The sequence below is a fragment of the Solanum dulcamara genome, chromosome 5, assembly GCF_947179165.1.
Source record: "Solanum dulcamara chromosome 5, daSolDulc1.2, whole genome shotgun sequence".
Taxonomy (NCBI): domain Eukaryota; kingdom Viridiplantae; phylum Streptophyta; class Magnoliopsida; order Solanales; family Solanaceae; genus Solanum; species Solanum dulcamara.
Genome location: NC_077241.1, coordinates 61,714,717 through 61,786,805, shown reverse-complemented (window position 1 = coordinate 61,786,805; position 72,089 = coordinate 61,714,717). Strand labels below are relative to the sequence as shown.

Below are 72,089 nucleotides of genomic sequence, written 5' to 3'. Positions count from 1 at the left end.
GCAAAATATGATGACAATGCATTTCAACACTTTAGCAAAAGGACAACAACAAGCATCGATAGAAATAGTTCAGCAATAACATATATGGTATGAGGTATGTGGAAGTAGTGAACATGTGGCTAAAAACTGTGGAGTAAATCCAGAGTCAGTAAATTTTGTGGGTAATGTACCTAGGAATGGTGAAAATCAAAACTATGGAAACACATATAACCCAAATTGGAGAAACCATCCTAACTAATCATGGGGTGAAAATCAGCAAAATCAACAGTAAGGGCGGACTCAATACAGACCACAGACAGATGGAAAACAATACAACAATCATGGTCAATAATACAATAACCAAAGTCAAGGTATTCAAGGACCAGGAAAATCAGGAAGCATGAGTATAGAAGATATGTTGAAACAAATCATGACAGACCAGGCTAAGCTAGCTGCAGATGTTCTACCGAATCAGTTAGCTACCCAACAGTTAGAAAAATAGCTTGGCCAATTGGCAAGTGCACAAAGTTCTCACCAGCAAGGGGGTTTACCAGGTAACACTGACCCAAACCCCAAACAGGTACATACTGTGAGTACCCGCAATGGTCTCCCACTCACTAAATTGGCTCCCAAATACAAACTGGCAGAAGTAAGAGGCAAGGAACAAGTTAGAGAAGAAGGTGAACCCAGCGGTACAAAAGAAATTGAGGAACTAAAGACAAAACCTCTTTCTCTTTTTCCATAAAAGTTTAAAAAGAAGAAAGAAGAGGAGTGTTTTGCGAAGTTTATAGATTTGTTGAAACAGGTGCAAATTAATTTGCCTTTGATTGATGTTTTAAAGGGAATCCCAAAGTATGCTAAATTCGTCAAGGATATTGTGGCCAATAAGAGCAAGTTAGCTGAATTTGCAACAGTGGCACTCACTGAAGAGTGTAGTTCAAGAATCTTAAACAAAAGTAAGCTTCTAGCTAAACTAAAAGATCCAGTTAGTTTCACAGTACAGGTAACCTTTGGTAAATATAGTAATGCCAGAGGTCTCTATGATCTAGGTGCTAGTATTAACTTGATTCCTAGATCCATGCTTAAGAATTTAGACTTAGTAGAACTTAAAGCAACCACTATTTTGCTACAGTTAGTTGATCGTTCTGTAGATAGACCTGACGGTATCATTGAAGATGTTTTGGTATAAGTAGGATCCCTCATTTTCCATGTCGACTTTGTTGTTTTAGATTTTGAGCCTGACTTCGATGTTCCTTTTATCTTGGGACGCCCATTCTTGGCAACAGAAGGGGAACTTATTGATGTAGCTGCAGGTAGATTGACTATGAGAGCACATGACAAAGTGGAAGTGTTCGATGTATATTATGCACTGAAGTTACCTGGAATCTATGAAAAGCTGTCTGCTATAACCATAATAGATGATGAAGTCTTATCTCAATTCACTGTAGCAAATGATCTGTTGGGAAAAGTTGTGATGGGCTAAGATATTGAAGAGGACATGGATGCTAAAGAGTTAGCTATTATGCTTGACATGCCAAATGTCAGCATGTGGAAGAAAAATATGGAACCTTTGAACAGAGAATTGGGGCACTCACCAAAGACTTCTCTAAAGAAAGCCCCTATATTGGACTTGAAACAATTACTAGCACATCTCAGGTATGTTTTTCTTGGAGTAAATAATACCTTACTGGTAATTCTTTCATCCTGTTTGTCTGAGGTATAGGTCACGGCAGCACTTGAGGTACTAAAGAGACACAAAAAGGCAATAGGATGGTAAATGGCTGATCTTCACGGCATTAGCCCTGCTTTATGCATGCACAGAATTTTCATGGAAGAAGAACATAAGGCTAGTGCACAACCACAATGCCGGTTGAACCCTATCATGAAAGAAGTTGTGAAGAAAGAGATAATTAAGTGTCTAGATATAAGCATAATATACCCAATTTTTGATAGTAAGTGGGTAAGCCCAGTTCAGTGTGTACCGAAGAAGGGGGAATGATTGTGATAACCAATGAAATAAATGAGTTAATCCCCACAAGAACAATGATTGATTGGCATATATGCATGGACTACAGAAATTTGAATGATTCAACAAGAAAATATCACTACTCTGTGCCATTCATTGACCAAATGCTTGATAGGTTAGCAGCCCAAGAATACTACTGTTTCTTAGACGGGTATTCAGGTTACAATAAAATCATATTGCACCAGAGGATCAACAAAAGACAACATTCGCATGTCCTTACGGGACGTACGCATTCAAACGTATGCCATTTTGTCTTTGTAATGCTCCTGCCACTTTTCAGAGGTGCATGATTACAATATTTCATGATATGGTGGAAGAGTTCGTAGAGGTTTTCATGGATGACTTTTCAGTTTTTGGAGATCTTTTGATCTATGTTTGAAAAAATTGGAGAAATACTCACAAGGTGTGAAGAAACAAACCTTGTCCTAAACTGGGAGAAATGTTATTTCTCGATAAAAGAGGGTATTGTGTTGGGACATAAAGTGTCAAAAGATGGGTTGGAAGTGGACAAAGAAAAAATTAAAGTGATTGAGAAACTCCCACCACCAGTCTCAGTAAAATGAGTTTGCAGTTTTTTAGGCCATACCAGATTCTATCGGTATTTTATCAAAGATTTTTCGAAGATAGCCAAACCAATGTGTGGTTTGCTCAAAAAAGAGGTAAAATTTGTTTTTGATGATGAATGTTTACAGGCATTTGAACTCTTGAAGAAGAAGCTGATTGAAGCCCCTATCCTGCTAGCTCCTAATTGGGAGTTACCTTTTGTGCTGATGTATGATGTAAGCGACATAACAGTAGGAGCAGTTCTGGGACAAAGGAAGGAGAAAATTTTTCATTTCATTTATTATGCAAGCAAGACTCTTGACTCTGCTCGGGCCAACAACACGATTAAGGAGAAGGAAATATTGGCATTCGTTTATGCGTTTGATAAATTCCACTCTTACTTGGTAGGTACAAAAGTGATTGTTTCTACTGACCATGCATCTCTTAGGTACCTGTTCAACAAGAAAAATGTCAAGCCAAGGATCATCAGATGGATTCTGTTACTACAAGAATTTGATATTAAAATCAAAGATAGGAAGGGATGCAAAAATCAAGTAGCAGACCATCTATCAAGATTAGAGGATTCATCCCATGTGGTTGAGCAGAAGCCGATAAAGGATGAGTTTCCAGATGAGAAACTATTGGGAATAGAGGTACAAGATCTCCCATGGTACACAGATATTATGAACTACCTTGTTAGTGGAGTGTTCCCTCCTGATGCCATCTCGCAACCAAAAAAAAAGCTTATGCATGATGTTCGTTTCTATATATGGGATAAACCTTATCTACTTAAGCGAGGTGTTGATCTAATAGTGAGGAGATGTGTGCCAGAAGCAGAGACACACCAAGTGTTGGATGGGTACCACTCATCACCATATGGTGGCCATCATGGAAGAGAGCGCACTGCACATAAGGTACTGCAATCTGGTTTTTTTTGGCCTACATTGTTTAAAGATGCTGCAGGGTATGTGAAGAACTGTGACCAATGTCAAAGAACTGGCACCATCTCACGAAGACATGAAATGCCTTTAAACAATATTCTAGAGGCTGAAATCTTTGATGTATGAGGAATAGACTTCATGGGTCCATTTCCATCATCCTATGTAAATCAATATATATTAGTGGCAGTGGATTATGTGTCCAAATGGGTGGAAACCATGGCCCTTCCCTCAAATGACTCTAAAGTGATGAGCAAGTTCTTAAAAAAAACACATCTTCACTCGATTCGGCACTACTAGGGCAATTATCAGTGATTGAGGGTCACACTTCATAAATCAAACAGTAAAGAATCTTTTGGCTAAGTATGGGGTGAGGCATAAAGTGGCTACAGCATATCATCCGCAAACCAGTGGGCAAGTTGAGGTATCAAACAGAGACGTGAAGCAGATACTACAAAAGACGGTGAATGCTTAAAGGAAAGATTAGTCGAAGAAGTCAGATGAAGCTCTTTAGGCATACCGAACAGCATACAAAACACCCATTGGAACCTTTCCATACCAAATGGTATTCGGTAAAGCTTGTCACCTACCAGTGGAGTTAGAACATTAAGCATACTGGGTGATCAAGAAGCTTAATCTAAATCTAGAGTTAGCAGGTTGGAAGAGGTTGGGTAAATTGCAAGAGTTGGAGGAGTTTAGGCTCCATGTATATGAAAATGCCAAGCTCTACAAAGAGAAAATAAAACGTTGGCATGATAAGCACATCATCACCTGCATTTTTGAACCAGGACAAAAGGTACTTCTTTTTAATTCTAGACTAAAGCTTTTTCCAGGGAAGCTGCGATCCAAGTGGAGTGAACCTTTTAAAGTCATACATGTGACATCACATGGAGCTGTGGAATTGTGGAATGCGATAAAGACATCCACATTTCTGGTAAATGGACAAAGAGTTAAATATTACTTTGGTAAGGATGTTAACCATGAAGAGGAAACCATTGAAATGGAGAACGAGTGAAGCAATTGAGGCTAGGTCGTGCCACGATGGTAAATAAGGCGCTGCATAGAAGGCAACCCGTAATTGGTATTGTAACATAGTTTAAGTTTGTAATTCTTCATTTAAAATAGATTTTGAAGCGTCGTACCACGACCAAAAATAAGGCGCTAGGTGGGAGGCAACCCATTGAGTTGTTGATATAATCATGAAAATTTCATGTACAGAACAACAGGGAGCAAGGCAGCACAAGCAGGAGTTTGGAGAAGCATAGGCAGAGAAAATGTTCTGGGCGCTATAGTGGCATCCATCTCCACTACAACGCCAATCCCTGCATAGATTTTAGTGGTGCGCCGCACCAGGAGTAAAACTACTGAGGCTTGTTTTAGGAGCTATAGTGGCGCCCCATTATTTTAACCTAAACATCTACTACCACCGCCGACCCCCATTTTCAAACAACCTCCTCCTCTAATTTCCCATTATAATTTCTACTCAAACCTTCCCAAAACAACCCTCATTCTCCCACACAACCCTTAAAAACTCAAAACAATTGCTAAAAAGACCCCCTCTGATCAGTTACCATTCCCAAACAATGAACCCAATTTTTAGTTTGTTCTCCTTAAATCTGATTCTCTTCTCTAATGGCGTCAAAAGGGAAACAGTGAGACCAAGGAGTAGGCAGCAAGAGGTACCGAAAAAGTGATACTTCTACATCTATGGGACAAACAAGTTCAGGGATACCACCGTATCAATTCGGTCGGTAGGCAGTAGAACAATATGGCCTAGACTGGTTTGACTCCCAAAAAGAAGCCAAATACATAGGAGATAAATACTTCAATGAAGGTAAGGTGCAAACGGAATTTCCACAAATCCACAAGACGGTGTACAATCTAGGTCTTCAATTCATTTTTGAAGACCAAGGTGAGTGTAATCTAACTCTTGTTTATGAATTTTATGCTAATTGGAACACTGATCTGTCCAGTACCAATAAGGTAGAGGTTTGGGGTAAAGCTATACGTTTTTCGACTAGAGCTTTGAATGAATTTTTGGGGACACTATAATGTGATTATAATGAATTTTTGGACATGAAAGAACAACCACCGTATAGAGATATTCATCATACTTTATGCGGTACTAACTCTGTTGCAAGATGGGAGAAGGCGAAAGACACCGAAAGGCATAGTACGCTTCATTATTCATATTTAAATAGTAAAGCTAAGGTATGGTTGAAAATTGTGTGTAGTGTATTCTTACCGAGTAAGCATGTGTCAGATCGGGAAAGGGTTGTCCTGGTTTACCGCTGATGAAAGGTTTGCATGTAAATGCAGGATCTGTGATTCGTCGTAATATGTTAAAATTTAGAAATAATAAAAGGTGGCGTTTCTGTTATGGTAGCATAATAACTCGATTGTTGTGGGATGAAGGAGTTGAAGAAGAGATTCATGATCTAAGTGCACTGAGGGTGCCACACTTGATTTGTAAGGTGGTTAACGTGACTAAAATAAGAAGTCATGATGCGGCACAGGGACAAATGTTATCTACCATAGAACAATAAGCTCGCGATGAAATTTGGATGGGTTACATATTTGGAATGGCAAAATTGCAGCTGCATATTGGTGGTCGTCCGACAACAGACGATGAGATGGCAGAATTGGCAGATCGTTATCCTCTTATGGATAATGCTATGCATATGTGCAGGGTGGGGCCAGCTTTTTAAGAGCCTCTGGATGATGATGAACCCACTATGGAGGAGGTGGGTCATGACGAGAAAGATGAAAAACCAGAGGATACAGCTACCATTGCTCTTATGGTGGTGTAGATGAAACAGCCGCCATAGCTGGAGGAGATGATGATTGAGCAATGCAGGGAGTTCCTTCTTTCATTCTTAAGACTGTGCATTGATATGGAGCACTGGGGACAGTGCTTTGTTTAAGTGTGAGGTGGGAGTTGGAATAATCATTGTATCCTTTTAGAGATTTTATTTAGTGCATTTTTTATTTTGGATTTCTTGGTACTTGTTTACGGTTCTTTAGACAAGGATAGTCCCTTTTGAACCATACCAAAAAAAATGTGTTTCTGTTTGTATGGAAAGTGTCTGACTAGGCTATAAACGTGAGGGAAGGCATGTTATGAAATTAAATGACTAGTTTAAGACACTTAAGCTCTTGTAGTTGACTCAGGTGATGCATGCTTAATTCTAATTTATATGATTGTGTAGTTGGTAATCAATAGTTATCATCATGCAGTTGTATATGTGCTATGTGTGAGTAAGGATTGTATGCATTCGATGCAGACATATTGATAGCTAGAACCTGCCTGGTGTGTATGCAAAATAAAATAAAGAATGTAAAGTGTAGGAAAGGAACTAAGTATTTCGTTGGTATCCTTGTTTATTTTGCCCTTGCTTTGTGCCTAACTCAAATTCTCAATCCCCTGTTAGCCCGATCGAGCCTCATTATGCAGCAGCTTAAACCCATATTATATTGGAACCATTAATCCAACCCAAAAATCCTAAGTACTATAATTAAAAAAAAATAAAAAAATAAAAAATTGATAAGTGTAATGTATTAAAGCATTTGGGAAAGGTACCTAATAATGATTCTTACCATCCCATCATTTTACATTACAGCCTATGAAGACCTAGTGATCCTGAAACTACTGCATTCTTATATTAGTAGAGCAAAACACTAAGGGCAAGCCTATGGAGATTCGTGTGTCGCACATGAAATCATTTGAGAGAGAGTGATTTTGTTGTTATATACCCACTAAGGCTAATTGAGTGTTTGTGGGTATTTCAATTTTAGTGAGATGCACATGTTCAATTATAAGGATTTGATAATCTATATGATGTCCAATTAAATGATGCATATGAGTTTGCTGTGTTATATAGTCAGTTCTTGAGATTAAGGGATGTTAAACTAGTCATGATGATGTAAACATGTTTAGCTAGGTGCTCATTGTATATCCAAGATGGACTACCCTATGCTTATGATAGGTCAACGTCTACGCTTAATTTAGGTGTTTATTCAAGGACAAACAAAAGCATAAGTGTGGGGTGGTGATCTTAGGCACATTTATGAGCCCATGTACCATGTTTGGCCATCCTTTGGTAGGTATTTTGAGAAGATATTGGAGCTAAATTATGTGTTTTGAATGGAATATCAATTAAGTGTGTACTAAGGTATATGTTTAAGTATATGCAGGAATTTGGAGAGCATAAGCAAAGGAATGTATTGGGTGCTATAGTGGCGCCCAGCCCCACTATAGCACCAATCTATGCAAGGATTTTAGTGGTGCGATGTGCCAAGTACAAAACTACAGAGGCATATTCTGGGCGCGATAGTATTCGATGCCCCACTGCAGCGCCAAACCCTACATAGATTATAATGGCGCGCCGCGCCAAGTGCAAAACTACAAAGGCATATTTTGGGCGCAATAGTGGCGCGATGCCCCACTGCAGCACCATCAACTTTTCAATTGTTTATTATTCTACCCATCAATAATTGAAAGGTGGGAAGCACTTTAAATGGTTTTGTTCTAGGGCAAGAAAAAGAGGCTACGTTTTGGAGGCTGAAAAGAAGAGAAGAAATAAGAAATAAGAAGAGAAGAACAAAAACATCTTAGATTCTTTTTTCTTCTTTTGTTGTATTTCTTAATTTGTATGAATTTAATTACTTGGTGTTGTTATTTGAATATGAGTAGCTAAACACCCAAATTCTGGGGCTATAGTTACGAAGTCATGATTTAATAGTATTTGAACTTGGTTGAAGATAGGTTATTGATTTTAATTACTCTTTCATTCTTGTGGTTATAATTTTGATGTTTGGCCAACATTAAGATATATGTGTTGTCTATCTTGAAATCGGAAGAGGACAAATAGATAGAATAAAGAATGGAAGGAATGTGTTCATACTAATATATTTTAGGATGATTAGTATATAGGATGTTTGTGACACATACTTATATACCACATTTGGTTATGATAAAGGATGATAGTTAAATGCATCTTTATTATTCCATATCTATCTCCGCTCAATGATATAGTTAGTTTGATAATGAAGATAGGCAATTATAGGTTGGGAGACCATAATTGGATTATTAACCCTTTTTGATCAGTGATTAAATAGCCCATCAGAAACTGAGATTAAATAATAGTAGGCTTGACTTCATATTATGCTATAGACCTGGAATTTTTAAAAATCTTATTAATAGACGTAACTACTATATTGTTTTCATTTGTAGAAGATTTTCCTACTTCTAAATCTATTAACAAATCATCTTAAATCCATTGCACAATTATAATTATTATAGTCATTTGAAAGAAATTGTTTGCCTTATCAAGGTCCCTATGAGTTCGATATCTGGCTTAAAAGAGCTATTTTACTACTTGAGAGACTACGTACACTTGTGTGTGCAATTATAGCCACAACACATACTTATCTTCGATAGGCTATAGGACATTTAGGAAACTTCTGTTTTGTTATTCCTTGTCATACACTTTTATCTCTGATGGAATTTTAATATTGTTGTCTTATTCTCTCACAGATAGTGAGGACTCGTTCATCTACGAGTGGTGATCAAGAGCCTATTTCTACACCTGCTTCTGGGTCACTACATGAGGTAGAGGCAGGGGATGAGGTCGAGGTCAGGGTCGAGGTTGTGTTGTAGTACATGTGGGAGGCCAAATACCGACAGCCACAAAGGGCCATACTGGGGGAGTATCTCCAAATACAGGTGTGATTCATGAGGATGTGTAGGATCATGTTGAGGGGTATGGACCAGCTCAAGATTTACCTAGTTTTATTGCCACTCCCGTACTTTAAGATACCTTGGTTCATATATTAGGACTCTTAAAAGGGATGGGGATGGCTCAGGTGGGAACATTACCTGTTACCTCTGATGGCTCACAGACTCGTATTAGAGGTCAGACTCCAAATCAAATGGTTGCTCCAGATTCTCAAAATCTAGGCACTCAGCCAGTTGCTGCTACAGCTCCCCATTTAGATAGTATGGTATTGCTAAGGGTTGCATCATATTTGGCTAATAGGCCTGCCATGACCACCGATGACCAAAAGATTTTGGGAAATTCAGAATAATGAATCCTCTAATCTATAATGGTGACTTGAATGAGGATGCATATGAATTTATAGTCAGTTGTCATGAGAGGTTGCATAACCTTATATTAGTGGAGTCTTAGAGAGTTGACTAGACAATATTTCAGATGACTGGACTGGCCAGGCAATGGTGGAGGGACTACATTAGTGGTAGGCCAGTTGGATCATCTCCACTCTCAAGGACTCAGTTTATTCAGGTATTTCTAGATAAGTTTGTTCCACATAGTGATAGGGAGCGAAAGAGGGCCAACTTTGAGTGTTTGCAGTAGGGAGGCATGTCAGTCTCTGAGTATGAGGTTAAATTCCATGCCTTGGCAAGGTACGCTTCATGATACTTCCCACCGAGGCTAAAAGAGTAAGGAGGTTTGTCAAGGGGTTGATTATTCTGATTCATATGGAAGTTTTTCATATTGCTGTTTTTGGTGTTTCATTTCAGAAAGTGGTAGATGTTGTCGAGGAGTTAGAGATAATTCGATAATTTGAGTAGCGTAAGGGCAAGAGGGCCCATCATTCAGGTGATTATAGGAGTGCTTCGCCTAGTAGTCGAGGTTACTCAGTGAGAGATTATAACTCTCGGTCTAGCAAACCCATTTATGCCGCTATACTAGCATCTGAGGCTAATTATGTTGGGTACAATACTTTTGGTTCGACACATACTTCACATGGTTTATCTTTTAGACCTTCTGGTGGTGGAGGGCATTCTAGTCATTCAGGTTCGTCTCATCATCCTATGCCTCATAGGGGTTGCTTTGAGTGTGGTGATATAGGACATTTTGTAAGAGATTTCCCCAGGATGATAAGTGGTGGTTCACAACAGGGCTCTCAGGATCTGACTTCTAGGGCTACACAACCTTCGATTAGGGGAGGTGCACAAAGTGATAGGGGTGGTTCTCATTCTAGTAGAGGTAGTTCTCATTCTAGTCTAGGTGGTGGTCGTGGAGGTCCACAGTCTGAGGGCGATTATGCCAATTATTATGATTTTCCGGGTAGGCTAGAGGCAGAGGCTTTAGATGTTATTATCATAGGTATTATTCCGGTTTTTCATCGATCAACTATTGTATTATTTGATCCTGGCTCTACATATTCTTATATGTCCATATATTTTACTTCGAGTTTGGATATGTCATGTGAGTCTCTTTATTTGCCTATACATGTTTCTACTCTTATTGGGGATTTCGTAGTGGTAGATTGGGTATATTGATCGTGTGTGGTTACTTTGATGAGATATGATACTTATGTAGATTTGAAGATCTTAGATACGGTAGATTTTGATGTTATTCTTTGGATGAATTGGTTATCTCTCTATCATGCGATTTTGAATTGTCATGATAAGACAGTTACATTAGCTATGCCTGGGATTTCTACAGTAGAGTGGAGAGGTTTTCTTAGTCATTCTCCAAAAAGGGTGATATCATTTCTTAGGGATCATCGTTTGGTGGAGAGAGGATGTTTGACTTATTTGGCATATATTTGAAATACTAGTGTAGAAAGTCCTATGCTTGAGTCTATTCCAGTGGTGAGTGAGTTTTCAGAGGTCTTTCCGATGGATTTGCCAGGTCTTCCTCCGAACTATGATATTGATTTTTGTAATAACTTAGAACCGGGCACTCAACTCATTTCCATTCCTTATTATCGTATGGCACCAACCGAATTGAAGGAGTTGAAGGATAAGTTATAGGGTTTGTTGAGCAAAGGGTTTATTAGGCCGGGTGTATCTTCTTGAGGTGCTCTAGTATTATTTGTGAAGAAGAAGGATGGATCTATGTGTATGTGTATACATTTGAACAAGGTTACCATTAGAAATAAGTATCTGATACCTCGTATTCATGATTTACTTGATCAGCTTCAAGGTGCTTCAGTTTTCTCCAAGATTAACTTGAGATTCGGTTATCATCAGTTGAAGGTTAGGTCCGAAGATATCCCTAAGACAGCTTTCCGGACACGTTATGGCCATTATGAGTTTTTGGTGATGTCTTTTAGGCTAACTAATACCCCAGCAGCCTTTATGGACTTGATGAATAGAATGTTCAAACCATACTTGGATTCATTTGTTATTGTCTTCATAGATTATATATTGATATACTCCCATAGTAGGGAGGAGCATGAGCATCATTTGAGAATTGTGCTAGGCATTCTGAAGGAGAAGAAGCTCTATACAAAGTTTTCAAAGTGTGAGTTCTGGCTTAATTCGGTGACATTCTTAGGAGATGTATTGTCCAAAGAGGGTATTATGGTGGATCCTAAGAAGATTGAGGCAGTTTGAGATTGGGTCAGACCTGCTTTAATTACTGAGATTCGTAGTTTCTTAGGCCTTGCAGGTTATTATCGACTATTTGTGCAGGGATTCTCATCCATTACATCTCCATTAACTAGATTAACCTAGAAGGAAGTGTCTTTCCAGTAGTCTGATGATTGTGAGGCAAGTTTTCAAAAGCTCAAAACTTTATTGACTTCTGCCCCGATTTTGACTCTACCTATAGAGGGAGAAAGTTTTATTTTATATTGTGATGCTTCTCGAATTGGTCTTATTGTGTATTGATGAAGAAGGGAAAGGTGATAGCTTATGCTTTGAGGTAGTTGAAGGTTCACGAGAAGAACTATCCTACCAATGACTTGTAGTTGACAGCTGTAGTATTCGCATTGAAGATTTGGAGACATTACCTTTATGGTGTGCATTGTGAGGTTACGAATCATAGCAATCTCCAATATATATTCAATCAGAGGGATCTTAATTTGAGGCAGCAAAGATGGTTGGAGTTGCTTAAGGACTACGATATGATTGTTTTTTATCATTTAGATAAGGCGAATGTGGTAGCAGATGCCTTGAGTCGAAAGATAATGAGTATGGGTAGTCTAGCCTTGTTACAGGTTAAAGAGAGTCCTTTGGCCATAGATGTCCAGTCCTTAGCCAATAACTTTGTGAGACTTGATATTTTAGAACTTGGTAGAGTTTTGGCTTACATGGAGTCAAGGCCATCCATATTAGAGCAGATTCGAGATCAATAGTTTAATGATGGTGATTCGAGAAAAAGTGTTAAAAGGATAAGCCAAGGAGTCAATTCTTGATGTTGAGGGAGTTTTGAGGATAAAATATCATATTTGTGTTCCTTGAACAGGTGATTTGACTAGGCTGATCATGGAGGAGGCTCATGTTCGAGGTACTCTATTCATCTAGGGGCTACTAATATGTATCATGACTTAAAGAAGCATTATTGGTGGTATCGTATGAAGAGGGACATAGTAGATTTTGTGTCTCGATGTTTAAATTATCAGCAAGTGAAGTATGAACACCAAAATCTTAGAGGTGTGACTCAAAGGATGCCCATACCTGAGTGGAAGTGGGAGCGTATTTCTATGGACTTTGTGGTAGGATTTTCACGTACCTTGGGTAAGTTTGATGCTATATGGGTCATTATGGATCGATTGACCAATTCTGCGCACTTCGTACCAATTCAAACTACCTATAATTTTGAGAAGTTAGCTAAGATCTACATTCGGGAGATAGTTTGCTTACATGGGGTGCCTATTTCTATCATTTCAGATCGTGGAACACAATTTACATTTCATTTCTGGCAGTCTATGCAAATGAGTTGGGTACTCAGGTGGATCTTAGTACAATATTTCACCCTCAGACTGATGGTTAGTCTGAACAGACTATTCAGGTCCTTAAGGACATGTTACGGGCGTGTGTCATCGACTTTAGTGGTCATTGGGATCAGTTTTTGCCTTTAGTGGAGTTTGCATATAAAAATAGTTATCATTCAAGAATTGAGATGGCACCATTTGAGGCTTTATATGGTAGTAGATGTCGATCTCCAATTGGTTGGTTTGATGCATTTGAGGTTAGGCCGTGGGGTACAAATCTGTTGAGGGAGTCCTTGGATAAGGTCAAGTTGATTCAGGATAGGTTTCTTATGGCTCAGAGTAGTCAAAAGAGTTATACAGATTGAAAGGTTTGTGATTTGGAGTTCATGGTTGGAGAGCGGGTTCTATTAAAGGTTTCACCCATGAAGGGTGTGATGAGGTTAGGAAGAAGGTCAAGGTGAGCCCGAGATACATTGGTCCTTTTGAGATTGTTGAGCGTATTGGTGAGGTTGCTTATCAGTTAGCTTTGCCACCTGAATTGTCTGGTGTTCATCCTGTATTTCATATTTCGATGTTAAAGAAGTATCATCAGGATGGTGCTCATATGATTCAATGGGACTCAGTGTTACTTTATCAAAATTTGACCTTTGAGGAGGAGCCAGTAAAAATATTGGATAGACAAATTCGAAGGTTGTTCGAAAGATATTGCTTCAGTAAAGGTTCAATTGAAGCATCATCCGGTGGAAGAAGCTATTTGGGAGACCAAGTCAAACATGAGGATCAGATATCCTCAGCTTTTTGAGCGTTCAGGTACTTCCTAATCCTTAACCGTTCGAGGACGAACGTTTGTTTAAGTGGTAGATGATGTAATGACCCATTAAGTCGTTTTGAGCATTGAAACTATTTTGACTCTTCCCGTAAAATTTTAAATAAGAATTTTGAACTATCCGTTAAACTATCATTATTTAGTTGAAGGATATTTTTTAAAATAATTAATTTATGTGGTGATTTATTATTTTAATAATTTATTTATTAATAAAAGAAAATAATTATTGTTAAATTATAAGTGGGTCATACCCACTATTCCTTAAGTACATATAATTAGATTGGATTAAATAGGAGTAGTATTTTTATAACCTGTAAAGTACAAGAAGCAAGAAAAAAAAGGACGTGTGATATTCTTTGACTCACTGAGGTGGAAGCAAAAAACAAGAGAAAGTCGAGTGAACAGGTAAGATTCCATGAAAATTTTATATAGGAACATAGGATATTATTGTTATTAATGTATGGTAGAAAGATTTTAAACAAAATTAAAGTTGTCATCATTAGGTTGAATAGAAAGTTTTTCTTTTGGAATTGGAATGACTACTGGTATATGTAAGCGTTCATTTTGTGTATTTTTTTGTAATGGGCAATTAATGTGATGTGATATGAAGGGGTAATGAATAGGATTTAGGATTTATATAGGGATATAGGGCGTAGGAATGTGAAGGGGAGCCTTAGAGTAACTGGTAAAGTTGTTGCCATGGGACCAGGAGGTCGCGGGTTCAAGCCTTGGAAACAACCTCTGGCAGAACTGCAAGGTAAGGTTGCGTACAATAGACCCTTATGGTCGGACCCTTTCCCCGATCATGCGCATAGAGGGAGCTTTAATGCACCGGACTGCCCTTTATAGGGTGTAGGAATGTGAGGTTATTAGATTATGGTTCTGGGAAGAGTTCGTAATTTGGTGTATTTTTCTTATTATTATCATATTATGATTTAATTTTTGTATATTAAGATAGGAAATTTAATGTTAGGTGTACTTTATTATATGAATATCATCATATTTATGGTATTGAAAGGATTTAGACTTAACACTAGGATTAAGACTTAGTAATTATAGATTTGGGGTGAGTTTTTGGGTCAAAGCTAGACATATAGTAATATGGGTGTATACCGATTCATACTTATGAATAGTGCATTTTTTTTTTTGGAACGTTCTGAGGCCTTGTGAAAAGAAAGAGGAAAATCTTGAGAATTTGTGGCATGTGTTCGACATTCGAAGTATGTTAAGACTTTTAGACTTCGTTGAAGGGCATTTTTTAATTAAAAATTAAAAATTGAAATAGATAACAGATAAGGGAGAAAGATGGGGGTCTCGTATTAATGGTGTGACGGGCATTGATACGAGTACCGATGTTATAAAGGAAAGTTTATTACTATAGAATGAAGGATTGTAATTTGAGAAATGCCAAAGCATATGGGCATTAGCTGATGTATTATTGATTGATTTCTTTTGCGTGATTGTGCTTCTTATTTGAACCCGTATAATTGTGATAGTTGAGGTGATTACATGTCATAATGATATTTGATTTATTGAGATGCATCAGCATCCCCTATGTGGTCAAAATTATATTGTGCACATGCATTGACATGAGATTGAGTATGAGTAAAGGTTTGACAAAAGGAAAATCATTTGTGAAAGAGCATTTTATGGTTATAAGTTGGGCACGTGAAGATCGTCCGTGCTGGGGATGGTTGATTTTATGATACTGCGTTGAGATCGTCCGCACAGACACGTGGAGATCGTCTGTGTCGGTGTATGGGCCTAGCGAGTCCCCCATGGGTCACAAACTCTTGAAGTATATTCCGAGAAGTATTGTGTATATACGGTTGTGTTACTTGGTGTTCGAGGCATATCATCTCATGGTGTTGCATTGCATCTCATTATCTTCTTCTTTTTTACTTGATTATATGTTAAATATTTTGTGACGTTTGATTACCCCTATTTTTGTGAGACTTGATTGATAAGTATAATGTTGAATTATAAAATTTGAGGAAGAATTTTATATATGTTCATGTCACTACGTCTTCATTGTCGGTCAATGAGACATACTGGGTACACGTGGTTTCGTACTCATACTACACTTGTTGCACTCTTTTGTGGTGCAGATTTGACTACAAATACGAGTGCATCTCGTAGATCTTTTTGAGTCCGAGCTTGGGTTATCTTGGAGTGTTGGTGAGCTGCTTGGCTGTTCCACGGCCCACACCCCCTTCTATCTTTCATTTATTTTGTTATTTTAGTATTCAGACATGATCTTTATTACGTCTAAGCTGGTCATTTTAGTTTCATATTTGAATCCTATATTAGAAGCTATTGTACTTATTACACCAAATCTTGGGTGGTATTTTAGCTTTTTGTATTTCATACTTATGACAGATTTAGTGTGTTGGATATTTCACTTGTCGCATGTCTCCTTACCTTATTTATTTTACTGAATTGATGAGAATGTTTGGATTGGCTTACTTATCGATTAGGAATATAGGTGCCATCACGACTTGTGAATTTAGGTTGTGACAGTGAGGTACTGTAAATTTAACCCATCGTCAAGATGGTGGCGGACAAATATTATGACTTTGGCACAGTCTTGTCTAGATGTTATATTGTCATCTTTGATGGTATATGCCAGACTCATCGATTCTAGGTGTATTTCGACATCTAATGTCCATGATGAGTAGCCTTTTTTAGATATATCAAAAGCAACAAATTCAAATTTAGAGATATTCGACATTTTAAGAAAATAAAATTCTTACTCTTTTGTTATCTTTTTAAAATAGCTGAAAGTGATGGAGGCTCGTGCTGATAACGTGTTATAAAATAAACTAACTTAGCAAATTAATAAGAGAGATATTAAGAGAAAGAGAGACAATTGAGAGATTTTTTTTTTTTGTAGCTGTAATTGCATAATAACCACTGCAAATAAAGAAATGTAACAAGTTGAGGGGGTAAAGTTGGGGAACAAATTTTGATGAATAGAAAAGGTAGAGATGGACATCCACTTGTACATCATCAGTAAACTCTTTCATTAGATATTTTAAAACGAGGCTATGGATAGAACTTTCAAACGAAAGTGAATTAACTTGTGCGTCAGTTGCGGTATCTCCTTTGTGTTTTGTACCACACAAGTTTTCATCAGTTATTAGTGTAAAATAATATACAATTCGAAAGAAGACCTATAAATTTATAAGCGTTTAATTGGAAAGAATTTTAACCAAAATTTGTTTCTTGGCATTGAATACTTCAACTTAGCCACTTAAGTAAATGCGCGGAGTTAGAATTTTCATTAACGAGGTTCAAAATATGAAAAGTAGACATACAAACTAGTCGAAGAAAATTCGATATTTGCTATATATACATAAAAAAATTATTTTAATTAAGTATAAAGAGCAAGGTGGCTCCCCCCTAGCTGGATGAGAGACTAGGCCAACTTTATCGATCTTTCGACAAAAAAAAATATTTTTTCTTTGTCATGCGAAGCAATAATCTAGATTTTGGATTGCGAAACAATATTTAGATTTAGATAGAATATAAAAAGGTGAAAAATCTTCATTGTCAATGGAAAAGAGTATCAAGTAAAAAATAGAAATTGAATAATGTCCACATGTTTTATGGCATGAAGTGACGTATAAATTATTATGTAGAGCCAACCATTCAAAAAAAAATTCTTTCTATCTTTTTTGAAGCATTTTCTACGAAAGTGAAATGGCCATTATGTTGAAATAAGTGTGAATATTGAATACATGGACCATTTGGAGACTGAATGTTGAATGGCCAGTATGGTTGTTGTGGGAAGTAAACAAGAGAGATTTATAGTTAAAATTTGAATATTGAAAAGAAAGACAGCCATTTGGAGGCTGGCTAGATCTTTTTATTTTTCTAATTTTTATATAATTTCAAGAATATATGGGAAGATTTTTCAAATGTTAAATGGTTTACATGGAAATTTAATAATAAGTGTTCAGAATATGGTTTTTCTATGGCCACGTTGCACTTTCGTCTGTGGAATATATGCTAATTTTAAAACAAAAGAGTTTTGGAGAATTTTATCTGCATGTTTATTCACAACATGACCTCTTTATATCTAAGTATATAATCGTCTTTAAACTAATTCTATTCTAATATGGTTACAATATTGCTGTACCTTAATAGGACTGCAATTCTTATAGTTATCATATATATCATAATGATGATTCACTTCAATGTGTTTGAATCATTCATGAAAGTTCAAATTTTGAGCAATATATATATAGTGTCACTTGACTGTTATAATATACCTTAATCATACCCTCATAATTCATGTCCAAACTAGTCAAGATATCTTTTTGACCATTTCAATTCACACACGGTCATCACCATTAATTGATCGGTATTCCGCCTCCACTAAAGAGGGAGACACAACGAGTTGTTTTTTGGTCTTCCAAGACAAGGATGAATTTTCAAGTGTAATAAATCACTTGGTAAGAGATTTTTGGGTCAATGGAGATTGTGTTGGAAAAACTTTATAGATGATCATTAGACAAAAATATGAATTCATAAGAATGAAAAAATAACAAATCTTGCTTCATGGAAACAACTTTATTGAAGAACTTGGTCTTTTAAACTTTGAAGATTGTTTTCACTGTATTTTATTTCTTAGATAGAGAGAAAGAGAAAAGCAACATGACTTCTCATTTAGGACCAAACCCTTTTTAAGGATAATGAGTATATTAAATTAACCCCCCATATTAATAGATATTTACTTTTAGGCTCAAATATTTTAATACTTTATTAGATTATAAATTATGCTCATTTAAACGATAACATCACAATATTCGTACAACCAAGGTTATAATCTTTTTGCATCACTATCCCTTGCCTAAGTTTTTTTTTTCTTTCAAATTGTGCACCACCCATTGAGTTGTGTCCCAATGTGTCTTCTTCGTCTGTTGCATGAACTGAGAAAACACATGCACACAATATGATAACTCGACGGGTGAAATACAGATATATAACTCTAGAGTTATTCCCGAAGAAAATTAAGTCGTCCACATAAATTAAAACGTTGATTTGCACATTACTTTGATGTATGCAAAAAAAGAGAATAATCTGAGTATGATTGCTTAAAACCATATAATCTCATCAAAGAGTTTAATAATTTTGTGAATCAACATCGTGGTGTCTGTTTTAATTACATTTTTTTCGAATTTGAGATTCAAAAATCTATAGGCCAAACATGTAGCTGATGTGCTTGCGATATTTGGTGAACACTTAACTCCTTCAGAAGACGGCCAACCCTGAATACCACTACAATATAGAGATTAAGTTATAAAATAAAGAGAAAAGGCTCAAATATGCCATTGAACTTTGAGAAAAAGCTTATTTATGTCATCCGTTAAAAGTTTGGATCATCTGTGTCATTGCTGTTTGAGAAAAGGCTCATCTATGCCATTAGTTTTTAACTCCGATTTTGCAAAACCACATTAACAACTTTTAACATTTTTTTATTGAAGTTTTGAATCAAATATATTCTTTTTGCTTCTTCTTCTTCAAAAGTATCAAAAAATTCAAATTTTCAACTTCTTCAATTTTTCACGAAATCACCTCAAATTTCAATAGTAGCATCCCTCCGAGCTAGATATCAAAATCAAATATTTATTGAACTTGAATTCAACCTAACCCAACAAGATACACTTAAAATTTTGAAAACTTTAACTTCTTTTAATGGTAGAATTTTTGCCACAACTCCAAATTATTTAAAATTTTGAACATAGACTCAAAAAATGCTATGCTAAAGTTCACTATGTCCACGTTCAAAATTTCAAGTGATTTGAAGTTGTGGAGAAAATTCCACCATTAAAAAGGTTGAAATTTTGAAATTTTGAAGCAATTTTAAATGTGTCTTGTTGGGTTAGGTTGAATTCGAACTTGAAAGATATTGAGTTTTGATATCTAGCTCGGAGGGATGTTACTATTGAAATTTGAGCTGATTTCGTGAAAAATTGAAGAAGTTGGAAATTTAGAGTTTTTGGTATTATTCATGTGTTCTTGGTGTTCTTGAAAAAGAAAAAACAAAAAGAGTACATTTGATTCAAAACTCCAATAAAAAAGTATTTAAAGTTGTTTGGGTGGTTTTGCAAAATTAAAGTTAAAAAATAATTACATAGATGAGCCTTTTCTCAGCAATGACATAAATGAGCCAAACTTTTAACGGATGGTATAAATTGATCTTTTTTCAAAATTCGATGACATATTTAAACATTTTCCCTAAAATAAAATCAAATAACTTTCTAAGTGAACAAGTGAACTAGTCTAAGTTGAGTGACTATTTGATATTTATTATCTCCATTCTTTTCAATAAAATCTCAAGTAATTCAATTTCTCTGTTATTCGTGGAACTTAACTTATAATGTTTCGATATTTTAAAAAGGGAGGGCTAGCAAGAATGTTGGTGACCCAAATCACCCATTAGGACTTACGTGGTTAGAAAAAATCTTCATTCATTGGACCTAATTTAAGTAGCTAACAAAATTTGTAATTTTTAAATTGCAATAGCACGTTAGCTACTAGTTATATAAAGTTACTAACTAATGCATATTATACAATTTTTTTCTCTAATTACATTATAATTAGTAGTGTCATTGCACAAATATATTTTATACTGTTAGCTAACTCAATGTACTAAACAACATTAACTTACTGAATAAAGTATCGATTTTATTACACAAATAAAAGACATATTATATCTTACTCATTTTCATTAGAATGCAACATTTTTTGCATAAATAATTATTCATAAAAAATAATATATTATGTATATATAATTATAAAAAAATATGTATATAATTTATCAGTTCGATTCGATTATTTATTTGATTTTTTTTAACAAAATTAAAATCAAATTAAATATCATCAATTTTAAAAAAATATAAACTCAAACTAAATTATACCAAATAAAAGTCAATTTATTTATTTAATTTTTTAATTTCAATTAATTCTTATCCAAATCGTAAACACCTACTGGCACATAAAACTAGTATTTCACATGGATGCCAAAACTCTTGTTTACTCCGCAAGTTGTTATGGAGGAACACTACAAATTTCAACTTTTATTCCTTCTTTAATATTTAAGAACCATATTCATTTATGGTACCGGAATATGTCTCCTGTTCTCTGCATAGAACTTTCCAAAGTACTACTATGTGTCCATTTTCTATTTTTTTATTTTTTTATTTTTCACCCGTTGTTCAAAGTCCATAAAATTACGATTAAATTTTATTTGGGAGTGACGCTCATATTTAAAAAAAAAATCATATTCAAGACTTGAACATGAGATTTTTAGTTCCACTACACCAAATAACATTAATTTATTTGTCTACTTTTTTATTTACTTCAAAATTAAACAATGGTAATGTCATTCACTTTTACGTTATAAATCATATATTCTGTTATGAATGCAATGTACTAGGGATATACAAACGGAAATATACATACGATAGCGAATTAAGTAGTTGTTACTAACATTTATTAGTTTGATATAAATAAGTTTTAAAGAATTATGAATTATGGCGTGGGATGAATATGATTCATTTATTCTTAATGAGAAATTAAAATAAAAAATAAAAAAAAAAGTTTTTAGTGTGTTAAGAAGTTTTTTTCTCTTTTCTCTTTTCTCTCTCTTTGTTGATGAGTTGTAATACTCTCATTTGTTCGCCTATTTTTACTTATTCATTATATTAAAAAAATATTCATTTTTACTTATATAAATTAATAAATAAAATAACAATTTTACTTAATCACTTTTAAAAATATAAAAATTTAATATTTTAAAAAATTTATCGAGAAATGATTATAGTTAGTAATGAAGATAAATCGAGAACTATCAAAGTGTGTTTGATATGGAGTAAAATATTTTTCATTTTTTTTCATATTTGGTTTGTTAAAATTAGTTAGAAGACAAACTTCTCAAAAAAAAGAAAAATGATTTTCCTAATAAAATTAAAAAAAAAATAACTTTAATAAATGACATTTCAAATTCATTATATCCTCTTCACTCAATCAATATATCTCCAAACCCTACCCTTTGACCATCCTACCTAGTACCATCCCCAAACCCTCACTCTCCGCCCATTCCACTTGCTAGATTATAAATAAATATTATTGGATAATATTTTTTTTACTTACTTATCAGTCATAAAAAATAAGTACTAACTCATCAATTTTTAAATAAAATATTTCTTTGTTAAGACCAAACAGGCTTTATATAATAATTTGTTTTTTTAATTTTTAAAAAATAAAAATAAATATGTACTTATAAGATGGAGATAGTAGTTTTCAATACTATTTAGCTGAACAACTACTCAAAGTGAGGCACGTCAACAGTAGAGTTGCATATATAAGTCTCTGTACCCCTCCACACGGAATCAAACCGTGTCATTCTACCCGTCAACATTTTCCTATCTTAGAAAAAGTCATCATCTTCCCTTCCCTTTCCTTCCTTCTTCTCCATAAATAAATAAAATACTTTTCCTTTTTCTTCCAAAACCCCTTTCACAACAAAAGCTGCATTCTTCAATTTCACCCTCTCTTTTTTTTTCCTCATTTTATGGAATCATCGTTGCCGGTGGAGGAGCTTACCTCCGGCGCAAGTGGCCGGATAATTCCTCTGTTTAAAAATCTTCGCCGGTCAGTTTTCTCATACGAAACTTTCCGGCGACTGATAATCTATATACAGTCCATTTTTCTATGGGTAATTCTTCTGTCTCGCCGCCGGTTTTCCACGTCACCGTCGTCTCCTCCGCCTTCGCCGTCTGCAGCAACTACGTCGGTGTTGGGGAAGAGGAGGAAATTTGCACTGCGGAGGGACGAAGAGGATACGCAGAGAAGGAGGGCACTTGCTGAGGCGTTAGATATGGTCGTTGAGAATGATGGTTTCCGCTGCCGTTGGAATACGTCTTTGTTCTTTGGAGCTCGTCGGAATGCTTTGTTTTGCCGATCGTGGATCCCGGTCGCCGATGAATTGAGGTATGTTCATTTTCGTGGTTTTTTTAGTAAAATCTTCAAAATATTATCATGTATTTGAGCTTGTAGAAGGTTGATGGTTAGTATAAAAAGAAAGTCAAATTATGATAAATCTTATCTATTGGGTATGAATAATGAGGATTCATACAGGTTATGAATTTTGAATTGAGTCATACATAATGTTTATCAATGAAATGGTATAGGGATCTAATGTATGGGAGGAAAAACAAATTGAACAAATGAAAAGGTCTTACTTGTCCTGTATTTTGCACCCGAAAGTGTGACCTAGGGGTCGATAAAGTGGATTGAGGTCTTATGTTCAAATCCCAGCAGAGACAAAACACTAGTTGTTACTGGTTGTGTGGCTGTGGCTAAGAATTGTTCCTTGGTCGTGTTTTGGGGGAATGGGGATGATTTGGGATATGCTTATTTCAGCATTGAAGTATGGAAAACACAATTGCATGGGTGCATCACCCCTTGCTAACTTGTTCATCACAGTGGTTAGAAGCCTTTCAGTTACTTTTAGTACAGAAGACAATTAAACATACCCTGTATATAACCCAATGAAACTATTTTTTTCACGTCTATGTTAGCTTCACCACATTTGACCTATTTGACTTGGTTACATAAATAGATAAACTAGAGATGCCCATTTTCTGTTTTCCTGACAAAATACTCCTTTAACAAGAAAATTGCAAATATTTGAAGTGATAATTTGTACATGAATATCATATTTCTTCCGTGCAGGGTCATTTTATATTGCACATGAGAAAAAAATAGTCATGAATTTGATTGACACGTTAGAGCATTAATATTAAGTTAAAAGAGAAATGCAAGCCAGAATCTACCAGTGATCAAATGAGGTTTACTGCTTTCATCAGGAAAAAGCTTAGGTTGAATTTCCTTGACTTGGCTTTCATGTTTTAGATAATTCCTCCTAAAACCTTTAAGGTAGAGGGCAATCTTAGAAGGCGAGTGATTTCCATTTGAATAGATCAGTCAGTGTTAGACTTATTAAGAGAAAACTAAAAACTGTACATCATTGTTGCTTCTGATCTTAGTAATCCTATAGCATTTGTTATAGGGCATCGAGAATCCCCTTTCTCTTCTCATCCTGCAGTGTCTAGGCTTTGTCTAATAGTAACTTTTTTTTATTCCTAAGGCTCTGTCTGATAATTTGAGAAAATTCGCTCTCTTTGTTGGAGGATTAAGGAGCAGTAATGCTGCAAATTCTGATATTCATGTTTGCTAATCTGCTATAAATTGGCTCTCTCAAAAAATGTTTTTAGTGTTTTTCTTTAATTGTTTCTTAATGGCTAGTTTTTTGTTTCAGGGGCATAATTATCATCATCCATGGACTGAATGAGCACAGGTAACTGTTTATTGACTTCTTCTTTTTTTTCTAAAATAATCTTGGGAGGAGGGGAGGGATAGTGGTTTTTCTTCAAAGAATAGGTGTCTTTGCTAATACGAGTTGTTTAACCCTTCTCATTTCAGTACTGAATACAGTACAATGCTTATTTATGGTTTGGCTTAAACTAACTGGATGACAATATGCCTTTTATATTTCATTTCAGTGGACGATATGCACATTTTGCTAGGCAACTGAACTCCTGCAACTTCGGGGTGTATGCAATGGACTGGATAGGTACTTCTATCCTTCCATTAAGAAGACCTTGTTTAAATTGGTTAGAGGTCCTGTAGTAACCTCTTTATTAACGCACATACTAGGATTTCATCGTGATCATGTAAAAAGGTAATGGTGATTCTTAGGGTGCTAAAACAAACTCGCCTAGTCGTTAGAATGGCTGCCAAAGGGTCAATTATGGTTCTTAATTAAGTGTGTGTATAGTTTCATCTATCTTCATTCTCATTTTGTCTCTAACTAAGTGGTCCTTTCATTAATTTCTATTTCCATGGATGAAGTTGGTCCTGTTTTCCCTTTCTTTACTAGATAGCCTCTTATCAAGATTATGCTGCTCTCACAGATACCTCACAAAGTTTTTTTTTCCTTCTAAAATGCCTTGATTTGAGCTACATGCATTAAGTATGTCTTGCTATATTTTCTGGGTTCATGGATAATGAATTAAGCTTCTCTGAGCTGATTGTTATGATTGATTATGCTAGTAGTCTAAGTGGATGATTAATACTTCTTAACAAATGACATAGAATTATTCTGTGTGACAGGACATGGAGGGAGTGATGGATTACATGGATATGTGCCATCTTTGGACCATGTCGTGGCAGACACAGTAAGTTGTCACTGTTTTTATATTTCATGCTCCATCTCTGCCATATATCTGAATTCTTTTCCCTAAGGACTCCATTTCAATTATTTTTCTTGAACTGGATATCCACTTCTAAGTAACAAGCTGAAAATGTGATCTCCACTCTACATTCATCTTTCTTTCATTGTTGTCTTGCCTCATCCATAGGGCCTGCCAAGTTTATCTAATATTCTTTTCCTGTTTATACAGGGGGCTTTCTTGGAAAAGGTCAAGTTTGAGAACCCTGGTATGCCATGCTTCCTCTTTGGTCATTCAACGGGAGGAGCCGTGGTCTTAAAGGTAAGGCTTTTGAAGTGAAGTAACTTCAACCATTCCGAAACTCTTAGTATTCATTGATTATTCTGCTCCCTTGCACAGGCAGCTTCTTATCCACACATTGAAAACATGCTGGAGGGCATCATATTGACTTCACCAGCATTGCGTGTGAAACCTGCAAATCCTATTGTTAGTGTAAGGCGCCTACCCTTTTTTTAAAATATAAGTTACATGGTTATTGTTCGACTGCTTTTGATGACTTCTTTTTTTTCAGCAGTTTCGTCTTTCTATGCACTTTCTAATTTTGTGTTCGTTATCCCAATGCAGGCTGTGGCACCAATATTTTCATTGGTTGCACCTAGGTACCAGTTCAAAGGTTCTCACAAAAGGGGAATTCCTGTTTCAAGGGATCCTGCAGCGCTGGTGGCAAAGTATTCTGACCCTCTTGTGTATACTGGTCCCTTGAGGGTCAGGACAGGCCATGAAATTCTGCGCATCTCCTCTTACTTGATGCGGAACTTCAAGTCTGTCACTGTCCCATTCTTAGTCCTCCATGGATCTGCTGATAGAGTCACTGATCCATTGGCTTCTCAAGATTTGTACAATGAGGCTGCTTCTGAATTTAAGGACATTAAACTTTATGATGGATTCTTGCATGACCTTCTGTTCGAGCCTGAACGTGAAGAAATTGCCCAGGATATCATTGATTGGATGCACAAGAAGTTAGCTTCTGGCAATCTTGCAAATGTGTATAGTCAGTGCTAGCTTTCTGAATAGTTAGTGTTTTGATTGATCAAGGGTTTCAAGGGGTGCTGTTATATTTATTTATTTGATCAGTTATCCCATCATTAGCTTCCTTCTTCTCCAATGGAATCAGAAAGATGATTCCAATTATCCAAAGCTTGTATAGTTGTAGTAGTAAAAATTAGAAGATTCCCGGTGTTGCTCTCTTGGTTGATTGTTCTTTGACCAGTACTATGTATTCTATGAATACAACACAATCTTCTCTAGAACTGATATGATTGATAAAGATGATTCAAATGTGCATGAAGCTCCCATAAGCATCTTATTAAATGTGAACCTTTGGAACAGATTACAACATTTCATTTCAATTGCAATATAATGTTTTATGAAAGCGGTTTCCAACTTTTGGTTGGATTGAGATGTTATTGTTATTTTAAGAATGCTTTCAGTTCTTTTATACAACAACAACAATAACCCAGTGTAATCCCACATCGTGGGGTCTGGGGAGGGTAAAGTGTACGCAGACCTGACTCCTACCAATGTAGGACGGCTGTTTTCGAAAGACCCTCGGCTCAATAGAAGCACAAGAAAAAAAGGTCAGACAAGAATATTAAAAGTAGGAAAGTAGATAACGGAAGCGTTCCAAACAATAGTATAATCAAAGCACCAAAAAACAGTAGATATCGTCAAATAATAGCATAAATACCATAAATAACATAAGATAACACAGCATACATAACATAAATAACATAAATCAGAGTACAAGAAATCATAGTGCGTTAATACGCCTATGTACTAGCCTTCTACCCTGATATGAGTCCTCCACACCCTCCTATCTAAGGTCATGTCCTCGGTAAGTCGTAAATGCGCCATGTCCTGTCTGATCACCTCTCCCCAATATTTCTTCGGTCTACCCCTACCTCTTCTGAAACCATCCATGGCCAACCTCTCACATCTCCGCACTGGTGCCTCTGGGACTCTCCTCTTCACATGCCCAAACCATCTCAGTCGCGTTTCACGCATCTTGTCTTCCACCGGGGCCACTCCTACCTTGTCTCGAATAGCCTCATTTCTAATTCTGTCGCTCCTGGTATGCCCACACATCCATCTCAACATTCTCATCTCGGCAACTTTCATCTTTTGCACGTGTGAGACCTTAACTGGCCAACACCCCGCCCCATATAACATAGCTGGTCTAACCACCACTTTGTAGAACTTGCCCTTAAGTCGTGGTGGCACCTTCTTGTCACATAACACACCGGAGGTGAGCCTCCATTTCATCCATCCTGCCCCAATACGATGTTTGACATCCTCGTCGATCTCCCCGCTGCCTTGCATGATAGAACCAAGGTACTTAAAACTACTTCTCTTTTGGATGGTGTCACGATCCAAGCCTAGGTCCTAGACGTGACATGGCGAATGAGGAACCCGAAAGTACCTCAAACAAGCCTCTTAGCATTCTTTTAGCCTTTCATAGGTAATGATGATAAATAAACAAGTGGAAATCATAATAAATCTTCAACTTACATATGTCCAACAATACCTCTAACTATTAGATTTAACGGGGCTAAGACAAGTCCCTAGCTCACCCTCAATCATAATAGAAGAAATGCCATAGTAAAATATCTTAACATATCATAAACTAGAAAGACAAAGGAGTATTGTTCCCGGAACATGGAAACTCACCAAAAGTAGTCTTCAATGGAATATCAACTAGCCACGTGGAGGAGAACGAGGAGGAGCACTGATCCCTACATGGTGATATCATGTAGGCAAAAGAGTATGCGTTAGTGCTTTGAATGTACTAAGTATGTAAGGATGCATGAACATTGAGGAAACATTAAAAGTTTATGTAATATGAAACATAATTTAATGTATGCATAATAAATCATATATATATTCTTTAAAACATTCATTTTGTGGGAAATTAACCATAACCGACATTTAAGACCATGCGAGCTATTACATGGAATCCAACATAACCCCCTACGTTGGCCGGGGAGACTACTTGCCGGGTAGAACTCCGTCAACTTCATTTATTTCTTTAACTTTAACTTTAAGGGCTATTTATGGATCCATTAGCCTAAGCCTACAAGGGCTCCTATGTTGGCACATAGTTAATGAGACAAGGGGTTGCTACTAGGATTCCCTTACCGAATCCCACCTCAATGCCTCATTCGGTGCTAAGTCAATCCCACAGAATAGTTTAATACTTCAAAATATTCATAGCATATAACTTAAGAATTCAAACATCATATTCGGTAGAATAGCTCATTAAAACATTTGATAATTCAAATATGCAAGAATTGTCCTTATTGCATAAAGAATCCATGATTCATATCATTTCATCATTCTTTCATTTCATAAGACTCCATTTTTTATCATAGATATTACTTTCATAAATATTTATTTGGAGTCAAAGCTTTCAAGTCAAACTTTATTAAAAACATAGTAAAACTAGGTGGGTTCAAATCACTTCAACTTGCAAATATGTATGTAAATAAATATACATAAATACTTTAAAATCCATTTATTAAAAATCATGCTTTAAACAACCCACCATTAATTTCAAAAACCTTTAAAGAGATAAATAGAGAAATTACTTGCAAACCATCAATTTATACATATGAAATAATATTGCATCAAAATAGACCAATAATCATTAGTTCAACCATAATTCATGCTATTAAGTAAAAATAAGAATTATCCATAAGAAAATTACTTGAAATTGAGAGATTTAATTGAAAGAGTTTTTGGACTACATGGGTGGAAGAACCCATGGATAAATACTCACATAACTTAGAGTAAATCTTAAAGAAAATAAATATAATTTATCATATACTCAAAATAATTTAGGCATGAGAGTGGAAGGAATACTCTCATTGAAGCCTTACATACCTGAAAACCGAAGCTTTAGTTGGTACCGGAAGACTTAATGACCACTCTTGAGTCCTAGCTTCTCTCCTTGCCGGAACGTTTTGTGTACTACCCGGAATATATGAATTACCGGAATAGTATTTCTTCACTACTAAGAACTAAAACTATATTTGAGAATGTGTAAAAAAGTGTATAGAGAGAAGATTTGCTTGAGAAAGCTTGATGAATAAAATGAGGAAATAAGGTGGGTATTTATAGGTAGGAAAGAGGACCTAACAATAAATAAAATAATTATAAATAAAAATCTGAAAATTTAGTGGAATATATTGATGTCATGGATGATATTAAATGGAGGACAATTTATGTCATGAGTGATGTCAAATGTATCTAGATCTTTCTATGGTAGGTGAAATGAGTTATTTTTGACAGAATACTCTTTTTGGGAGCTACGTTTAAATAAGATAAATTCCTTATTAGGATTTAGCGTCTTAATAAGAATTGTAGATATGGAAGTCTAGTTTCATATTATTCAAGAATCAACCAATTTGGATAAACCTACAGTGAGATATGATTTTTCTTCTATAAACACTCATTTCCGTCACAGCATCCTACCTTACAAAGATTAATTTATTTGACCTACTTAACCTCCGAATCTTAAAATATGGTATTCATAAAAGTTGTAGGTAATGATCTTGTAGTTACTCAGAAATTTTAATCACTCAATTTGGATATTCCTATGAAAAGTTATGACCAAAATACAGAGGCTGTATCATATTTAGGCAAAAATTGAAACATCGTATACAACGTTTTTAGGGGATGTTACAGATGGCTTGGTCCCCGAGCCTAACTTCCGCGCCAACCTCTTGAGGAGTCTCACTGAACTGGCACTTTAGGTACTCTGTCTTGGTCCTACTCAACTTAAACCCTTTAGACTCCAAGGTGCGTCTCCAATCTTCCAGCCTAGCGTTAACTCCGCTATGAGTCTCATCGATGAGGACTATGTCGTCCGCAAAAAGCATACACCATGGCACCTCACCTTGAATTTGTCGCGTCAATACATCCATCACCAAGGCAAATAGAAACGGACTAAGAGCTGATCCTTGATGCAACCCCATCACAACTGGAAAGTGTTCTGAATCCCCTCCTACTGTCCTTACCCTGGTTTTGGCACCCTCGTACATGTCCTTGATCACCCTTATGTACGCTACAGTTCTTTTATGAAATCGTTAAATCTTGTTTGAAGGTGGTGATTATTGCTATCAAAATGAACCCATATTTTGGTAACCTGTTCAGTTTGTCCATACTTTAATGAATTGGGTGAGTGATAGGTAAAATATGGGTTTTAAACCCACATCAACCCATAGAAATGTGGGTATTCATGAGTAAAATATGAGTTAAGCTTTTAATTTTTATTCACTCAATATTCATTATGTTTTTCAATTTTCTCATGTTTGGTTGTCTTAAATGTTTTGGAAAATATTTTTCAATAAACTTATTTTTCTCAAATTTAAGGAAAATGGCCTACCTCCAAAAAGTAAGAAAAATATATTTCAAATTTTTTTTTCAACCTCACATCTCAACTTTCTACCCTAACGCAAGTCTCAGTATCGATTCTCGCTATTAATTTAGAATTTGACTCCCGATTCTCAATTCGAAACTCAAATCTTGACCTTAATTCAAGACTCAACTCTCGGATCTCAGATCGGATCGAACTCGAATCCCGATTTGGATGTTGGGGTCAGGATTAGGATTTAAATTCAAAATTCGGGTTGGGTGTCAGGGTCAGGTTTTGATTCATGGATTGGGTCTCGAGTCAAGTGTCGGGGTAGTATTTTGAATCAGGTGTCAGAGTCGAATTTCAAATCGAGATTCAAAGTCGGATTCTAGTTCAAGTGTTGGGTTGAGTCTCGAATTGGTTGTCTAGATCGGGTATCGGCGTCGAATTCAAGTTCAAAAGTTAGATCTGAATCAGGTGATGGAGTCGGCTTCCCACACCAGATATTGGGGTCCGATCCTGGTTCGGAAGTCAAGTCTTAGTTTGGGTGTCGGGTTCGGATCGAGAGTCAAGGTAGGATCTCAGTTCAGGTGTCGGGTCGGATCTCGAATTGGTCATCTAAATCGGGTATCAAAGTCAAATCTCAGTTCAAAAGTTAGGTTTCGGATCGGGTGTCGAGGTCGGGTTCCCTCATCGAATGTTGGGGTCAGATATCGGATCGAGAGTCAAGGTAGGATCTCAGTTCAGGTGTCGGGTCGGATCTCGAATTGGTCATCTAAATCGGGTATCAAAGTCAAATCTCAGTTCAAAAGTTAGGTTTCGGATCGGGTGTCGAGGTCGGGTTCCCTCATCGAATGTTGGGGTCAGATATTGGTTCAAAAGTCGAATCTCAATTTGAATGTCGAATTCGAGTCTCATTTCAGTGTTAAGATCGGATCTCGAATAGTCATCGGAGATGGGTGCCGGGTGTCGGGGTCAGGATCAAATCCAATTTAAATATTGGATCCTAGATCGAAAGTGAGGGTCAGGTCCCTCCTTGGGTGTCTGGGTCAATTTTCGAATTGATTGTCGGGGTAGTGTCTGGATTAGGGTGTCGGGTTCAGAGTTAGGTCCTTGGTCGGATCTCGAGACTCTTGTCGTCGCTTTTTTGGCGGATTTTTGCGCTCATAATAATTTTAATTAATAATTAAAAAAAAGGGCAGCCCGGTGCACTAAGGCTCCCGCTATGCGCAGGGTCCGGGGAAGGGCCTGACCACAAGGGTCTATTGTATGCAGCCTTACCTTGCATTTCTGCCAGAGGCTGTTTCCAAGGCTTAAACCCGTGACCTCCTGGTCACATGGCAGCAACTTTACCAGTTACTCCAAGGCTCCCCTTCCCCGAACCTTTACCAGTTAACTATTAATTAATTAATAATTAATTATTTAATATAAGCGTCAACGCTTTTTGTCGCTTCTTTTAAAAATAATTATTTTTAATTTGAAATAAAAGACAGAGTCCCACGCTTTGTTGTAATTTTAATTTATAATTTTTTTATAAAGTTTTATTTGATTATTTATAAATTTTTTAATTTTTTTAAAAATAGCGACGGACTGTGTCACTTTGTCCGTCGCTTTTTTGGTCAAAATTTGGTCAATTTTTTTAAAAAGAGCGACAGACTTTGCGACCCTGTCCATCGCCCCGACTTAATATCAGCCCCAGGTTCTATTATTTTCCTCACTTTTCATATCTCTCTTCTCTCTCTCTCTCTCTCTCTTCAATCCCCTCCCCCAAACCCGTACCTCGACGCCCACCTCTACCCCTACTGTAGCTCGCCGGCACTCCGCTGTCGTCGTCCCTCTCCCTCTCTCAGGTACTCCATTTGTTCCCATTCTCTCTTTTCTCTTCTTCTCCATTGTTAAACTTAGTTAGGGTTTTATTTTTTTGTAAATTGTGAAAATTTTAAAATGTTAGGTTGTTTATTTAATTTATGTTTTTGAATATATGTTGTTAACATAGCTAATTTCTAACATTGATTGTAATTAGTGGACAAAAGTTATAGTTTTGATTTTAGGTTTTACTTTGAATTGGAGTATTTTGAATTAGTTTGTAATTTGGATTTTTTTTAGTTGAAATTGAAGTGCTTTTTGAAGTTATAATGTTATTAACATTGTTAGTTTGTATATTTAATTGTGAATTAGTGAATGAAGATTTTTGGGTTTTAGTTGAATTGGGTTTTTTGAATTAGATTATAAATTTGGGTATTTTTTAGTTTGAATTGAATTGTTGTTAAAGTCAAAAGTTAGATTTAAGAAGTAATTATAGAAGTTAATTAGAAGTTAGAAACTTGGAACTTATTTAGAGCTTCTAATTATAACTTGGAACTTAATCATAACTTGTATTGAATTTAGAACTTTAAACTTGAATTTAGAACTTGCACTTTAGGCCGAATTTTTTAAGTTGAACTTAGAAATTTTCTTGGTGTAATATTTACTTATTTGAACTTAGGTTATGAACTTTAAAAATTGTGAATTATTTATATTGTTCATGAAGTTATTAACTTTGGTTTCATAAATTATAGTCTTTAAGAATTAATTAAGCATAAACTTTAGAAATGTTGAATTATTAATGTAGGATATATGAACTTTAAGTTGTGAATTTCAACTTAAATTTTAGGATATTTTTAATTTGAACTTAGATTTTAGAACTTGAATTTTATGATTTTTCAAGTACTTAGGAATTTTTTTGATTTGTATAAATTCTCAATTTTAGATATTTGAACTTTAATTATACTTGAAATTTGAATGTTTGTAATTTAACTTAGAAAAAAACCAACTTGAACTTTAGAAATGTTGAACTTGAGAATTCTTGAATCTCGATGAATTGTAGTTTTTATGAACTAATTAAGGTTGAATATACATAATTTTGTAGATGGATCATCGTTTGTGGATGTATAACATGTATTAGGAAGTTGGCGGTGGTTTGAAACTTGAATTTATTGACGGTGTAAAAAGTTTTATCGATCATGCAATGACACTTGATATTTTTAAGAGAAGTGGATTGGATAGATGTCCTTGTCGTGAATATAGGTGCTTGAAATTTTTTAAGCCAGATATAGTTATGATTCATTTGTATGGTAATGGATTTAAGCCTAGATATTTTGTATGGGTTGATCATGGAGAAATAGATATATTGAATAATATATTTTATAATTTATTGTCCATGAATGAATATAATGTGCTTGCACCACATGGTCAAATTAGGATTGAACATCCACATGATAGAGTACAACATGATACATTTCAACTGATAGAGTTCATAAAATAGTCAATGATTCTTTCGGGGTTCAAGGTGAGATGGAACCCGAGCAATATTTTGATGAATCTCTTAATGAAGAAGCAAGACGCTTCTATCAACAATTAGAAGAGGCTAGTCATCCACTATGTGAAGAGAGTATGCATTGTCCTTTGTCAATTGCAGTTAGATTAATGAATATTAAATTAGATTGAAGTGTTCCTCTTGCGACTATAGATTCAATAGTTGATCTTTTGGGCGAACTGGTTAATTCGGATTTTAACATACCTAAGAACTTCTATCCGGTAAAGAGATTGGTTTTCAAGTTAGGATTGTCGTATGATAGAATTCATTGTTGTGTTAATGGTTGCATGTTGTTCTACGCGACTAATAGTGAATTAGAAAATTGTAAGTTTTGTGAAAAGAGGACTCTTGTTGAAAAGATGGTCCCAATTAAGGCGAAGCATTATTTACTTTTTATTTCTAGATTAAAGAGGTTCTATGCATCGATGAGATATGCCCCACATATGAGATGGCATCGTGAATATAGAAGGCCGTCGGGTGTCTTATCCCATCCATCTAATGGAGAAGCATGGAAGCATTTTGATAACATGTATCCTGATTTTGCTAGTGAACCAAGAAATGTAAGATTAGAATTGTGTGCAGATGGCTTCACATCATTCTCTAATGTTGCCTCACCTTATTCTTGCTGGCTTGTATTTCTTACTCCGTACAATCTTTCTTCTGAAATGTGCATGACAAGTCCGTACATCTTTCTAAGCTGTGTTATTTTGGGTCCTCATAATCCTAAAAATTTGATTGATGTCTATCTACAGCCATTGATAGATAAGGTAAAACAATTATGGTTTGAAAGCGTACTGACTTATGATATATCAATTAAATAGAATTTTATTATGCGTGCTTCTTTAATGTGAACTATTAATGATTTTCCTGCATATGAAATGTTGTCTGGTTGGATAACTGCTGGGAAAGCTTGTTTTTTCTCATTGCATTGAAAATAATAAGGCATTCACCTTAAAGCATAGCAGAAAAAATACATGGTTTGATTGTCATCGTCAGTTCTTGCCAATGGACCACGAGTTTAGAAAAATGAAATATGCATTCAGAAAAAATAAGATTGAAAATGACCCTCCACCTCTATCACTGATAGAGCATCAAATTTGGGAGAGAGTTTCTCAATTGCCTAAAGTTACAGAACTTCACCTTCTAGGCTTTTCGGATATGGTGTTGAACATAATTGGACCAAATAGAGCATATTTTGGGAGTTTTCGTATTGGAAAGATAATCTCCTACGACATAATCTTGATATGATGCACATTAAAAAAATTATTTTGACAATTTATTTAACACAATAATGGATGTTAAGGGTAAAAAAAGACAATGCAAAAACTAGAATGAACATAAAGGAATATTGTAAGAGAAAGGAGTTGTGGCTGCAAGAATTACAGAATGATAAAATAGTTAAACCCAAAGTCAGTTTTGAAGGGCATTTAAACATTCATTTTCAAAATTATGGTGGGAAACACAAAATCCCTTTATATTCAATATCTCTATGGGGTAAAAACGGAGTTAAGAAAAACTTTACCCTCACTCAGAACAATATGTTCTTGGGAGACATGAAGCACAATCAACCTCTCTACCTTAAGACTTCTAACATGGTCGATTCTAGATAGAGCACGGTAACCCATTCATTCACATTGAATGAAAAACATCAAATTTGTGAGTGGATTAAAAATTTGAGGATGCAGGAGGGTCATGCTTCGAATTTAGGAAAGCGGGCAGATATGAATGAAGGTAAGTTGATAGGTATGAAAAGTCATGATAGTCATGTATTCATGAAAATTTTAATTTCTATTGCTTTTAGCTATCTACCTGATAGAATATGGAAACCAATCACAGGGATCATCTTTTCTTTAAAGATTTGTGTTCATGAAAGTCGTTGCATAGTAATTTAGACAGAATGGAGAAAAATATTCTTGTTATTACTACTAATTTGGTGAAGATCTTTCCATGTGGTTTCTTTGATTTCATGAAGCATCTTCCAATTCACCTTGTACAAGAAGCCCAGTTCAAACAAGATGGATGTATCCATTTGAGAGGTAATGTTATTCTTTATATTCATTAAGTTATCTTTTCTTATATATACTACAATTAGTAGCTAACTATATCAATTATATACATACATAAAAATTGACAGTTGCAAACAAACAATTAGGTAAAGGGGAAAGATCTAAGGATCAGTTGTTCAAGGCCATCTTGCGAGAGAAACTTGTGATTTTTATTCTTACTACTTTGGAAATGAAGTGCCATGTAAGAGAACTAGGTCCAATCGCAATGATGAAGGTGATATTGATCCCTTGTTTCCCCTAATATCATTTTTTAATCAAAATGATCGGGGATCTAAAAAGCGTGGAAAGCGAGGCTTCACTAGTATGTAAATGCAATCAGCCGTGACACATATTTTGCTTAATTTTCCAGAGATTCAACCATATCTCACGTAAGTGATAAATTACGTTATCAAATTACATACTAATAAATGTTTATTAACTAATGAAAAATATGAATGTACAATTATCAGTTTGCTCATAAGCACATGGGGTAATGGAGTCATATATACGAGGTTTTTCAAATGGCTAAAAGAATATGTAAGTGTGCAAGCTTACATTGAATCAATAAGTAAAATAATGTATTTCATTTATACTAAATTGTATTATTTTGATTAACAATATGTAAGTTATGATGAATATTCAAATGTCGAACATTTGCAATTAGTAAGAGAAACTGCACTTGAACCTGAATCTCAAATTCAAACAATGAATAAGTATTGTGTGAATGGTTTTAAGTTTCAAACTGAACAAGTTTCTAGGTTTAGGAAAACTAATAATAGCGATGTCTATATACAAGGTGATGTTGATGGTTCTGGCCAAACTATTGACTATTTTGGTGTTATTCATGAGATTATTGAAGTAAGGTATTCAGGCTGGCCAAAAAGGATCATATTATTTCGGTGTAAGTGGTTTGACCCATCACATAGAGGCACAAGGGTGGACCAACAACATAACATAATTGAATTTAAGCACACTAGACAATATAGAAGTTATGATCCTTTTATCATTGCACAAAATGCAAAGTAAGTCTATTATGCTCCATATCCGTTGCGTAGAGACAATGGTGATTGGTGGATTGTAATAAAGACAAAGCATGTGGGAAGAATTGAAATTGAAAATGTGTTAGATATGGCATACCAAAATGATGTCATACTTATACAACAACAAGTTGATGTTAAATAGAAAACCATACTAGAACATCCTCAACACATATTAGAAGAAGTTTTTGATGATGAGATAATGGCAAATATCGAGGAAGAAATAAATGAGGATGAAGAATGCGATGAATCATTCGAGGAGGAAGAATGGGACGATGAAAATGAAACAACTGAGGAGGGAGAATGAGAGAATATTGATGAGAATAAAACAAGCGAGGAGGAAGAGTGGTAAAATGATAGCTTGTAGCTAGTATGTAAGAATGCATAGCCCCCACTCCTTAACTACATTGCTCCCTTAGTTTTCGAATATTTTTGTAAAGTTTGGAATATTTGACTAACTTTGTAACAATTTTATAGTCTTTAAACAACTATTTTTATATTTTAAAATATTTTATTAAGTTGTGGATGTTATATTATATGTGTAGCATTTTTTGTTGATTGTTGGGCAGTATATTGATTAGAATTGAAATGAAAATATAGTGAAGATGGGCAGCAGAAATTGCAGATTTCTGCTGTCAAAAAAATGCAAAAAGCGACGGACGGGCCCTTTTGTCCATCGCTTTTCCTACATTTTTTTAAAAAATAATTCCAAAAAAAGTGACGGACAAGGTCTCCATGTCCGTCGCATTGTTCTTCATAGTGAAGAACAATGAAGAACAAAGAGACGAAGTCCGTCACTTTTCTGAAAAAATATTTTTTTAAAAAAATACAAACAAGCGACGGACTGCCTCGTTATTTGCGACGCAGTTCATTGCTTTTTGAAAAGCGTCGAGGAAAAAAATGATGGAAGTCACTGCGTCACTTTTCCATCGATTTTGACCAAAAAGCATCGCAGTCCGTTGCTTTTTGACAGTTTTTTAGTAGTGTGATATCCCTCAGGGGTCGTTTTGGTACAAAAATTAATAACACAGGGATTAGTAATGCATAGATTATTTTTTATCAAGTGTTTGGTTCATTCTATTCCACATAATCTTGTATTTGGTTTAAAACTCTACAAAAAGCTTGTTTTCGATTATACCCTTGAATTATCATGGAATTTTCTATTTCATGTAATTTAGTCAAGGTAGATAACTGTCGGACAATATTCTTTTTTTTGGGGGGGGGGGAGGTGGAGGTGGGGGAGAAGGGGCTTCTAACTAGCTAGGAGAAGAACAATTTTATCGTCATGTTTGCTATTTTCTCACTTGAATTATTTGATGGTAAATAATTGTCATCTTAATAAATTGATCACTCAAAAAACGTCAATTTTCAATTTAATAAAGATAGACCATCTACTTTTAAAATCGAAAAGACGATATACAATAATAAAATCAAATAAATTATCTACGCTTACACATAAAAATTGTGAATTGTGATTTTAATATGAAGTTAATATTTTTAAAGGTCACTCAACTTTGAGAATTTATCTAACAAAGTCATTGAATTTTTTTTCCCTATCAACAAAATCACTTAATTAGGCAATGTTGTTGCCAAGTTTGATTAAATATTATTACAAATCAAAGAGAAGATTTTTTTAATGATACAATATCCTTCTTTATGTTGATCAATTTGAATGTGTTACTCCAGTAAAATAACACTAATGAATTATTTATCTACTTTACAGTATATTAATTATTTAGCAACAAACAAACTCCCTAAATAATAAAATTTATAAGCTAATTTATTTAAATAAATTTATTAGCACAAAACTAAAAATATAAAACATAAAAAAAAGAAAATAAAAAACAAATGATTTGAAGGATTTGAGAGATATTTTTTTCTTTACATATATTATCCCATGGTATTAAATCCTATGTATTACTAATACCACCAAATGGAAGGTATTAGTTATATACTCTATAATACCATGTACGGTTTTTAACTAATACATATGTTAGTTATACATATGACTAAAATCATGTCAAACATAGTACTAAATAATATCATACATAATACATAAACTATTTCTCCTAATACACCCTCCAAACGACCCCTTAAAGTGCATTAAGCACGCTCCTAAAATGTAAATATTCATTTACTTTGAAATTAAAAATATTTTCCCCTTCTTATTACATAAATTTATTTTATATTGAAAAGTTATGTTTTATTTTTATTTTTATGATACAATAAAACTAAATGAAGTATTTTCAATAATTTTTCATCAAAAAAAAGATTAAATTTTTTCTCCATATTGAATCTAAAGTAGAGTACTATTTTCTCATGAAAATTTGGGTAATATGGGTCAACATATATCTTTCCCAATCTATTTGTTACCCAATTCAATTTTAGCCATATAAAATATAAACAGGTTCAATTATTATCTATTTTATATTAACCAACTTTTAACCACTCAACTTTGAACCAACCCGATCATTTGTCAGCACTAAAGGTGATTTTAGGAATATTGGACTTAAAAAGCTCAATATGATAAAAGAAATTAGACAGCAAGAACAATAGCAAGAAACAATCATAAATGTGACAAATACAAGGTACGTAAACTTGGATCTTGAGAAACATACAAAACAATTACTACACATTAATTGAAATTTGAAAACAACACACTTGTTTAGCTAGAAAGAACCATTATACCAGGCTAATACTAAAGAATCAAACTTAATCTGAACTGAATTAATTTCAGGTCTCGAATTGGTCGTTGAGGTCGGGTGTCTGGGTCGAATTTCAGTTCAAAAGTTAGGTTTTATGTTAGGTATTGGGATCGGTCCCACATCGGTTGTTAGGATCGGGTTCTAGTTCGAAAATCGAGTCTCAATTTAGATGTCGAGTTCGAATTCCAGATCGAGTCTTGAATAGTCATCGGGGATGGGTGTTGGGTGTCAGCTGGATCGAGTCCAGTTCAAATGTCGGGAGTGGGGATTAGGTTCCAGCTTGGATGTTGGGGTCGATTTCCGAATAAATCATCAAGTTAGTGTCCAGGTTCAAGTGTCAGAGTTGAGGTCGGGGTCAGGTCCCTGGTTGGGTCTCGAGGTTGGATTCCAGATCGATTGTCGGGTTATGTCTCGATTCGAGTCTCGAGGTTCGGATCCCAGTTTGATTGTCGGATCTCGGATCAGGAGTTGGAGTTAGGTCTCAGATCCAATGTCGGGGTCAAATCGCAGATCGATCGTTGGGGTTGAGATCGTGTCCTAATTCGAGTGTCAGAGTTGGGTCCAGATCGATTATCGGGGTTGGTATTCGGATTAGAAACTATTTTCCTAAAAAATATTTTCTACTCTCAAACAAAAAATAAAATATATTTTCTAAAAAATATTTTACATTCACTAACCAAACGCTAGAAAATATTTTTTTAAAAAAATAATAGTGTAAAGTAAGCAAATCATGTATTAAGTATTGATATTGCTAATATTTACTCTTAAAATGCACATATTCATTTACTTTGAAATTAAAAATATTTTTCCCTTGTTATTACGTAAATTTATTTTATTTTGAAAAGTTATAGTTTTTTTTTTTTGACTTTTATAATATAATAAAATTAAATAAAATATTTTTAACATTTTTCATTCAAATAAAGATTGAAATATTTTTTCCATATTAAAATTCTAAAGTAGAATACTATTTACTGATGAATATATGAGTAAATATGGATTAATGTATATTTACCCAACCTATTTGTTATTCAGCTTATTTATACCCATATGAACTATAAACGAATTAAATTATTAATCATTTTATATTGACCCATTTTCAACCCGTCCAAATGTGAAACATTTGCCACCACTAAAGGTGATTTTAGGAATATTAGACTTAAAAAGCTCAACATGATATAAGAAATTAGACGAGGAACAACAGAAAGAATCTATCTCAAAAGTGCCAAATACAAGGTACGTAAACCCAGATCTTGAGAAAAATACAAAACAAGTACTACACACTAAATTGAAAACAACCCACTTGTTTAGGTAGAAAGAATCATTATATCAAGGCTCATACTAAAGAATCAAACAGAATTTAAACCGAATTAATTTCAATTTTGTATTCGATATATCCCATTAAAAATCTAAAAACCGTACCGAAATTCTTAAAAACCAAAGTACCGAAGGCCAACCTTATCGACTAATACAAGGTTGAAACTTAATTTATAAGAGTTCCAATGGGATCACCCCCCCCCCCCCCCCTTCTTTTAGAAATAGTTGAGCATATAACTCCAGATGGAAGGAAACAAAGCACTTTAGATGGTTTGATTGAAGGAATTGAATTTCTTGTTTAATTTCATTGAACTTGGTCACTATATACAAATTATAAGATATGCTAAATACAAAGATTGATACTAATAGTTAAAATTAAGGAACCTAAATATACGCTTGTTATAAATACAAAAGTACATTATTAATTAGAATTTATTCAAAATATATTATTAAAGGCACAATATATTTTAACATATTCTAACATATGTTTGCTATAAATACAAAAGTACAATATTAATTAGAATATATTCAAAATATATTATTAAAGACATAATATATTTTAACATATTTTAACACATCCCCTCAGTCGAAGCGGGAGGTTCTCGTATGCTTAGACTGTCCCGAAAATCATTAAATAAAATGCGCGAAAGCCCTTTTGTGAAAATATCAGCAATTTCATAACGGGACGACACATGAAGCACACGTACTTCGCCACGAGCCACTTTCTCACAAACGAAGTGAATATCCATCTCAATGTGTTTAGTGCATTGATGTTGAATTGGGTTGCCGGATAAGTATATCGCACTCACATTGTCACAATAAACTAGGGTAGCCTTTTGAATGGGACTATGCAACTCTAATAGTAGGTTTCGAATCTAGCATGAATCAAAAACAACATTAGCAACGCCCCTGTACTCCGCCTCTGCACTACTACGGGAGAGAGTAGGTTGTCGTTTGGAAGACCAAGAGACCAGATTATCTCCAAGAAAAACACAATATCCAGAAGTGGAACGATGGGTGTTAGGACAACCACCCCAAAGAGCATCTGTATAAGCGATAAGTCGATTAACTAAGGATTTGTACAAATGCAAACCATGGGTTAAAGTACCTTGAAGATAGCGTATAATACGCTTGAGGGCACGCATGTGCTCATTAGTCGGAGCGTGCATATAAAGACAGACCTTCTGCACGGCATATGAAATGTCTGACCGAGTGAATGTGAGATACTGAAGAGCACCTGCAAGACTACGATACATAGTCGGTTCATCATACAGAGTATCTGCAGTTGCACTAAGTTTGGACTTAGTATCAACAGGAATAGGACAGGGATTGCAGTTAGACATTCCGGCATGTTCAATAATTTTTGTAGCATATTGTGTCTGAGATAAGAAGACACTGTGAGTATTACGGGTGACAGAAATATCCAAGAAGAAACTCAGATGACCAAGATCTTTCATAGCAAATTCAGAAGACAAGAGAGCCATAATATGCTTACGAAGATGGTCAGAAGAAGCTGTAAGAATAATGTCATCCACATATAACATAATATAAGTAATAGCAGAACCATTCTTATAAACGAATAAAGAGTGATCTGACTTACTATGAGAACCCAATGATAGCCACAAAATCAGCAAATCTTTGGTATCAAGCCTGAGGAGCTTGTTTTAACCCGTACAAAGACTTTTTTAGAAGGCAAACATAGTCTGAAAATTGTTTGCTACGGAAACCCATGGGTTGATGCATATAAAATGTTTCATTGAGACGACCATGTAAGAAAGCATTCTTGACATCCATTTGATGAATGGGCCAAGATTTAGAGAGAGCAATGCTGATAACTGCTCTAATAGTAGCTAGTTTAACCACGGGGCTAAACGTTTCATCACAATCAATGCCCTGCTATTGTGTATTTCCGTTACCAACAAGACGAGCTTTGTAATGCTCAAAAGAACTGTCAGAATTATGTTTATGACAAAAAATCCACATAGACCGAATAACATTCACATTAGGTGGCCTAGGCACTAATTCCCAAGTCTTATTTTCAATTAAAGCATTAAATTCATCTAACATTGTACTTTTCTAATTATGATCACGAAGCGCACTAACAGAATTTTTTGGGATAGGAGAAATATCAGTAGTGATCGTAGTGTGGTAGTTGAAAGAGTATTTAGGGTTGGATTTAAATATGTCGTTAGATGCACAAGTGGTCATGTGGTGTGAAATGGGGTTAGTAGGCCTAGAAGTGGTGTGAGGAGGGGTCAAGATAGCTGGGCTGGGTGTAGGAGAAGCAGCATGAGGTGAGGTGTGATCTGGGCTCGTGTGAGACTGCGACCCAGATTGAGGAAGAGAGGCTGAATTTGTTTTGGGCTGCACAGGTTGATCCGGTTGATTAGGTGGGTTAGTTTGCAATGTAGGTTGAGTGGAATTTTGTGACAAATGATATATTAAATGAGAATTAATAGTGTCACTAAAAATATCATAATCTGAATGTTTTATTTTGTGAAGTTTGGAGAATGAAAATTCAGTTTCAACAAAACGAACATGACGACAGATTATGATTTTACCACTCAACATGTTATAGCATTTTGAAACACGATGATTAGGAGCCGGACCTAAATAAGAACAAGGAGTGGACCTTTTTTGTAATTTATGAATAGTAGATGAGGGGAATAATGGGAAACATAAGCAACCAAAAACACGCAAATCCAAATAATCTGGATCACTTTGATATAAGATTTGAGCGGGTGATTGGTTATTCAATACCTTTGAAGGAAGGATGTTGAGAAGATATGTGGCCATGGAGAGTGCATGATGCCAAAAGGATAGTGGCATGGATTCATGAGCAAGAAGAGTTTGGATGATATTATTGATGGATTTTATGTGTCTTTCGGCCTTGTCTTTTTGAGGAGATGTATGAGGGCATGAAAGACGGAAAAGCATGCCATGTTTCTCAAAAAATTTCATAAAAGTTCCATTTATGTATTCCGTACCATTGTCACACTGAAACGTCTTAATATTACGGTCAAATTGAGTTTTGACTAAAGTATGAAAAATTAAGAAAAGGTGTTTGACTTGAGATTTCTTGACAATAAGAAATGTTCACAGAAACTTACTATAGTCATCAAGAAAAAGAAAATACTAACAATGGCCGGAAGTACTAACAATGGGAGAAGTCCAAAGATCACTATGAATAATATTGAACGGAAGAAAAGTATATAAAATCGAATCATAAAAAGGTAGCTTAGAATATTTCCCAAGAGGACAAGAAGAACAAAAAATTTTACAAGCCTTATTACAATCAATAAAATTTTTACTACAAAGAGACTTAAGTATATTATCTTCAGGGTGATCTAGACGATTGTGCCAAATATCCGAAGGCAAAGCAGTAAAAGCAGATTGATTGGTGAAAGATACGACTTGAGAGTTGGAGAAAAGTGGATATAAGTCTCCGGTGCTATCACTCTCATTAGTCTGTTCCTCGTCTGTAAGTCATTAACAGAGAAACCAAAAGGGTCAAATGATATAGAAACCATATTATATGTGGTAAACTTACGAACTGAGACTAGATTTTTGATGAGTTTTGGAGCATGTAACACATTGTTTAAGGTAAATGGTGGATAGGGAGGGGGTAAAATAGTGTGATCGTGACCAATAATTGGAATTAAATGACCACTACCGACAATAATGTTATGATGCTTATTGCTTGAATTAAAATAAGAAGAGAGAATACCTGCATCCGCCGTCATGTGAGATGTAGCACCGGTATACATGTAGTAGTTCCCATCAGATTGAGAAAAGGGAAGAGCATGCATAGCGGTCTCAATATCGGTGGGTGTGTAGCTAGGAATAGTAAGTACAAGAGCATTAAAAGATTGAGGTCTGGGCCCAAGTATGCCTGGCCTAGGTTGAAGGGCGTTGGGCCCCTAGGTTGGGCCTTGGTTGCCACTGGAATGCAGGAAATGGGCAAGGAGGCACTGTCCAACTGTCACGACCCAAACCTAGGGCCTAGACGTGACATGATGAATGAGGAACCCGAAAGTACCTCAAACAAGCCTCTTAGCATTCTTTTAGCCTTTTATAGGTAATGACGATAAATGAAGAAGCGGAAATCATAATAGTAAATATTCAACTTACATATGTCCAATAATACCTCTAACTATTAGATTTAATGGGGCTAAGACAAGTCCCTAGCTCACCCTTAATCATAATAGAAGAAATACCATAGTAAAATATCTCAACATATCATAAGCTAGAAATATAAAGGAGTATTGTTCCCGGAACATGGGAACTCATCAAAAGTAGTCTTCAAACGAAGTCTCAACTAGCCACATGGAGGAGAACGAGGAGGAGCACTGATCCCTACATGGTGATATCATATAGGCAAAAGAGTATGCGTTATTACTTTGAATGTACTAAGTATGTAAGGATGCATGAACATTGAGGAAACATTAAAACATTTATGTAATATGTAACATAATTTAATGTATGCATAATAAATCATATAGATATCCTTTAAAACATTCATTTTGTGGGAAATTAACCATAACCGACATTTAAGACCATGCAAACTATTACATTGAATCCAACATAACCCCCTACGTTGGCCGGGGAGACTACTTGCCAGGTAGAACTCCGTCAACTTCATTTATTACTTTAACTTTAACTTTAAGGGCTATTTATGGATCCATTAGCCTAAGCCTACAAGGGCTCTTATGTTGGCACATAGTTAATGAGACAAGGGGTTGCTACTAGGATTCCCTTACTGAATCCCACCTCAATGCCCCATTCGGTGCTAAGTCAATCCCACAGAATAGTTTAATACTTCAAAATATTCATAGCATATAACTTGAGAATTCAAACATCATATTCGGTAGAATAGCTCATTAAAACATTTGGTAATTCAAATATGCAAGAATTGTCCTTATTGCATAAAGAATCCATTATTCATATCATTTCATCATTCTTTCATTTCATAAGACTCCCTTTTGATCATAGATATTGCTTTCATAAACATTCATTTGGAGTCAAGGCTTTCAAGTCAAACTTCTTTGAAGATATAGTAAAACTAGGTGGGTTCAAATCATTTAAACTTGCAAACATGTATGTAAATAATATGCATAAATACTTTGAAATCCATTAATTAAATATCATGCTTTAAACAACCCACCATGAATTTCAAGAACCTTTAAATAGATAAATAGAGAAATTACTTGCAAACCATCAATTCATACATATGAAATTATGTTACATCAAAATAGACTAATAATCATTAGTTTAACCATGATTCATACTATTAAGTAAAAATAAGAATTTTCCATTAGAAAGTATTACTTGAAACCAAGAGAGTTAATTGAAAGAGTTTTTGGACTACATGGTGGAAGAACCCATGGATAAACACTCACATAACTTAGAGTAAAGCTTAAAGAAAATAAACATAATTTATCATATAATCAAAATAATTTAGACATGAGAGTGGAAGGAATACTCTCATTGAAACCTTACATACCTGGAATCCGAAGCTTTAGTGAGAACCGAAAGACTTAATGAACACTTTTGAGTTCTAACTTTTCTCTCCATCGGAACATTTTGTGTACTACCCGGATTATATGAATCACCAGAATAGTATTTCTTCACTACTAAGAACTAAAACTATATTTGAGAATGTGTAAAGAAGTGTATAGAGAGAAGACTTGATTGAGAAAGTTTGATGAATAAAATAAGGAAATAAGGTGGATATTTATAGGTGAGAAAGAGGGACCTAACAATAAATAAAATAATTATAAAGAAATATCTGAAAATTTAATGGAATATATTGATGTCATGGATGATGTTAAATGGAGGATAATTTATGTCATGAGTGATATCAAATGTATCTAGATCTTTCCATGGTAGGTGAGATGAGTTCCTTTTAACAGAATACTCTTTTTCGGAGCTGTGTTTGAATAAGATAAATTCCTTATTAGGATTTGGTGTCTCATAAGAATTGTAGATATAGAAGTCTAGTTTTATATCGTTCAAGAATCAACTAATTTGGATAAACCTACAGTGAGATATGAATTTTCTTCTATAAATACTCCTTTCTGTGACAACATTCTGTCTTACAACAATTAATTTATTTGACCTACATAACCTTCGAAACTTAAAATATCTCACAAAAGTTGTAGGTAATGAACTTGTGGTTACTCAGAAATTTGAATCACCCAATTTGGACAACCCTATTGAAAGTTATGCCCAAAATATAGAGACTGTATTATTTTTAGGCGAGAATTGAAACATCGTAGACAACGTTTTTAGGGGATGTTACATTATCTCCCCTTGGAAACATTCGTCCTAGAATGAGGAAAGACTTAGCTTGAGTAGAGTAGAATGTAAACCAAAAACCCATCATTAATGCAATAGTGTAATTTAAAACATCGTTTAAAACATATTTTATAATTTTTCAAGCATATGACAAGAAAAGTTGAGATACAAGGATAAGTAATTGAGCAAGGACAACTTAATACCTTAGGTTTGGGTAGAAGGGAAAAAATGAGGGTATCTCTTAATCATATCCGCTTCCGCTTCTGATGTTGCACTTTTTATTTGTTGATTCCTCCAAAGGACTTTAACAGATGCAACTTCTTTGTTCCTCAATCTCTTAACCTGCCGGTCCAAAATTTCCACAGGAACTTCTTCATAGGTCAAGTTTTCTTCAATATTCACTACTCCCATAGGTACAATGGAACTAGGATCACCCACAATTTTTTTCAACATAGACACGTGAAACACCGGATGAACCATGGCCATTTCCAATGATAATTCCAACTCATATGCAACCTTACCAACACGTCTCACAATTCTATAAGGCCCTACATACCTAGGGCTCAATTTCCCTTTCTTACCAAATCGAACCACACCTTTCATGGGTGAAACCTTCAGATACACCCAATCGTCCACATTAAACTCAAGATCCCATCTTCTAATGTCAGAATAGGATTTTTGACAACTTTGAGTCGTCTTCAACCTTTCTCTAATAATCTTCACCTTCTCCAGAGTATCAAGTACCAAATCGGGGCCCAACAAGGTCATCTCGCCTACTTCGAACCAACCAACCGGTGATCTACATCGTCTCCCATACAAAGCCTCAAATGGCGCCATCTCAATACTTGAGTGGTAACTATTATTATAGGCAAACTCGATGAGCGGTAGATGATCATCCCTATTTCCTTTAAACTCCAACAACAAGCCCTTAACATATCCTCTAGTGTTTGAATCGTCTTTTCGGCTTGCCCATTTGTTTGAGGATGGAATGTTGTGCTTAATTTTACCTTAGTACCGAGGCCTTTTTGAAATGATCTCCAGAAGTAAGAAGTGAATTGGGTACCACGATCCGAAATAATAGATAACGGCACACCATGCAATCTCACCAACTCTCGAATATACAACTTGGCATAGTCTTCGGCACTATAGGAAGTTTTAACCGGTAGGAAGTGAGCTGACTTAGTCATTCTATCAACAATTACCCAAATCGAGTCATGACGCTTTCGGGTATGAGGCAAACCCACTACAAAATCCATATTCACATCTTCCCACTTTCAAGTTGGGATTTCAATATCTTGGGCTAGGTCACCCGACCTTTGATTTTCGGCCTTCACTTGTTGGCAATTCGTACATTCGGACACAAACCTTGCTATGTCCTTCTTCATGCCACCCCACCAATACAACTCCTTTAAGTCTCGGTACATTTTCATTGAACCGGGATGAATAAAGTATGTAGAATTATGAGCCTCTATTATGATCAAACTCCTTAGGCCATCAACATTTGGAACACATATCCGACCTTGATAGTATAGTACCCCATCTCCCCCTTGGGAAAAGACCTCTATCTTCTTTTCCTTTACCAACTTCTTTAACTCGATAAACTTTGGGTCAAGATCTTGCTTGGATTTAACATCCACCACCAAAGAGGATTCAGACCTATTTTGAACAACCATACCCCCATCATTAGTACCACACAACTTCATCCCTAATCTAGCCAATCGGTGAACATCTTTCACCAACTCCCTCTTCCTTTCATCCACATGGGCCACACTCCCCATAGATACTCTACTAAGTGCATCAGCAACCATATTAGCTTTACCCGGATGATAGTGCACACTCATGTCATATTCTTTAAGGAGTTCTAGTCACCTCATTTGCCTTAGATTAAGGTCCTTTTGGGTGAACACATATTGAAGACTTTTATGATCAGTATACACATCCACATGCACCCCATAGAGGTAATGCCTCCAAATCTTCAAAGCAAAAACAATGGCCGCCAATTCAAGGTCATGGGTAGGGTAGTTACACTCATGTACCTTTAATTGCCTAGAAGCATAGGCTATGACCTTACCGTTTTGCATTAAGACACAACCTAAACCAATCTTTGAAGCATCACAATAAACTACAAACCCTTCTAATCCTTCTGGAGAGTCAAAATAGGAGCAGAGGTAAGTCGATCTTTTAAGGTCTGGAAACTCTTCTCACACTCATCTATCCATATGAATTTGGATTTCTTTTGGGTCAATTTTGTCATAGGAGATGAGATGGAAGAAAAGCCTTTGACGAACCTTCTATAGAACCTGGCTAGACCTAAGAAGCTTCTAATGTTTGAAGGAGATAATGGTCTAGGCCAATTTTTGACTGCCTCTATTTTCTTAGGATCAACCTTGATCCTATTACCGGACACTACATGACCAAGAAATGCTACCTCCTTTAACCAAAATTCACACTTACTAAATTTTGCAAATAATTGCCTATCCCTTAATGTTTGAAGCACAACTCTCAAGTGAGTTTTATGTTCTTCCTCACCCCGAGAGTAAATTAAAATATCATCAATGAAAACCACCACAAAGGTATCAAGGTACGGTTTGAACACCCTATTCATCAAGTTCATAAACACCGCCGGTGCATTCGTTAACCCAAAACTCATCACCACAAACTCATAGTGACCATACCTTGTTCGGAAGGCTGTTTTGGGAATATCACACTCCCTCACCCGTAGTTGGTGATAGCCGGACCAAAGGTCGATCTTGGAGAAGTGACTTGCCCCTTGCAATTGATCAAACAAGTCATCTATTCTAGGGAGTGGATACTTGTTCTTAATGGTCATCTTATTTAATTGCCGGTAGTCTATGCACATTCGAAGTGACCCATCCTTCTTTCTCACAAATAAAACAGGAGCACCCTATGGCGAAATACTTGGTCTTATGAACCCCTTCTCTAATAAGTCCTTTAATTGTTCCTTCAACTCTTTCAATTCTGCCGGGGCCATACAGTAAGGAGGAATAGAGATAGGTTGGGTATCGGGGAGGATATCAATACCAAAATCAACTTCCCTTTCGGGAGGGACACCGGAAAAGTCTTTGGGAAAGACATCAGAGAATTCATTGACTATAGGAACCGACTCAAGAGGAGGACTTTTGGAGTTGACATCCCTAACCCTCATAATATGGTAAATACATCCCTTAGAAATCACTTTGCGGGCCTTAAGATAAGAAATAAACTGACCCTTCACCACTGAATCATGACCCTACCATTCAATAACAGGCTCATTTGGAAATTAGAATTTGACTAGACGATTCCTACAATCTATGGAAGCATAAGATGCATGTAATCAATCCATCCCAATAATGACATCGAAATCTATCATATCAAGTTCAACAAGATCACAAGGAATAACTTTGTACAAGATAGACACAAGGCAACCCCTATAGACCTTTCTAGCAATAACTGACTCACCAACGGGGGTAGACACTAAATAGAGCTTTAATAACATTTCAGGTAAAACATCAAATCTATTAGCAAGGAATGGAGTAACAAAAGATAAATTTTCACCCGGATCTAATAGTGCATACACATCAAAAGAAAAGACCTTTAACATACTAGTAATGACATTGGGTGCATCCTCAACCTCTTGTCTCCCATGTAAGGCGTAAAAGTGGTTGGTGCATTGGACACCTCCTTGGACTTGTTGACTAAGAGCAATTTGGCCTTGAGTCCTACCACCACCATCTCTACAATCCTTAGCATGGTGGCCCAGCTTGCCACACTTAAAGCATGCATTGGAGCCAGCTAAGCATTCCCCTTTGTGAGTCCTTCCACACTTCTTGCAAGCGGGGAAAGTTTGAGTAGCAACATTCTCTCTTGGAATCAATGGTTTACCACTCTTGTCCTTGTTGAACTTTGGAGGAGGAGTATTGGTGGAACCTTGTCCCACAAATCGTTGCCCACCTTGGCCTTTGCCATTGTTACCATGATCGGACCTTGGAGGGTTAAACCCTCCACCATCCACTCTAGCCTTTTTGAACCCCCTTGATCTCTCTCTAAGATTCTCTTCTTCAATTTGTTCTGCGTAAGTCATTAACCGAGAGATATCCATCTCCTTGACCAACATGGCCGTTTTGCACTCCTTGGACACCAAGCTTGAGACACCAGAAATAAACTTGCTCATCCTAGCTCTTGGGTCGGAGACCATGAAGGGAGCATACTTTGACAACTTAGTGAATTTGAGAGCATACTCCCTCACGCTCATACTCCCTTGACGGAGGTTGATGAACTCTTGGATTTTGGCCTCCCTTAGCTCCAATGGGAAGAAGCAGTCTAGGAAGGCACCTTTGAACTCTTCCCATCTTATTGACCCTATTTCTTCATCCCTCTCAACAACCCATTATTCGTACCACACTCGAGCCACACCTTTGAGTTGATAGGACACTAGCTCAGCCTTCTCATTTGGTGGCACACCCATGATAGCCACAATCTGGTACACCTCATTAGTGAACTCCATAGGGTCCTCATCTAGTTTAGAACCATCAAACTCGGGCGGATTCATCCTTTGGAAATCCCGAATCTTAGAGGCTGGATTTTGCATTTGGGGAGGAGAAACATCTAGATTCCCTTGGTTGGCTACGACTTAAGCTAACAAAGTAATAATACTACGAAACTCAGCATGGGTTACCCCATCCTCATGATGTTGGGCATTGGGAACCGAAGGAGTTTGGTTCTTATCGTCAACCCTTGTTCTTTGAGGTGGTCTTCTACGAGTCATTATCTAGAGAACACGAAATGGGTCGTTAGTTAAAGGAAAGCTTAGGAAACTCTAAGGCACGACATGAATTTGAAAGAAGTAAAATTTTTCCTAAACGCCTCATAGTCTCTTATTCGACGCGGTATGTTGGATTCCAAGGATCATTCAAAACCTCGGGCTCTGATATCAAGTTTGTCACGACCCAAGCCTAGGGACTAGACGTGAAATGGCGAATGAGGAACCCGAAAGTACCTCAAAGAATCCTCTTAGCATTCTTTTAGCCTTTCATAGGTAATGACGATAAATAAAGAAGCGGAAATCATAATAGTAAATATTCAACTTACATATGTCCAATAATACCTCTAACTATTAGATTTAACGGGGCTAAGACAAGTTTCTAGCTCACCCTTAATCATAATAGAAGAAATACCATAGTAAAATATCTCAACATATCATAAGCTAGAAATATAAAGGAGTATTATTCCCGAAACATGGGAACTCACCAAAAGTAGTCTTCAAACGAAGTCTCAACTAGCCACGTGGAGGAGAATGAGGAGGAGCATTGATCCCTACATGGTGATATCATATAGGCAAAAGAGAATGCGTTAGTACTTTGAATGTACTAAGTATGTAAGAATGCATGAACATTGAGGAAACATTAAAACATTTATGTAATATGTAACATAATTTAATGTATGCATAATAAATCATATAGATATCCTTTAAAACATTTATTTTGTGGGAAATTAACCATAACCGACATTTAAGACCATGCGAACTATTACATGGAATCCAACATAACCCCCTACGTTGACCGGGGAGACTACTTGCCAGGTAGAACTCCGTCAACTTCATTTATTACTTTAACTTTAACTTTAAGAGTTATTTATGGATCCATTAGCCTAAGCCTACAAGGGCTCTTATGTTGGCACATAGTTAATGAGACAAGGGGTTGCTACTAGGATTCCCTTACCGAATCCCACCTCAATGCCCCATTCGGTGCTAAGTCAATCCCACGGAATAGTTTAATACTTCAAAATATTCATAGCATATAACTTGAGAATTCAAACATCATATTCGGTAGAATAGCTCATTAAAACATTTGGTAATTCAAATATGCAAGAATTGTCCTTATTGCATAAAGAATCCATTATTCATATCATTTCATCATTCTTTCATTTCATAAGACTCCCTTTTGATCATAGATATTGCTTTCATAAACATTTATTTGGAGTCAAGGCTTTCAAGTCAAACTTCTTTGAAGATATAGTAAAACTAGGTGGGTTCAAATCATTTAAACTTGCAAACATGTATGTAAATAATATGCATAAATACTTTGAAATCCATTAATTAAATATCATGCTTTAAACAACCCACCATGAATTTCAAGAATCTTTAAATAGATAAATAGAGAAATTACTTGCAAACCATCAATTCATACATATGAAATTATGTTACATCAAAATAGACTAATAATTATTAGTTTAACCATGATTCATACTATTAAGTAAAAATAAGAATTTTCCATTAGAAAGTATTACTTGAAACCAAGAGACTTAATTGAAAGAGTTTTTGGACTACATGGGTGGAAGAATCCATGGATAAACACTCACATAACTTAGAGTAAAGCTTAAAGAAAATAAACATAATTTATCATATAATCAAAATAATTTAGACATGAGAGTGGAAGGAATACTCTCATTGAAACCTTACATACCTGGAATCCGAAGCTTTAGTGAGAACCGAAAGACTTAATGAACACTCTTGAGTCCTAACTTTTCTCCCCATCGGAACATTTTGTGTACTACCCGGATTATATGAATCACCAGAATAGTATTTCTTCACTACTAAGAACTACAACTATATTTGAGAATGTGTAAAGAAGTGTATAGAGAGAAGACTTGCTTGAGAAGGTTTGATGAATAAAATGAGGAAATAAGGTGGGTATTTATAAGTGGGAAAGAGGGACCTAACAATAAATAAAATAATTATAAAGAAATATCTGAAAATTTAATGGAATATATTGATGTAATAGATGATGTTAAATGGAGGATAATTTATGTCATGAGTGATATCAAATGTATCTAGATCTTTCCATGGTAGGTGAGATGAGTTCTTTTTAACAAAAAACTCTTTTTCGGAGCTGCGTTTGAATAAGATAAATTCCTTATTAGGATTTGGTGTCTTCATAAGAATTGTAGATATAGAAGTCTAGTTTCATATCGTTCAAGAATCAACCAATTTTGATAAACCTACAGTGAGATATGAATTTTCTTCTATAAACACTCCTTTCCGTCACAACATTCTGTCTTACAACAATTAATTTATTTGACCTACATAACCTTCGAAACTTAAAATATGGTCTCACAAAAGTTGTAGGTAATGAACTTGTGGTTACTTTTAGGCAAGAATTGAAACATCGTAGACAACGTTTTTAGGGGATGTTACACCAACCTCCCCAACTAGGCTGCCACCTCGGATGTCACTATGGTGGTGGGCCTTAATAACGTGGCTACCACTGGTGCTACTGATGTGGTGGCTGACTTAGACTGGGTCCATTTGGGCTTTGTTGAGCTGCCTTTTTTTTGCCATTTGATTTCGAATTGTTCCTGTTTTTATTATTGTTATTTCTTTTGTTGCTAGTAGAGGAGTCATTCGAAGAGTAAGAAGGTGCGGCAACCATGGCAGTGCTATTGGCCCGACTTCTGGACACACCATTTTCACGAGCTTGGCGAGCCTTTAGGGTATGCTCAGCCATTTTCAACTTGGAACAACAAGGGGCAATGGCTCTTAATTTTGTATAAAATCCACCGTACCACTATACGCCTCCGGAAAGGAGCTGATAAGACGTAAAATCAGGCGATTATTAGTCACCAGAGCATTAACATCAGCCAATCTGTCCGCCAGAGATTGTAAATAATTACAATAACTGTCAATTGAGGTGAAACCTTCGAAAACAGCCTTCGTAAAGTCCTCCTCAAGATGGGTGGGTCGAGAGGCTTTGTTGTCTTGAAAAAGAGATTCAAGACGGTTCCACGCGCTCTCTGTCATGTCATTGCGTTTGAGGATAGCTAGAAGAAGATCAGGAGCAATGATAGTGTAAATCCATTGCAATATAACAACGTCCAAATGCTTTCAAAGAGCCGGATCAGCCGACTTGGTCGTAGTGTTGGCAGCCAGAGCCAACGCTTTCGTGGGTGGAACCAAATGATCATAAAGATCATAAACCCTAACAAGATTGATGAACAGGGTAGCCCAAGAATAATACAAGCCTTGCTCATTGTCTAATATTACGGGTACGAGAGACTTAATATTAGTAACGGTGAGAGCGGGATGAAATTTGGGTGAATCTGCCATGAGAAGAGATGAAAGGAGATAGGAAGAAGAAAAGATGAGGCTAGGATTAGGAGATCGTACTAGTCTGATACCATGAAGGAAGTGAATTTCTTGTTTAATTTCATTGAACTTGGTCAATATATACAAATTACAAGATATGTTAAATACAAAGATTGATACTAATAGTTAAAACTAAGGATCATAAATATACGCTTGCTATAAATACAAAAGTACAATATTAATTAGAATATATTCAAAATATATTATTAAAGGCATAATATATTTTAACATATGCTTGCTATAAATACAAAAGTACAATATTAATTAGAATATATTCAAAATATATTATTAAAGACATAATATATTTTAACATATTCTAGCATTGATGTCGTGTAAGTCTAGTCCCAAATTCACGTCTCATCAACATTTTCGTTGATATTTGTGATTGGACATAAAACTTTCGTTTAAAACAAGTGATATATAATCAAAAATTGAAAATTAGATGATTTTAAAATAGAAAAGTGTGATTTTTTTAGAACTAACTAAAAATAAAAATATGTCACATAAACAAATTGAAATGAAACAGTGGAAGTAACAATAAGCAAACTAGGGAACTATCCATTTCTCAAAATGAAACGCTAGTTACCTGTCCAAGTGAAACATTATTACAGAATCAGACTCTATCATATTTAACATGCTTGCTTGTTAATTAGATCTCGCAAAATCACATTCCAAAGCTTTCTCAATTTTTTCAGCCATGCTTTGTAGGGTAGAGTCAATGTAACCAGAAAAACATTCCAAAGTCAACCCATCGATTGGATCAGCAACGAACGACCATTCAATCTGGCACCCGCCCTCCTCCTCCTCCTCATCATCACCACCATCGTTGTCTGATGACAATACTTTAAACGTAGCTACATATGACCTGATTCCTATATTATTTTCTAACGCTTCATAGCTTAGATAACGTTCCATCTTGTCCATGGTCAACAACCTCTCGTGACACCACTTGATGATCGCTTCTCCATCGTCTGATGATGATGGGGGCGCCGTGCTAGCACAATAGCGGATAAGTCCATCAGTATTATTATTAAGTTGGTAACAAGTGTCAATGGTAGGTAGCCATTCGTGGATGTTGAAGAAATCTTCAAGGATAGGCCATACTTGTTCAGCTTTTCCAAGTTTTAGATTGGCAATGGATTTGCCTTCCCATTTGGACTCAAGTTGTTGGGATGCCATAGGAGGACCGACTATTCTATATGAAAGAGTAGCACTGCCAGTTTGTTAGTATTTATAAAATCACTATGATGAGTAACCACTCTTGATCACTAAGCTAACGTCTAATTTTTCTATTCAAAAGATTCAAATTATATATATACATATAAAAAAATTATTCCATTCATTTAAAAAAGAATCATCTTATTTCGTTTTTAATTTGTTTCAAAAAAAGAATGACGTCTTTTCTTTTTGGTAAAACTTTAATTTTAATTTTTCACGTGACATATTTAAGACCACAAAATAAAAAAGTATTTTGATACATTTGACATAACTTTAATTTAGGACGACAAAATAAAAAAATATTCTTTATTTTTTAAAACTACATGGTAGATCAAATTAGATCATATTTTTTTGAAACAAAAAAAGTAATAAATGTCTTATATATATACGGTTTAATTTCTTATTTAGAATATTCGAATAAGCTCCTCGTTACTCTCTAGATCCGCCTTTGATGATGACCTTATATTGAATATGATGATAAGAGTATATTTGAACATGCGTAAAGATGTGTAAAGATGAAAGGAGAAACAGGAAATACAGAACCATTTGCGTACAAATTAGCTAGTCAAGATCGAACATTAATTAGTAAAGCTAGATACTTTCTCCTATCAATTTTGTTTTTCATATTTTTTTTAACACGCCAAAACTATTAGTAATTAAGTAATTGACCAATTATTTTTAATATAACAGGACAACTAAAATGACCAAGGAGGAGTATTTATTTAAACCGATAAAAACAGATTTAAAGATTCCATAAATATCGGTAATTGATCATTTAATCATTGTTTCTGGACAGTTAGGGATATATATTTATAATGAGGTTATTAATCTTTCCGTCTAATTTAGTTCCAAGTCAATATTGAAGGCCAATATTATGAATTATGATGTCTGGTAATCAAATTATTTATAATACAGTGTAACAATAATAGAGATATTTAGTAATAATAATTTTTTATCAATAATATTTATATTCATAAAAAATTTAGCGATAATTGCATCCAAAATTATTAAAGGATTTAACATATTTATATCAAGTATTAATTATAAATATTAATATTTATTATTATTATTAAATATAATATAAAGACAATTATATTATTACATTTAAATAATTATCACTAAATTCTTTATTTATTTAGAAATATTCAACGTCGTCTTCAAATCAAATCAGATTGATTTGATAACTATTTTTATTCTAGTTTAATAATTAACCATAGTTTGCTTTTGAATTTCAAGATTTTAAGTGAAATAACACTTTCTAAAGTAATAAATTTAACTTTGTTTTATTTAGCGATTTATATTTACTGACTCATTTAATTTAAATTTGTGCTAAAAAAAAATAAGAGGGTAAAATTACTCCCTACAAATTTTTCTTGTCTTTAATCAATGATAAAGAAATTCCAATCATCTTGTCACACCTAGTAAATCATAGATCTTAAGTCCATCTCCAATCCAACACCAAATGTTATATCAAATAAAAAATATAAAATTTGATGTTTTTCATCTTCAATCCAACACAATATTTCACACTATTATAATGTGTATAGCGTCACTATTCATCAACATCCATTTTTTTTGATTTATTATTATTATTTTTATTATATACATATTTTTAAAATATAAATATAATAAAACTAATGATATAATATTACAAAGAGCAAATAATATAAAGAGAATATTTTCAGTGTAAAATTTTAATATAGTGCATTAAAATTAATTTATATTAAAATAATATTAATATTATTTTAATATAAATTTGGTGTTATGAATTAAAAATGCTCTAATTATAAAGCGTAGGTATTTAAAAATGAAACTTAAAGCTAAGAGTATTAAAGTAGTCAATGTCAAAACTGGCACAAATACACTAGCATTATTTAAGGCTTGCTTTATGGGCTCCATTTTAATTTAGAAAAAGACTCATGTGATTGAGTTTTGAAAAAAGGTTTATATATGTCATTTATTAAAAGTTTGATTTATTTATATTTTTTTTATTTGAGAAAAAACTTATTTATATTACTATTTATAAATTAAAAATATTTTTCATTTTATAAAATTATTTTGTACACGTGATCAATTATGATTCGATCACGTTAATAATTAAATTATTTTTTAAAATGAAAAAGGTTTAAATATGCAATCGAACTTTGAGAAAAGACTCATCTATGTCATCCGTTAAAATTTTGGCTTATCTATGCTATTTTAATTAATAAATAATGACATGGATAAACCTTTTTCAAATGAAAAATGGCATAAATGAGTCAAATTTTTAATGAATAACGAGCCTTTTCTTAAAGTATGATGACATATTTGAGTCTTTTTCCTTTCAATTTTTATTTTTGCTTAATTTGAAATGATGTCGGGATTTAGGTTAAATAATCTTAACTTCAATGTTTTTTAAATAAGTGAAAATTTTATGTTATAGAATAAAATATCTCATTTTATTTTCTACCGAATTAGCTCAACAAAAAAATACATGAAGAGAAATATATGTTTACTAAAATAATAAAAAACTTTTTAATTTTTTCATATAAAAATATTTTTTTTTTACTGATTTAATTAAAATATTTATTAAAAAAAATTAACAAAAAAATAATAAATTTCTATAACAATAATAATAAATCGAGTAAATTAATGAAATTTGAAGTGGGCAGAGAATATAAAATTTTTAATACCCTGAATTTAGTTTTGATTGGAGCTTTTGGTGAGAGAATTTGTTTGTAGTGGGAGTAGTGGTCCAGTAGGGTGTGGGCATATATCTGAAGGCTACTTTGTCCAAAAGTTCCTTTTTTTTTTAGCAGAATTTATTACTTATTCTAATGTCTGGTCTGAGTTGTCTCTTTTGAGGTCTGCGCACAACCAAACAATGCCCCACCGCCCAATTTTTCTTTATTGTTTTGAGAGTATAAAGTTTGTGGTTTAGAGAAATTTTGTCCCTCTTAATTCATTCATGGAATATATATATTTAAATAACCAATGTCATACAGACAGGTGATGGGGCCGGGGTAAGCCAATGGTGCACAAGTTCTTGAGTACTGTAAAACTTTTTTCCTTGTGTGACACTCGATAGTGTTGATAAAATTTTGGATTAGGCAAAATCTTCAAAATTAAATTATCAAATTTGAGGTTAAGATCTACAAAATAATCAATGGGAATTGAAGGAAATAGTTAGAAATACGTTATCCAAGAGTTTTGTCCTGAAAAAACATGAAAAAATCTCGCGATCCAAGTTTTAAAATGTTAAAAATGGTGAAAATAGTGAAATCTCGCAATTAAATAACTATTCACTAATTGGGTCAACATTACTCTTCGCGAATGCGGGCCTAGTGCTGCGATCACGGAGGTCAGCACACTTAACCCTTCACGAACGCGGGGTTGGACCGCGATCGCGAGGGTCTAACTTGACTCTCTTCCACAAACGCGGGCCCCAGCGCTGCGAATGCGGAAGTCTCCCTCACCAGCCTTCGCGAATGAGGTGCACAGTGCCGCGAACGCGAAGGTTTGGCTTGTACCAGTTCGAATATTCTAACACAAATTGTCATGTATGACGTGCATGTTTATTTGTTCAATTTAATACATGTTAAGTGCATACTTGTGCACACCCAAAGTTAAAGGACATAAATGATAGCTAAAGCCAAGTTAAATGACACAGTTATGTATCATGTCTATCTTTTATTCTATATTCTTGATTCGAAACACTTTCATTATAGTCTCCGAATAGATATTGTTACTTTCAACTATAGTATTATTATTTGATTAGATATTATCTATGTAGATAAGTAATTTTCGATTGTCATTAATGAAATATTCTTTAAATTATAATTTAAATCTTATTTATATTAAAAATAGATAATCTTTTAAGAAATTATTACGAAATATATCTTTATTTTTATTAATTATTTTTATATTACTTGCATCGAAATATGCTTATATGATAATCACATTATAAATTCCATTAAAATTAATAATATTTTTTTTATTTTGTTCATCTATTTCGTTATAGAAAGGCATTAGCTTATATACTCAATTAATATTTCTCACTTTTTTCTTGGACGAAATTTATGTTTTTAGTAGGAAGTTTTTTTATATATAAATTAAATAAAAAAATTATGAATTTAAAGAAGCATAAAAAGAAGAAGATAAAAGTTGATAATGTAAGGGTAGAATAAACATTTAAAAAGTCAACTTTAAAAAAAGAAGCAGAATGACTATTTCTCAAAGTTAAGAGTGTGGAAGGGGAGGGAAGAGAGTTTGATTTTTAAGTAAAGTTAGGGGAGTGTAAATGATTTTGACCCATAATTGTTGCCTTGCCAATATATGACTTAGTAAACGCATAAGAAAATTCAGAGTAATTTACAATTTACACCCTTAATGTATGCGCTCTTTTGTGACTTACATATTATCCTATCATTTTTAATTATTTGCACCCCAATCTCTTCAATTCTTTGCAAAATCATAAAAAGTCTACTTTTTCAATTATTTGAAAGGATAAATAGGAAATTACATATAAAGAAAAACAAAAGAGTGATTTGAATTAAAATTAAAATTAATATTAAATACAAGTCATTTGCTACTTTTTTTCATCAAAATGAAGAACAATCAATCATTTCTAGTATTTTTTATACTTTGATCTCAACATTAATCTCTCCCGGAGGGGACATCATTAATTTTTAAAGATAAAACTTAATTGTTTCTTCCAACCAGTTGATATTTGAGGGTTTAACTAGTGGTGTTGCTACTCCATCAATCCATTACACCTTTTCTGTAATGAGCCTAAAGGTCATTTTTCATATTTTGACAAAATTACCATTTTACTCCTTTTGTTAGTTGTCCCGAGTCACTTTTGGTTGGGTCTGAAAGTTAATTTTTGTAAATCTTGTAAAAAGTTGAGGTTTTGTTAAAGAAATGAGTTTTAAAGGCTTATATTGTCAATTTTTGAGTTTTAGAGTCATTTGGAGTTTCAAGTCTCGGAATGAAATTCTGTCTATTCCATCAGTTCCGGAATGTGGAAATTGGTCTAGAGAGTAGTCGAAATCAGATTTGGAGTTGAAACGTGAATTTTAGGTACGAAGTTGGAAATTGAGTTAAAGTTTGATCCAAGCTTAACTATAGTCAACATTTGGGATTTGTGTGCTCGGATTGGATTTCTGATGGTCCCAGTGGGTTTAGGGGTGATTCTAACGCTAGAAATGACTTCGTTGTAATTTTTAGAGGTCCCAAGGGTATTTTGGGTATTTCATGTGACGAAACTAGTTTAGGTGTGACTTATCAAATTTTGGATCAAGGAGACCTCGAATTCGAATTCAGACGATTTCATTGAGTCCGTAACGTCCAATTTAGTAGGGTTGCATATTTGATTTGTGTTCACGGGATTTCGAACGAATCTCGAGGGTCCGTTTTGAAATTTAGGCCTTGTGGAATTTTGCTGTCAATAGGTACAAGCCAAGCCTTCGTGTTTGCGGCACTATGCAACGCGTTCGCGGAGGCTGGTGAGGGAGACTTCCGCATTCGCAGCGCTGGGGGCCGCATTATTAGAAGAGAGTCAAGTTAGACCCTCGCAATCGCGGTCCAACCCCCACGTTTTCGAAGGGTTAAGTGTGCTGACCTCCGTGATTGTGGCACTAGGCCCGCGTTCGGAGAGAGTATTGTTGACCCGATAGGTGAATATTTATTTAGTTACGAGATTTTGCCATTTTTAACATTTCAAAGCTTGGGTTGGGCGATTTCTTCAAGTTTTTTCATGACAAAACTCTTGGGTAATGTATTTCTAACTATTTCCTTCAATTCCCATTGATTATTTATAGATTTTAACCTCAAGTTTGGTGATTTGATTTTGGGATTTTTTGCCTAATCCGAAATTTTATCAAAATTTGAGGTTGTGAACTCATTTTAAGTCCTTTTTCAGAACGGTCTACAATATTAGATTTCTGATTACTTGAGGAACATTTTTCGTCCAAGAATTTTCATATTTAAACCTTATTTTTGGTGTCTAATTTTTGGACCATTTTACCCTTTTCACCTGAATTAATTGATTTTAGTGTCATTGACTTCAAAATGTGATTATGAATCTATATTTGATTAGATTATGGTGATTTTGAGTATCGTCAGAGAGAAAAAGCCTTGAATTTGAGTTGACCGTGACCTTAACTAAGGCAAGTGGACTTCTAACTTTCTGTTAAGTATGTTGAACTTGTATTTTTCCTGTGTGTAGGGGTTATGGTGTATTTGGGGTAGAAGATTGAGTATGACTCATCTATTACGAGGCATTGATTGTGGAATTCGGATATGGGTAATTGTCTAAGTATTGTAAATTCTTGGGTTCTTGACTATTTGTGTGATTGTGGACTATATGGTACTATATTATGACTATTTACTCTGTATTCACTCATTACTTGTGCGCATATATATATATATATATATATATATATATATATATGTGTGTGTGTGATGACTTAGAAAGTGATATGAGTGAGATATTGTATATTGGGACTGAGGTTTCTACCGGTTGAAGTTATTTACCGAGGTTTCTTTCGACGGCCGAGGTCTTTTTTGGTGAATATTATAGCCGAGGTCTCTTACGGTAATGCTGATAGATACATGGTCAATGTAAGGCCCCCATGAGTTCAGGTCTGAGGTGATCAGCGGATGTGAATTGTAGGACAGACATGTATCACGATTATTTGACATTGCATTTTCATCTATTTCATCCTATGGCTATATATGATTGAGATTTCTTGTGTATGCCTGAGTATGGTGATGAGAACATATATGTACTTGCTACTTGTGGACTATCTGGTATTTTCGAGATAATTGTTGTATAAATTGTATAGGTTGGGTTGTATGAGTGTAGGAATGTAGTTGTGGCGGTGTAATATCCCCTAAAAATGTTGTATACGATGTTTTAATTCTCGCATAAAAATGATACAACCTCTGTATTTTGGGCATAACGTTTTATAAAATTGTCCAAATTGGGTGATTCAAATTTTTGAGTAACCAAAAGATCATTACCTACAACTTTTGTGAAGATCATATTTTACGTTTCGGAGGTTAAGTAGGTCAAATAAATTAATTTTGGTAAGATATGATGCTGTGATATAATGGAGTATTTATAGAAGAAAAATAATATCTCACTGTAGGATTATTCAATTTAGTTGATTCTTGAACGATATAAAACTAGACTTCTATATCTACAATTCTTATGAAGACACCAAATCCTAATAAGGAATTTATCTTATTCAAACACAGCTCCGAAAAAGAGTATTCTGTTAAAAAGAACTCATCTCACCTACCATGGAAAGATCTAGATACATTTGACATCACTCATGACATTAATTGTCCTCCATTTAACATCACCCATGACATCACAATTTTTCATTAAATTTTTAGATTTTTTCTTTATAATTATTTTATTTATTGTTAGGTCCGTCCTCTATACCTATAAATACCTACCTTATTTCCTCATTTTATTCATCAAACTTTCTCAAGCAACTCTTCTCTCTATACACTTCTTTACTCATTCTCAAATATAGTTTTAGTTCTTAGTAGTGAAGAAATACTATTCCGGTGATTCATATAATATGGGTAGTACACAAAACATTTCGGCGGGGAGAAAAGCTAGGACTCAAGAGTGTTCATTAAGTCCTTCGGTTCCGACTAAAGCTTAGGATTCCAGGTATGTAAGGCTTCAATGAGAGTATTCCTTCCACTCTCATGTCTAAATTATTTTGATTATATGATAAATTATATTTATTTTTTTTAGCTCTACTCTAAGTTATGTGGGTGTTTATCAATGGATTCTTTCACCCATGTAGTCCAAAAACTCTTTCAATTAAGTCTTTTGATTTCAAGTAATATTTTCTTATGGTAATTCTTATTTTTACTTAATAGTATGAATCATGGTTAAACTAATGATTATTGATCTATTTTGATGCAACATAATTTTATATCTATGAATTGATGGTTTACAAGTAATTCCTCTATTTATCTATTTAAAGGTTCTTGAAATTCATGGTGGGTTGTTTAAAACATGATTTTTAATTAATGGATTTCAAAGTATTTATGTATATTTATTTGCATACATATTTGCAAGTTGAAGTGATTTGAACCCACCTAGTTTTAGTATGTTTTTAATAAAGTTTATCTTGAAAGTTTTGACTCCAAATAAATGTTTATGAAAGCAATATCTATGATCAAAAAGGGAGTTTTATAAAATGAAAGAATGATGAAATGATATGAATAATGGATTCTTTATGCAATAAGGACAATTCTTGCATATTTGAATTATCAAATGTTTTAATGAGCTATTCTACCGAATATGATGTTTGAATTCTCAAGTTATATGCTATGAATATTTTGAAGTATTAAACTATTCTGTGGGATTGACTTAGTACCGAATGAGGCATTGAGGTGGGATTCGGTAAGGGAATCATAGTAGCAACCCCTTGTCTTATTAACTATGTGCCAACATAGGAGCCCTTGTAGGCTTAGGCTAATGGATCCATGAAAGCCCTTAAAGTTAAAGTTAAAGAAATAAATAAAGTTAAATGTCGGTTATGGTCATTTTCCCACAAAATGAATGTTTTAAAGGATATTTATATGATTTATTATGCATGCATTACATTATGTTCCATATTACATAAATGTTTTAAAGTTTTCTCAATGTTCATGCATCCTTACATACTTAGTACATTCAAAATAGTAACGCATACTCTTTTGCTTACATATTATCACCATATAGGGACCAGTGCTCCTCCTCGTTCTCCTCCACGTGGCTAGTTGAGATTTCATTGAAGACTACTTTTAGTGATTTCCCATATTCCGGGAACAATACTCCTTTATCTTTCTAGCTTATGATATGTTGAGATATTTTACTATGACATTTATTTTATTATGATTGAGGGTGAGCTAGAGACTTGTCTTGGCCCCATTAAATCTAATAGTTAGAGGTATTGTTGGATATATGTAAGTTGAAGATTTACTATTATGATTTTCGCTTGTTTATTTATCATCATTACCTATGAAAGGCTAAAAAAATGCTAAGAGGCTTGTTTGAGGTACTTTTGGATTCCTCATTCGCCATGTCACATCGAGGCCCTAGGCTTGGGTTGTGATAAACTTGGTATCAGAGCCCTAGGTTTTGAATGGTCCTTGGAGTCCAACATATCGCATCGAATAGGGTCTTTTTCATGGTTGTAAAGCGCGCCACAATTATGAAGAGGAGACTTGAGGCGTTTAGGAAAATTTTCACTTCTTTCAAATTCATGTCGTGCCTTAGAGTGTTCTAATCTTTCCTTTAACTAACAACCCATTTCGTGTTCTCTAGATAATGACTCATGGAAGAGCACCTCGATGAGCAAGGGTTGACGATGAGGACCAAACTCCTCTAGTTCCCAATGCCCAACATCATGAGGATGGGGTAACCCATGCCGAGTTTCGTAGTGTTATTATTTTATTAGCTCAAGTCATAGCTAACCAAGGGAATCTAGGTGTTCCTCCTCCCCAAATGCAAAATCCAGCCTCTAGGATTCGGAATTTCTAAAGGATGAATCCGCCCGAGTTTGATGGTTCTAAACTAGATGAGGACCTTATGGAGTTCATTAATGAGGTGTATCAGATTGTGGCTATCATGGGTGTGCCACCAAATGAGAAGGCTAAGCTAGTGGCCTATCAACTCAAAGGTGTGGCTCGAGTGTAGTACGAATAATGGGTCATTGAGAGGGATGAAGAAATAGGGCTGATAGGATGGGAAGAGTTCAAAGGTGCCTTCCTAGACTGCTTCTTCCCATTGGAGCTAAGGGAGGCCAAAATCCAAGAGTTCATCAAACTCCGTCAAGAGAGTATGAGCGTGAGGGAATATGCTCTCAAATTCACTAAGTTGTCAAAGTATGCTCCCTTCATGGTCTCCGACCCAAGAGCTAGGATGAGCAAGTTTATTTTTGGTGTCTCAAGCCTGGTGTCCAAGGAGTGCAAAACGGCCATGTTGGTCAAGGAGATGGACATCTCTCGATTAATGGCTTACGCAGAATAAATTGAAGAAGAGAAGCTTAGAGAGAGATCAAGGGGGTTCAAAAAGGCTAGAGTAGATGGTGGAGGGTTTAACTTTCAAAGGTCCGATTATGAAAACAATGGCAACAGCCAAGGTGGGCGACGATTTATGGGATAAAGTTCTACCAATACTCCTCCTCCAAGGTTCAATAAGGAAAGGGGTGGTAAACCAACGATACCAAGAGAGAATGTTGCTACTCAAACGTTTCCCGCTTGCAAGAAGTGTGGAAGGACTCACAAAGAGAAATGCTTAGACGGCTCCAATGCATGCTTTAAGTGTGGCAAGATGGGTCACCATGCTAAGTATTGTAGCGATGGTGGTGGTAGGCCTCAAGGACTAATTGCTCATGGTCAACAAGTCTAAGGAGATGTCCAATGCACCAACCGCTTTTACACCTTGCATAGGAGACAAGAGGTTGAGGATACACCCAATATCATTACCGGTATATTAAACGTTTTTTCTTTTGATGTGTATGCACTATTAGATCCGGGTGCAAATTTATCTTTTGTTATTCCATTCCTTGATAATAGATTTGATGTTTTACCTGAAATATTATTAGAGCCTTATTTGGTGTCTACCCCTGTTGGTGAGTCAGTTATTGCTAGAAAGGTCTATAGGGGTTGCCTTGTGTCTATCTTGCATAAAGTTATTCCTTGTGATCTCATTGAACTTGACATGATAGATTTCGATGTCATTCTTGGGATGGATTGGTTACATGCATCTTATGCATCCATAGATTGTAGGAATTGTCGAGTCAAGTTCCAATTTCCAAATGAGCCTATTATTGAATGGCAGGGTCGTGATTCGGTGGTGAAGTGTCAGTTTATTTCTTATCTTAAGGCCTGAAAAATGATTTCTAAGGGATGTATTTACCACATTGTGAGGGTTAGGGATGTCAACTCCAAAAGTCCTCCTCTTGAGTCAGTTTATATAGTCAATGAATTCCCCAATGTCTTTCCTGATGACTTTCTCGATGTCTCTCCCGAAAGGGAAGTTGATTTTGGTATCGATGTCCTCCCCGATACCCAACCTATCTCTATTCCTCCTTACCATATGGCCCCGGCAGAATTGAAAGAGTTGAAGGAATAATTAAAGGACTTGTTAGAGAAGGGGTTCATAAGACCAACTATTTCTCCATGGGGTTCTCCCGTTCTATTTATGAGAAAGAAAGATGAGTCACTTCGAATGTGCATAGACTACCAGCAATTAAATAAGATAACCATTAAGAACAAGTACCCACTCCCTAGAATAGATGACTTGTTTGATCAATTGTAAGGGGCAAGTCACTTTTCCAAGATCGACCTTCGGTCTGGCTATCACCAACTACGGGTGAGGGAGTGTGACATTCCCAAAATGGCCTTCCGAACAAGGTATGGTCACTTTAAGTTTGTGGTGATGAGTTTTGGGTTGACGAATGCACCGGCGGTGTTTATGGACTTGATGAATAGGGTGTTCAAACCTTACCTTGATACTTTTGTGGTGGTCTTCATTAATTATATTTTGATTTACTCTCGGGGTGAGGAAGAACATAAAAATCACTTAAGAGTTGTGCTTCAAACGTTGAGGGAAAGGCAATTATTTGCAAAATTTAGTAAGTGTGAATTTTGGTTAAAGGAGGTAGCATTTCTTGGTCATATAGTATCCGGTGATGGGATCAAGGTTGATCCTAAGAAAATAGAGTCTGTCAAAAATTGGCCTAGGCCGTTGTCTCCTTCAAACATTAGGAGCTTTTTGGGTCTAGCCGGGTACTATAGAAGGTTCGTCCAAGGTTTTTCTTCCATCTCATCTCCTATGACAAAATTGACCCAAAAGAAAGCCAAGTTCATATGGACAGATGAGTGTGAGAAGAGTTTACAGACCTTAAAAGATTGACTTACCTCCACTTCTATTTTAAATCTCCCAGAAGGTTTAAAAGGGTTTTTAGTTTATTGTGATGCTTCAAATATTGGTTTAGGTTATGTATTAATGCAAAACGGCAAGGTCATAGCCTATGCTTCTAGGCAATTAAAAGTGCATGAGCGTAACTACCCTACCCATGACCTTGAATTGGCGGCCGTTGTTTTTGCTCTGAAGATTTGGAGGCATTACCTCTATGGGGTGCATGTGGATGTGTATACTGATTATAAAAGTCTTCAACAGGTGTTCACCCAAAAGGACCTTAATCTAAGGCAAAAGAGGTGGCTAGAACTCCTTAAGGACTATGACATAAGTGTGCACTATCATCCGGGTAAAGCCAATGTGGTTGCTGATGCACTTAGTAGAGTTCTATGGGGAGTGTGGTCCATGTGGATGAAAGGAAGAGGGAGTTGGTAAAACATGTTCACCGGTTGGCTAGATTAGGGGTGAAGTTGTGTGGTACCAACGATGGTGGTATGGTTGTTCAAAATAGGTCTGAATCCTCATTGGTGGTGGATGTTAAATCAAAGCAAGATCTTGACCCAAAGTTTATCGAGTTAAAGAAGTTGGTAAAGGAAAAGAAGATAGAGGTCTTTTCCTAAGGGGGAGATGGGGTGCTATACTACCAAGGTCGGATATGTGTTCCAGATATTAATGGCCTAAGGAGTTTGGTCTTGGTGGAGGCTCATAATTCTACATACTCCATTCATTCCGATTCAACGAAAATGTACCGAGACTTAAAGGAGTTGTATTGGTGGGGTAGCATGAAAAAGGACATAGCAAGATTTGTGTCCGAATATATGAATTGCCAACAAGTGAAGGCCGAATATCAAAGGCCGGGTAGCCTAGCCCAAGACATTGAAATCCCTACTTGGAAGTGGGAAGATGTGAATATGGATTTTGTAGTGGGTTTACCTCATACCCGGAAGCCTCATGACTCAATTTGGGTAATTATTGATAGAATGACTAAGTCAGCTCACTTTCTACCGATTAAAACTTCCTATAGTGCAGAAGACTATGCCAAGTTGTATATTCAAGAGTTGGTAAGGTTGCATGGTGTGCCATTATCCATTATTTTGGATCGTGGTACCCAATTTACTTCTCACTTCTGGAGATCATTTCAGAAAGGCCTCGGTACTAAAGTAAAGTTGAGCACAGCATTCCATCCTCAAATGGATGGGCAACCCGAAAGGATGATTCAAACACTAGAGTGGGCTTGTGTGTTGGAGTTTTAAGGAAATTGGGATGATCATGTACCACTCATCGAGTTTACCTATAATAATAGTTATCACTCAAGTATTGAGATGGCGCCATTTGAGGTTTTGTATGGGAGATGATGTAGATCACTATTTGGTTGGCTTGAAGTAGGCGAGATGAACTTATTTGGCCCCGATTTGGTACTTGATGCTTTAGAGAAGGTGAATATCATTAGAGAAAGATTGAAGATGGCTCAAAGTCGTCAAAAGTCCTATTTTGACACTAGAAGAAGGGATCTTGAATTTAATGTGGACGATTGGGTGTATCTGAAGATTTCACCCATGAAAGGTGTGGTTCGATTTGGTAAGAAAGGGAAATTGAGCCCTAAGTATGTAGGGCCTTATAGAATTGTGAGACGTGTTGATAAGGTTGCATATGAGTTGGAATTACCATTGGAAATAGCCATGGTTCATCCGTGTTACACGTGTCTATGTTGAAAAAAAGTGTTGGTGATCCTAGTTCCATTGTACCTATGGGAGTAGTGAATATTGAAGAAAACTTGACCTATGAAAAAGTTTCTATGGAAATTTTGGACCGGCAAGTTAAGAGATTGAGGAACAAAGAAGTTGCATCTGTTAAAGTCCTTTGGAGGAATCAACAAATAGAAAGTGCAACATGAGAAACAGAAGCGGATATGATTAAGAGATACCCTAATCTTTTCCCCTCTACCCAAACCTAAGGTATTAAGTTGTCCTTGCTCAATTATTTGAAATCTTTGCATCTCAACATTTCTTGTCATATGCTTGCAAAATTATAAAATATATTTTAAACGATATTTTAAATTATACTATTGCATTAATGATGGGTTGTTGGTTTACACTCTACTCTACTCAAGCTAATTCTTTCCTCATTCGAGGACGAATGTTCCCAAGGGGGAGATAATGTAATATCCCCCAAAAATGTTGTATACGATGTTTTAATTCTCGCCTAAAAATGATATAGCCTTTGTATTTTGGGCATAAATTTTTATAGAATTGTCCAAATTGGGTGATTCAAATTGATTAGTAACCACAAGATCATTACCTACAACTTTTATGCAGACCATATTTTACGTTTCGGAGGTTAAGTAGGTCAAATAAATTAATTTTTGTAAGATAGGATGTTGTGATAAAATGGAGTATTTATAGAAGAAAAATCATATCTCACTGTAGGATTATCCAAATTAGTTGATTCTTGAATGATATGAAACTAGACTTCGATAATTACAATTCTTATGAAGACACCAAATCATAATAAGGAATTTATCGTATTCAAACGCAGCTCTGAAGAAGAGTATTCTGTTAAAAAGAACTCATCTCACCTACCATGGAAAGATCTAGATACATTTGACATCACTCATGACATCAGTCGTCCTACATTTAACATCACCCATGACATCATAATTTTCCATTAAATTTTTAGATTTTTTCTTTATAATTATTTTATTTATTGTTATGTCCCTCCTCTACATCTATAAATAGCTACCTTATTTTCTCATTTTATTCATCAAGCTTTCTCAAGCAACTCTTCTCTCTATACACTTCTTTACTCATTCTCAAATATAGTTTTAGTTCTTAGTAGTGAAGAAATACTATTCCGGTGATTCAGATACTATGGGTAGTACACAAAACATTTCGGCGGGGAGAAAAGCTAGGACTCAAGAGTGTTTATTAAGTCCTTCGGTTCTGACTAAAGCTTCAGATTCCAGGTATGTAAGGCTTCAATGAGAGTATTCCTTCCACTCTCATTTCTAAATTATTTTGATTATATGATAAATTATATTTATTTTCTTTAAGCTCTACTCTAAGTTATGTGGGTGTTTATCCATGGGTTCTTTCACCCATGTAGTCCAAAAACTCTTTCAATTAAGTCTTTTGATTTCAAGTAATATTTTTTTATGGTAATTCTTATTTTTACTTAATAGTATAAATCATGGTTAAACTAATGATTATTGGTCTATTTTGATGCGACATAATTTCATATGTATGAATTGATGATTTGCAAGTCATTCCTATATTTATCTATTTAAAGGTTCTTGAAATTCATGGTGGGTTGTTTAAAGTATGATTTTTAATTAATGGATTTCAAAGCATTTATGTATATTTATTCACATATATATTTGCAAGTTGAAGTGATTTGAACCCAC

The 72,089-nt window shown here is 35.1% G+C and overlaps 3 protein-coding genes and 2 pseudogenes across 3 annotated transcripts in view; 3 read left to right on the top strand and 2 right to left on the bottom strand.

Annotated features, from left to right (window-relative positions):
• LOC129890651 (uncharacterized) overlaps positions 1–1,462 on the top strand; it is a 2,153-nt gene extending 691 nt beyond the window's left edge. Inside the window, exons 3-5 of the mRNA XM_055966158.1 lie at positions 1–87; positions 785–1,142; positions 1,209–1,462. The exon at positions 1–87 is cut by the window's left edge and continues 4 nt beyond it. Of these exons, the coding sequence (XP_055822133.1) occupies positions 1–87; positions 785–1,142; positions 1,209–1,462 (699 nt within the window). The remainder of the gene's footprint in view (positions 88–784; positions 1,143–1,208) is intronic.
• A 4,759-nt stretch (positions 1,463–6,221) lies between these two features.
• Positions 6,222–9,573, top strand: LOC129890650 (uncharacterized; annotated as a pseudogene).
• A 12,845-nt stretch (positions 9,574–22,418) lies between these two features.
• LOC129889294 (uncharacterized) lies at positions 22,419–26,677 on the top strand. The gene is made up of 7 exons (XM_055964542.1): positions 22,419–23,002; positions 24,333–24,371; positions 24,577–24,647; positions 25,187–25,251; positions 25,477–25,566; positions 25,645–25,737; positions 25,870–26,677. The coding sequence occupies exons 1-7, from the start codon at positions 22,584–22,586 to the stop codon at positions 26,305–26,307; spliced, it is 1,215 nt and encodes a 404-aa protein (XP_055820517.1). The 5' UTR covers positions 22,419–22,583; the 3' UTR covers positions 26,308–26,677.
• A 15,006-nt stretch (positions 26,678–41,683) lies between these two features.
• LOC129890649 (uncharacterized mitochondrial protein AtMg00810-like) lies at positions 41,684–44,923 on the bottom strand (annotated as a pseudogene).
• Positions 44,924–55,873: 10,950 nt separating this feature from the next.
• On the bottom strand, positions 55,874–56,816 carry LOC129888352 (lachrymatory-factor synthase-like). Its single transcript, XM_055963343.1, has one exon. The coding sequence runs from the start codon at positions 56,728–56,730 to the stop codon at positions 56,197–56,199; it is 534 nt and encodes a 177-aa protein (XP_055819318.1). The 5' UTR covers positions 56,731–56,816; the 3' UTR covers positions 55,874–56,196.
• Positions 56,817–72,089: the final 15,273 nt, after the last annotated feature.

What these genes read in the sequence shown, in the direction of transcription:
- LOC129889294 (XM_055964542.1), top strand. Translation starts at nt 22,584, where the DNA reads ATGGAATCATCGTTGCCGGTGGAGGAGCTTACCTCCGGCGCAAGTGGC. An exon ending in GAGGAGCCGTGGTCTTAAAG is followed by an intron (nt 25,567 to 25,644) that starts GTAAGGCTTTTG and finishes TCCCTTGCACAG; the next exon opens with GCAGCTTCTTATCCACACAT. An exon ending in CTGCAAATCCTATTGTTAGT is followed by an intron (nt 25,738 to 25,869) that starts GTAAGGCGCCTA and finishes ATCCCAATGCAG; the next exon opens with GCTGTGGCACCAATATTTTC.
- LOC129888352 (XM_055963343.1), bottom strand. Translation starts at nt 56,730, where the DNA reads ATGGCATCCCAACAACTTGAGTCCAAATGGGAAGGCAAATCCATTGCC.